Raw genomic sequence first — 72,089 nt, forward strand, 5'->3', positions numbered from 1 at the left:
AAGGGCTGTGGGAGGGTCCATCTACCTCTTCTCAGGAAAAATAACTCCCCATTTTTAACCCAAGGTTAAAGAACCTTAAATAAACTATCTAAGTGGAAGTTTATTCACAGGAAGTTCCCCTGATGAGGTCCGGGAAGCAGTATTTCCTCCAATCCCCGCCCTTGCCATGGGTCATGATACTAGCACCTGGAAGGCACACCATCTGCAGTCTCTGAAGAAAATCCCGCCAGGGCTCATGTCTCCTATGTCCAGTTTCACTCTCCCTTTCCTGGTAAAATGCCAACTCACTGTCAGGGTAAAGGAATTTTTGCCTTGCCTAAGGCAGTAGAGTTTACCTATCAATACTGATCAATTAGGATGCTCATCCATAAATATAAACAGAAAGCCAAGCCTTTCAGAAAATCCAGCAATGCTCTAACTACAACAAAGACAGCAACAAAATAAACAACAACAGCTAAAGCCACAGGTAACATAGTGAATACAGAAAGTGCCAGATATATCGCAAATAAGTATGAAAGTCATTATGAAAGAAAAGCAAGTGCATTTCTTAGAAATTAGAACATAGCATTCTTTTTTCTTTCTTTCCCTTTCTTAAAGTACTAAATACTAAACAAGACTCTCTCTTGAGGGTGGTACTGGCTTCCTCAGAAACACTTAAAAATGTCTGAGGATGTTTGAGGTATCCCAGTGAAGGGTGTGTGATAGATTGAAGTAATGGCCCCAGTGCTTCATCCGTCTCTGTCTACATCCAAGTCTCTGGTCGGCTGAGTAACGGCCCCCAGAGATATTCAGGTGCTAATCCCTGGAACCTGTGAGTGTTACTTTGGAGTATTATCCAGCATTATTCTAGTGAGCATTTGATGTAATCACAGGTGTCCTTGTAAGAGGGAGGCCAAAGGAGATTTGACATAGAAGGAAGCATGTGATCACCAAAGCAAGATGCTGTGATGCTGGCTGTGAAGATGGAGGAAGAGGCCGTGACTCAAGGAATGCAATGAATGCAGCTCTAGAACTTGGAAAAGGCAAGAAAACAGATTCTCCTCTATACCTCCAGAGGGAGAATGACACCTTGATTGGTACCTTGATTTTGGACCGTTTAAACTGATTTTGGACTTCTGACCCCTAGAAATGTAAAAGAATAAATGTGAGTTATTTCAGACGTTAGTTTGTGGCAGTTTGTTAGAGTAGCCAAAGGAATCAGATACAAAGGCTTTTGACATTTAACTTTGTGCTTTCTCTTCCATCCCTGGAATTTGGACTCAGCAATGTTATTGTTTGGCCCATAGTGTGAGAAAGAGATTTTGAGGTGCCAGCTCCAAACGGCCTGTGCCTGAAGAACATGTACATTTTTCATTACTTTAGTACTTCTGCCATTTTCAAGAGAAGGACCTGCCTAGTCTAGCCCCATGGTTTCAGCAAGAGGATGAGATACACATGGAGCAGAGCTGCCCCAAGCAAGATGACCTGGAGTAGAGACTTTACACAACTGTTAGACAGATGAGCAAGCCCACCTCAGATGAGTAGAGCTACCAGCACCAACCTTCAAATACCTAAGGAATGAATATTTATTAGTTTACTTTGTTGCATTTTGTAGTGCTTTATTTTGCAGCAATAGCTTACCTGATACAAGGGCAACTGGCACTTCGTGGGTGGGGATATGATGAAGAACCACCCCATCCACATAAAAATAATACCCATTGAGAAATATTGAATGACTCCTATCTATGAAAGAAATGTAGGGCCTCCCTGATAATTAGTAATTCACGCTCAAGTTCTATAAGATACGTAATTTGCAGTTTGCACAAGTGATCTTTGCTTAGAAATTAGTAACAGATTTCTCAAACAAAAGGGCACTTAAGTAATTCAAGTATCTCAAAGCTCAGACCAGTCTTCAAAGAGAAAAAAATTATGCACGTTTATCTTTTGTGCCCAGTTACTAACTTACTTCCTGTAGTAATTTGGGCTTAAGAAGACACATAGGTTTAGTGTTGTACAACTGTAATGTAATAAAGAAATAGCTATGAGTTCAACTGGGGCAAAGTGCCTGGCAGCTAAGCGTTCCTATCGAGCACTCTGCAGCTGTCAGGAAAGTTAATGACCCAGGAACAGAGTGGAGATTGCCCAGCAGAGGGTCAGTGGCAGAACCAGACTCAGGAATACAGAACTGGCCCTCCATCTTGTTGATTGTGGGTCTTTAGCATCAAAGAACCTTCCAAGGAGGGTGTTAACTAAGACCTCGTAAATATAATAATAAGATAATAAAAAGAATATGATATTCTCAGAGTTGAAAAAGAGAGGAGCAATATGCACCTTGTTATCATTGCCATTTAAGGGGCCATACCTTACAGGCTGCTTTTACCCCACTGAGGAGAATCTTATTTTTCAGCTCTGCAGATTCAGAAATTTTATGTAGCACAGATTTATTTGGTTTCCTCAAAAGCACCATTATCCCATTCGCACAAAACAGATATATGCCAGAAGAGTAAATAGATTAAAGTACAATGGAGACATAGCTGCCAAGCCAACCGGAATTAATCTCATCAATGGTCCATTCATCTTTGTCCAGTAGGGAAATAGATGTGGGAAACCAAAGCAAGACAAAAAGATTGCTTGATTAATATAAAATACAGCTAATACAGTAGATGCTTACTAGTGTCATTCAGTATTTTAATGTTCATTCTGTATCCACCTAAATCCCCTTATCAGTGCTATGAGGTAGGGACTACTGCTATCCCTAAAAGTGAGGAAGGTAGGGTAGAGGCTGGTTAAATACCTTGTCCTAAATCACAGAACTAGCAAGTGGCAGAGTGAGGGTTTGAACCCAGGTGTCAGATTCCAGAATCTCCATTTCAAACCACTCCTTGTTAAGAGCTATTTGATACGGAGAGTTGTTTAATCAGGTTAGACCAACTATTTTTGATAGGTCCTTATCTCCACAAAGGTGATGTATAATATGACAGAAACTACTAGTTGCTTAGTTGCCATTCATTCTGTCTTGTTAAGAAAACCAGGTTTGCTCTGGGGTAGCAATGTTCCCAGCTGAAATATTCTGTTCTCATCTTCCTCTGCAGCATAGTAGCCATATGACACTTTTTGTCCAAGGAGAATTAAATCTATATGCTGGACACTTTTCAGAAAGCTTTGCTTTCCTCGTCTAGCTTCCTTGCTTTGTTATTTTTTTTTCTTCCTACCTGAAACGTGGAAGTAAAACGGAAGACGGAAGAGCCATCTTCAGAAAATTAGGATAAAAATCACATGGTAAGGATGACATAGATGGAGAACAGAGTGGTCTGTGACATTAATGACAGGATAGAGCTGATGTAGAGGACTATTCTGCTTTCTTCTTGACTGTTATATAAAAAATCTAGGTAACACTCAATTTGGTTACATCTCTATGTAGGAGACAGCGTTGGTCCTCCTTGCTTGACTGTGAAGAGTTAGACCTCTGCTTCCTTTTATCCCCATTGTTTCCTCGGAGTCTAATACAGGGCCAGGCTAATAGGCTCAACAACATTGTGAATATATGAATGAATGCATGAGTAGGAATGGAGACTGTCACAAAAAGAAAATACACCCACCAACATTGTGGTCACTGGGGAGGGACACAGCTTCTGCAAATAATTTGGTCTTTTGTCAAGATCAGCCATTGTCACTGTTAGGAGCCACTGTTGTTGAGAGAACAGTAAGGAAGGCCTGTTAGCAATAAGATGTACCAAATGGAGGGGCTGTTGATCGGGTTTTTAGTGGGAGCATCTTTTAGTGCCAGGTTGGGCAGTGTTACTGTTTGGGGTTTTCCAGGCAGCTCGACAATTTCAAAAGCAGTCACTTTTGAAATTTGCCATTCTAAGGGAGAGCAGGGATATTTAATCCTTCAAGATATTTCGTACTGACATAGAGTAAGGAGAATCACACTTGATTTTGTGTCTAATATGCTCCAGGCACGTTTCTTACATCTTCTCATTTAATCCTCATCTGGCAGATTTTACACTTCTCATACACTTCTTATACACTTTATTGATTAAGAACTTGAGGCTCCAAGTGTGAGGTCGTATAGCCAACAGGAGTATCTTGATGTTAAACTCATGCTTTATGGAAATGTCCACAGCCTAAACTGGTTTCCTCAGTCCTCAAAGTTCCTCACGAGGTCATCTGTTAGGGCTGAAGGACCACACACCCTGGACATGGACTCGGGACAACCCAAAGATCCACCTGTGAGACATCTGGCAACATTCTGTTTGGACTAGGGGAAGAGGACCCAAGTAGAGATGATTGCCTTTGCTCACCTCGTGCAACGATACCACTGCTCCATAGGTGACAAGCTACTTTTGAAATCCAGCTGGATTGAAAGGAATAATATGTTTTGGTCCAACAAAACAGTCTTTTGCAACACAGAGACTAATTGAAAACGGTTGTAATTTTTCATCAGAGAAATTCTAGAATGATTCCCTAATATTTAATGTTTTCCATGTTTTCATTTGACTATGTGTGCTTGTATATTCTCTGACTTCGTTTTGGAGTTTATCCTTCTCTATTTCATCTCTAACTTTGGATTTAAATTGAATACTTGTCTCAAGTTATGCCCAGGTAGTCACTTCTCCATCCTTTTCTGACTAATTTGGGACCTTTCAACCCATTTGAAGACTTAGACTGGCCTAACAGTGACAGACACCTCATGTTGCAATTTTTTTATAAGCTATAATATATTTATTAAGGTATACATTAGACAATATAATGAGTATAAAACTAGGGTCACAATAGGAACCACTTTCAATCCTCTCAAAAGTCAGCCCAGCGCTCAGTGCTCTGTCGATGTTAAACTCTTGGTGAGGCCCACTAAAGACAGTTTGACTAGTACAGAAGAGGCCAATCCTGACCTCACGGAAAAAAAAAATAAGGTTCACGCAGAGGACTTCATCGTCGGCATCCCATGGCTGCAAATCATTGAAAATATTGGACCAAAATTCCGTGTCTAGAAGACTCTCAGATTCTTAAGGCCCATTCTGATTTATGTTCTACCTCTGGTGACTGAATTCTCATCTAGTTTTCCTTGTTCTTATCTTTGATTAATTATTGCGTGTCTGCCTAAATGCTTGTCTCAGTAGCCTATTCCGCAGGACTATGGATCTTGCCCTGCTATTTTTAATCCCCCAGACAATGCCCAGGGCCCTGTTACCTGCTGACAGATTACCCTGTCACAACCATTAGCTTGCTGCCTTGTGTCTCTATCCACCTGCTTTGAGATTCTCCATTGCTCTGCTCTGTCTACCTGTCAAGTCATCCTTTCCCTTGTATTGAACTTTTCAAGATAATTAAGCACCAAACCCACAAATGCGGCAAAAACAATAAAGGTTAGAGCATCAAACCACAGCAGGGGTCAATAATAGCAGCAGTGTCTTGAAGTACTGCTCTAATAGGAATCTCCGCTTCTGTTTATTTCATACTCCCTGTTTCCAGATCACGAAAAGACAGAAGCATAAAGTAAATTGAAAACTCCATTAGAGAAACATAGCACCTGGGGGAAAAACATGGCTTTAAAAGATCAGAGAAAAGGCCATGGATGTCCATCTTGCTGGCCCCTTTTAGATGATTGTGCTACACTTTATTTGAGGACTATCCTGAGGATTCAAAATAAATTCACTTTGCGAGAATGACTTTGGGAATTTGGGGGTACAAAATCAGTCACAAACCTAACAGCATTACCAAATGAAAGCACAAATATAAAACGGGATATAATCCAATGGGGAGCCCTGGGAAAGGGTCTTGGCCATAATTGAGGCTCAAGTGAAGAGAAACAAAAAATAGTGCATCAAGAAGAACGTGTTATGTTGACACAAATAAAACCCAATCTTAATAAAAAACTGAACAAATTGCTAAAAAGAATAAATAGTACTGGTGGTGTCAAATAGTAGGTTACAGATATGCTAACTTGGGGAAGAAAGACTCAGTTGAGCTTTCATAAAAAGGCCATTGCTGATTCAGCATCACAGAACCAGCACAAAAAGTTAGGAAAGGGAATGTGTTACTAGATGATCAAAGGTTGGAAACGGTCTGTAGAAAGTCCCTTTTTGTTCTTTTTTTTTTTTTTTTAACATTTTGATGTACAATCTTGTATATGTATGTGTGTGTATATTTTATATATAATTACATATACTAACAAATTTATTTTTCTTCAAAAATGAAATCATTTAAAATGTGCCCTGTACCTACAATGGAATATTACTCAGCCCCAAAAGGGAAAGGAATTCTGACACATGCTATAAGAAGATGGATAAACCTTCGGGATACCATGACAAGCAAAACAGCCACTCAGAAAAAGACAGATACTGTCTTTATGACTCCACCCATATGTGGTACGTAGAGTAGTCAAATTCACAGAGAATGTAGAATGGTGGTTGCCAGGGACTGAGGGAGAAGAGGGAACTGGGGAGCCGTGGTTTAATGGGTACAGAGTATCAGTTTTACAAGATAAGAGTTTCAGAGATTGGCTACGCAACAATGTAAATATACTTAACGCCACTGAACCGTATACTTAAAAATGGTTAAGATGGTAAATTTTATATTACATGTACTTTATCAGAATGAAAAATAAAAAAATATAAATAAAATTTGGAAAAGAGTATCATAATAAAGCTGTTTTAATACCTTTTCACCTATTTTTGTGATCATCTTTCCACGTGAGATATATACACTTCCACCAATATTTCAGATGACTGTACAGTATTCTCTTATCCTTTTTGTTCTTTTTAATTATATATATTCCTCTTCCAAATTTTTTTAGTGAAAATTTATTTCTGGCTCAGTGGAAAGCTAAGTTTCCTTAAAGATTAATCTAAATCGTATCTAGGAAAAACATATTTTTGTGACTAATGCATATCTCCTCTCACGATATGCATGTCAAAATCCATCACAACTTGAAGAAGCCTGGCTGGCTTCTGTGTGTCTTACCACAGGCTACATTTGCAAGTCCTGTTTACACGGCCTCATTCTTGGAAGAATGGCATTTCTCCTCCACAAATATTACCTGGCAGCAATGTGCTTAGCACCTTAAATTAAGAGGTATATTAAAAAGGCACAGTCAGGTTAAGTGACAATAAGAAAACAATTCTGCATAGATTGGGAAATGAAATCTCAAATTCGTGGCTTCTAGCCCAGTTTCTGAAGTTAATGTTTCTTAAAAAAAAAATTAAAGAAACACAATTTAAATAGAAAAATATCCTTGAGCTGAGAACCAGGACTCTAATTCTGGTTTCAGTATTAACTAGGGGTTGTGACCTTGGGCAAACCACCTGTCTTCCCTTCCCTGGGAGTCCGTATCACACGACAAGTGGGATCACCTGAATGACCCGTGATTGAAAGAGTTCCTTGCCTTCCATTCCCACTGGAAGTGTCTACTTCCTGTCTGGATTGCTATTAATATCTTTATTAATAGTTTTTTCCTTTATAATTCTGTTCCTTCTACACTTCATCCCTATCAAATTTATCTCTATCCCTAACAGTGGTGCCACGTTCAACTCTCCTAGTAATAATTCTATTGTATTGTTTCCTTATTAAACAAAAGGCTTAGTAACTTCTCATTCCCAAGTGTTGAAATAAAAAGGATATCAAAGTTAAATTTCAATGAGTCTTCCCTGCTGTTCCTATTTTTCACCATTCCCCCATATGAACACCCTTAGTGTCAGCTTCTTCCCTTTACTCCTTGCCTCTTGATTATACAATGCGTTTATTAAAATTCTTGAAAGGCATCTGCAATCTTAACCTCCTATCAAGGTTTTCCTTTTTTATTTGCCTATCAAAATCTTCTCTATCCTTCAATACCTAGTTGAAAACTCTTATAAGTGTCCACTTCCCATCACACTGATGCTTTTCTGAGATCCAAAGCAATGTCCTATATACTTCATTCAAAGGTTTAATCACATTTTACCTTGAGGAATAGTATTATTTTATTGTTATTTAGATTCCCTTCCATTGAATAAAAGCTCTGCTTTTCAAAGCCTTTGGGAAATAATTTACTCCATTAAGCTAAGCTTTTTGGCTAACTGGTGATTTACTCCTTTTTTCCTTAAACTTTTCATATTTTAATCATTGTGGATAGAAATATTTCTAAAATAGATAATATATTTCTATGAACCTTGATATTAAAAATGATAACCTATTAGTTAACTTTGCTTCATGTGATCATCATTGATATACATTTTTCTGGTGTTGTATTATAAGTGTTGGCCTAAGAGGTTACTAATAAGTTGTTTAAAACTACAATGCTTACTGAGTAATATTTGTCTGCTTTGTAATTTTATTTGTAGTTTCCATTATAGATTTTTATTGGTAGTTTGCCTTCTTATAGCAGTCTCTCTCATCACCACTAACCACTAATTTGCTAAGAACTTGTAATCAGATAACCATACTTATTAAATGTTTGCCTAAAATGCATTTAAGTAAGTTCACAATATATACAGTGTACAAAATCCTTGAGATTGAGTGCTTACCATTTGGAACATATTATTTGCTTTCCTGTGAAAGATCTCTATAGACTTTTACCTCAATTTTTAGCTGAATTAAAGACAGATTTGATTACAGAGCAGCCAAATTTCAAATGTGTTTGTACTACTATTTATAACTTGTTTTGACTTATATCTTATCTTTCCAGTTCTACCATAAGTAGCAATATACAGTTCTACAGTTTTTAACTCTTTAAAGAATTTAGTCCGATGTTTTCTACTTTTAAGAGATAATTAAATCAGAATTGAATTCAGGAATTCTGAGACATGAAAATCCCTAATTGCTTAAATATTTGGCTTTTTAACAAATTCCATGTGGAGAATATTTCTTAGAAAGATGTGGGTGAGGGGGGAGTGGAGAATATGGGATGTGTCACAGTTTCTCGGTGACTTTCTCCATGTTCTCATTTGTGTTGATTTTTTTTTTTTTTTTTTACTAATAAGGACCCACATTGTTTCTGAAATGCATGCTTTTTGATCTCCAATACTTTTCAGCTCTATATCTAAAGAGAGGCATCTCTCCAACTCCAAAATTGCCTGGCTTGGTTGGTAGGTCTCGTTTCAGCGTCTTCAAGGGAGTCTACAATTCGTATGCAATTTTACCTCCAGTACTCACCTCCAACCTCTGCAGCAGCCTTCTCTATACTTCCTGAAAATATCTCACATTGCCAGCCTCCAGGGCATGTTATCATTATGAAGATATTTCAAATATCATATGGAAGAGAAATAGACATCTAAATTTCTTACCCATGAAGAAGAATCTTGACTTCGCCGTCTCATTTCCGGGGCCTTGGCTGTGCATGGAGAGAAGGAAGGCATATCCAGACCTTTCAGATCAAATCACTTTGGAAGAGGCTGAAACTTACTGATGGTGATGAAATGAACAGATACTGAAGGTGATATGGGAGGGGTGGTAAAGTCAGTAGTCAAAGCACGTAGAGTGTGGGGAGAATTTAAAGTAAGGGGGTAAAGTAACTAGAGACAAAGAGAAAGAGATAAAAGAAGCAAAATTTATGAATATTTTCTAAGTTTTAAGAACAAATCCACACTTTTCTTTTCAATTTTATTTGCTAGGAATTTGCAGTTTGTTTGAATTTAAAAAGTTATTGAGAAATGTGTTATATGTATGAACGTATCTTTGCAGAGGAAAGACTATCACTACTGCTACTATTTCTAAAATGCGTGTCCACCATCCAGGCAGAAAAGGTAGCTTTCCATTGGGAAAACTGGTCTGGGAGTAAGTAGTCTTTCTTATGTGTTATGGAATGTAGCCATAAGGAATGAATGGATTACAATGATATCTAAAGAAAGTTATAACTGAAAGAAGTGATTTGATAAAGGAAGAGTATTATAGGCAAAAATGGCCAGCAGTATTCATTATAAAAACAAAAACTGTAGACAGCTTACATGTCTAGTGATATGAATTTGATTATTTAAATAATAGAAGATTAATACAATATAACCAATGCAATCAATAATGATAATAATAATAAAGGTGTGTATTTATTAATTACAAACAGCTTCAACATAAGTGACATGAAGTATATAAAATTAGCTCATTTTTGTAAAAATTTATTTTATAATTCTATATTTTCACAAAAGATGTCCTATGGGAAATATATGTTACTTTTAGGTTTTTACAGTAGTTATCTTTAACTGATAAAATTATAATTTTTAGCAGTTATAAATTCTTTTTTATATATTTGTTATTTTTCCAAAGGTCATGAATTATTAATGTAAATAAAAGGAAATACAATTTCTGCGAGCATTTTGGACATTATCACATGCACAAATTACCCATCAATAAAACCAGCTCCTTAGAAGTGGTGATCACCTCAACACTGGAAGTGCTCAGTTTCTATATCTACCCCACAGGCAGAGACATGGACGAAGTAATTTAAACATTCCTTTAAATAATACAGTTTTATTTAATCTTGATATTTGAGAACTTAAACTCACCTAATCTTTCATTCTAGAGTTTACGCAAAAACAACTGATAGCAAACTGAGTCCAAATATCAGCATTTTTAACACCAGACAACTGTCCAATAATCCAAGAGGTCCAAAGTCCCAGTCACGTGATCACAGACATGTCGCCTACCCTCTTTGAGCCACAGCCACACCTTCTATAAGATCATATTTTCTCTAAGTAGGTTGCTGAGGATTAACTGGGGAAATGTGTCTTGTACCTGGCACACAGTAAGGGCTTAGCAGTGAGTATGTGTAACTCAAATTACTGTGTAATTGATGATGTATGATTCAATTTTTAATTACAAAATGCTCACAATACAAATTGTGGCAAAGCAAGAGAATATAAACTCTAGAAAAAGAACTCTAGCTGTGTCAGGCATTTAAAACATAATCCCTGCCTCTTCTTAACACATTTTTACAGATTTGGGAAAGGATGGCACTATGGAACTGCTCCATACAGGTAGCAGGCGTTCAAGTTAAAGTGAACCTTGAACGCTTTTCGTCAGACGCCACATGGCTTGCTTCTTCCCTTCTTTAGGTCTCTATTCGCATGCTACCCAAGAACCCTAATCCATCTCTCTCCTGTTTCTCTGCCTCGTCTCCCCTTTTCCAGAACTTAGCATTCGCTGACATAATATGTACTTTATTTTTGTTATCCTTCTAGGATGTAAGCACCCTAACCATAAGGTCTTGGCATGTTTTGTTCATCTGCATGTCACCAGAACCTGGGTACGAGGTAAGCAATGAACCACTGTTGAAAACAAGCATGAGTACAGAGAGAATAATGAAAGTTGATTCTTAAAAATGAAACTCAAGGCATATCATGGGCCTGATGTATGTGGAGTGTGATACATTGAAAAACTCATTTCGCCACTATTAAAAAAATTGTACCATCTCCTTTTGGCTTTTTGTTGGCTAACTTTGTGACTTTGTCCCTTATAACCTCTCTGAGTCAGAGTTTTTTGCATCTATAAAGGGTTATTCTAACACCATCTGTTCTGTCTGCTTAACTCATGCTGTGTTGTGGTGAACAAATAACATAATGCATGTGAATGTCCTCTGAAAAAGATAACCATTGAATAAATGTAAGATATCTAGGAAGGAAGTTTGTAAATTTTAAATATCAAAATACTGAACAACTCGTTGTGTACTCATAGACGATGACATTTGAAACATAAACAGCACTTGTACTAGCAAACATTTTATATGCAAAATCAGCAGTAACATGCATAAAGTTTTTTTTTTTTAAGTAGGAAACGTTGGGTAATCTCACTGAACAAAATAGGAAACCTCATAAGATGCAAAATTATTGTTCTCTGACATATAATCCCACTATTGACAGAAAAGGCCACACTGACTGGAAAGCCGACAAGGTTCAGATATGAAGTCTAGGCTGAAATCAGGTAAAACAGAAAAGAGATTTATGCAGTAGAATCTCCTTCTTCTGACAAGACCAATAAGAAGGAAGGAAAACCTGAGCAAACAGATAAGGACTATGGTTTGGAATTATCCCGCTAAGTCATAGTGACAGTCAAAATGGGAAGGGCATTGTCAAAAAGCTGATTTCAGCTGAATGATGATGTATTTTGCAGAGATTTAGCATTAACAGGAGCAAATGCAATATTCTGAGTCATTTTGGAACAGAATGGTATCAGTGTGAAAAGAGAATGCACGTTATTTAAAATAAATCCAGATACACGGGAAAAAAAAGTGCCTGTGTAATTGACTACCTCTCAGTGACACTGTATACTTTCAAGCTTAAAATATAGGTTTCTAAGAAGTCAATTTCAAGGGAGATAAGTGAATATTTAATATTGCGTATTGAAAGTCAAAGGGGCTGGGCTCTCGTCCTGCAGTCATGGGCTTCAGATTGCTCTGTGGAGTTGTCAGGCAGTTTCCTCGTCTGTAAAATGAAAGGACTTATTCAGATTACATGTATGATCTTGTAAGCAGTCAAAAGGTTAGGAAGTTAAGGGAGTCAGAGACTACTTTAATATATAAGAGGGTTAACATATTAATGATGTGGATATGTAACAGACTAAGTGAGCTGGTGCAGCAGACACTGTATGTTTTCAGCCTAGGAGATAGTGTGCCCTGGAAAGAGTGCATCAAGGTGAGGAAGGATATTTGTAACAAAATGAACTCAAGATGATTTGTAAATGTCCCTGGAAATTTCAGGCAATGAGGGGGAAGAACATGGGACATAGTTGTTTTCTCACCGTGAAAGTTCGTGTGATTTGGATAGTATATGTAGGTGCTCTGGTATTAAAAACATAATGTAAATAGGTAGAAATGGACACCTGTATTTTTCTATCTCACAAGCAAAGGAAGCGGGCGGCTAGAACTATCTGCTCTTTTTCCTTAGTTGGTTGAGCTAATCTTTGTTAACTACGTTCCTGGGAAAGATTGTAAGTAAAACCCACTGTAGAAAGAAAATACGCAAGAGACTTTCTCTGCCTGTCCTGGTCAGGGCAGCAGCTGTGCCATTGGGTATGAATCTAGCAGTAGGCTCTTTCTTTTAATGTCACCCAAGTTGACATTTACAGAAACTGAAACCTGGAGTTGATAAAAAACAAACAAACAAACAAAAAAAAAAACCTTTCTGAAAGCATGACAACACAAGGCAAACCTAATTCAACAAGAGTGAAATCTTTAGGCATTTAAAATCTGTGCCACAGCCTAGGATGGATGCAGCAACAAAAAGCACTAAAATCGTGACTTAATCAACAGAGGAGGAATTTTTTGTATGGAACCGTTTCTTGGCCTCAGCCAACAGAGTTTTCCTAACTGAAGACTTTCAGATAGCAAGCAGGAGTTGATTTCCAATATATTTTGACCTCCTCCCTCTCAAACCTTCTCCCTACAATTCACAATTTTATCAAAGGAGAGAAGGGGAGGGAGAGAGAGACAAAGAGAAACGGAGACACACACACACAGACTGAAAGAGAGAGAGAAGAGAGAGAGAGAGACTTGCCTTGAAAAACATCACCTGAGAGAAAATGTTTGTTATAGATATGATCTGGCACAATTTGTAAGCATTGTGAAGAAATATCTCAGCATAACACTAAGGCTCCCAGAGAACGCCAAGCTGATGGAGGTAATGAGAGACTAGCAGCAAACTCTTATAATCTCTTATGCCTGGAGTTATTTTTACTCTAGAAATCATTAATTTGGGGGATGGGGGATGTATATCACCAAATTACTGTTTAGGCGTCTCTCCCAGAAACAAATATATTTTATATGTGTTATAGGTAAAAATGGGCTATGTCTCTATATCTATATATTTGTAGTTATATATATAATTATCTAGCTATATGATAAAAGAAAAGGTGGGCGGGAGAAAGATTGAGTTACATTTATGCAACAAAATCTCCAACAAAATGAAACCAGTCATAAATGATTCAAACACTTTTGTTTCCTGAATTTTTGTTAACATGGCAATGTTGTCTCTGCAAAATTATAATTGACCTAAGAAGCTGAGCTCATGGGTCATAGTGTCAGAGAACTGGGTGCAAGATTCAAATTTGTATTTAAGTGTCTGAAATACCTTATGAAACTGTTTCAACTCCTTCAGCATCTGCTGAAACGTTTGTGAAAGTAACTATATTTTAAGAACAGTAACTGTCTCATTAGGTTATTGAGATGATTTAAAGAGAAAAGGAATTTTAAACGCTGAGAAGTAAGGGTTAGTTTGATTGAGGCTGAACCCTACAGCCTGGTCTCTGGGAACAGAAGCGGGCCTCCTGCAGATGTCTGTCGGAAGCAGCTCCAACCCAGGGCTCAAGGCAGTCATCCTGGCCCACTGCATGGTTGGACTCCCCGTGAGTTTCTGCCAATGAACATTGCTCTGGATGCTCTGTTGTGTGTGCCATTTGCCTTTGTGTAGTGTCTTAGTCTGTTCTGGCTAGTATAACAAAATACCGTAGACGGGGTGGTTTATAAATAATATCAATTTATTTCTCACACTTCCGGAGGCTGGAAATCCAGTATCCAAGATGCCAGCAGATTCGGCACCTGGTGAGAACCCACTTTCTTGTTAGCTGCTATCCATATGTTGTTTGTATTCCAAAACACATGTAATTGCACCATTTACTATATATATAACTCTCATATTCGTACATTAACTATCTGGTATTTCTACTTAACAGATTAAAAAAACGTATTATTTCTTCCTGTCAAGAAGTCAGACAAAACTCGACATAGTAAAGCGGAGATCACGAAGGGTAAACGTGACGTGTAAATACTATTTCGATGTAAATAAAATAGGGGTATTAGAATCTAACAAAAATGCTTGATAAGCATCTTCTTAAAAATAAACTTTGAGCCCTTGTAAAGAGCAATATTCTCACTAAATGTCGCCGATCGCCTTGACTCACAAAATTCATTAGCGTATGTGAGCGAAATGGAAATGAGGCAAGAAGACTGGACCAATAAAGAAAAGCAGGTATCCTGGCTCCTCTCATCTCAGAGTTCTGCTCTTCTTTATTAAGAGATACGGAAAATAAAAAGTTCTATGCTAGGATTTTATACCTAGTCAGTATTAGAAACATCTCAGCATTTTCTTAGCTTGTATATAATTTTATAAATTAATTGATTAGTAGAATATATATAGTTGACATACAGTTAAATGTATTAATGTACAGTATAATTCCAATTATCATTTATTTTCTTTATTAAATCCTAAATTAAAGAATCTTTCATAGATGCTAAATTGAATAAAGTGGGCAGCAACTGACAATTGTCACTAAGATTTTCCTTCCTAGAGCGGGAAGATGAACACATACACAGCACATTTTTGCTTAATTTTATAATTTACTAGGTATGCTGCACGGCACACAAGCCCAAGGAATCACTGTTTTACCAAAATGAACAACTGAATCAAAAGTGTCAACTCAATCAGGAACCACAGAGTCCAACCAATTACGTGTTTTGTTTTGTTTTTCATTTGGAGAGGGTGCCATTCTCATGAAAGAGTCTTTCAGGCAGCACCATAAATTCTTAAAACTACTCAACTAGAGAGGTCTTATTCAGCCTTTACTAGTCTATATAGTATAATGTAGAGTGTAAAATGTAGATTACTTATAATCAAGAAAAATATTCAATTACCACTTCTGTTTTTTCCTTAGGTTTGAGAATAAACATTTAAAAGTTATTTCCCTATAGGATACACCTACTCTGAACAAAAATGCACATATAATAGATTTTTCCTTTTCTGTGTCCCATTTGATTAGCAAAACAAATGAAAAATGCTCATTAACTTCAAAGACATTGATAACATTATCTGTGTTTTAAAGGACAATGTACTTTGACAGATGAAATAACTCCAAGTTTATTTTACTCTATTTATGTCCTGTCCAGTGAATAAACAAGAGCATTTTGCAGAACTTATGCTCCAGATACAATTTAAAATACACAGTATAGACTTGCTGTGTCACAATCCTTACCTCGCTTCAAAGGTTCTAAATTAGACTCCCCATAGCTTTCCTTTGAGCCTCTTCTATTAACAAGATCCCCAAGTAATTCTGCTGAGCCCTAGTTAAAAATCACCCATACAAAATGAGTTTGGCTGCCATTCTCATTTTACAGATGAGAAAACGGAGACCCAGAGAGCAGAAATGACTTGTGCAAGGTCACCTAGCAATTAACAGCAGAATCATAAAAATCCAAGCCTCCAGGGCGCACAGTCTAGTTCTGTTGCTCATACACTGCTTCTACTATGTTGATTTGGGTTAAAAATAAGATCTGTGACACCAACTCCTGACATCATTAATACAGTACCCGCAAGTGAGCACAGTTTTTGAAAATAAAAGGGAGTCCTTGGTAGCCAGCAAAGCTTAAAGTGCTGAAAGAAAGTAGCACTGCTTTAGAATTGCATGTGGCAAATTAACACATTTTTCTGAACCACAGCCTTCAACTTTTCTGGGTCTCTGAAGAAAAACAGGAAAGGAAAAAAAATCACTTTTTCTTACTTTCTTTGCTGAACAATAATTCTCTGTAATATCTGGATTTGCCAGGTGCAGGGGTAAGATTATAATAAAGGCAGTCACAGATCTCCTCCTCTCAGTGATCAAAACAGAGTCTTTTGTTTCTTTGAGATCAGCACATCCTACCCTCCAGCCAGCTCTGCTGGGCGGATTGACAGGTTGCCTCATTCAGACACCCTGTTCAAAAGATAGCCTAATAGCAGTGTATATCGAACCATCTTCAGACAGCGAAAGAGACTGCAAGAGTGAGATTGTTGGCCCCATCGCAATTTGCATTCATCCCATACACTGAGGTGCTTAGGAGACAGAACTCGGTAAATGAACAAAGATCTGGATATTTAAGGTCAGAAGTCATTGCTGGCTGAAGTATTTTGATAGGAAAGACCAGAAAAATTTATGTTGATATGTTATTTTACTCTATATCATCTGCTGGATGAATGGTAATGTATTTAAATGTTTTTAGTATGCACCAGAGTTACTTGGATTAGATTCTTCTCACGAAGGAACACTTTTGACATAGGAAGATAAACAAACCAACAAAACTGTAATTATCTAACCAGAGAGAAGGAGAAACAGCATTTCGGCTAAGTTTAATTAATTGTTTTGTCTAAATGACTGCCAGAGAGATTCTATTTGGAGCCAAAAGACTGGATTCTGGCTCAGGTCTACCAAAAGTAGCTCAGTAACTTTTTCTGGTTTATACCAATTTTCTCATAAAAAAATTTCAAAGTTAGACTATATAATCATCTCCACCACAAATACTGTACTTTTTGTTAATTACTGATTCATAATTTATATTAGTTATGAGATGTACAATTTACTTTACTTAGGAAGTCTCAAATGCAATAAAGCGGGGTATTCTTGCTTTTATGACAGAATTCCTGAAATATGAAAGAGTATAATGAGTCAGTGTGTGACTCAAAGGCTTTATTCATAAAATAAAAATAAAGAAACTGTATTTAGAAATGTATATATGTATAAAAATAGCCAGAAGAAATAAATAAGATGGTTAACTGAAAATATCTACATTACTGTTATAAAATTGAGTTGGGTTATTGAAGCAGTTAATTAAAAAATAGAAAAAAAAACTCTCCTTATTAAACATATCTAAAAGGCTGCCATCTAAAAAATTAAGATATTTTCCCTTGAGAATTCAGTGTCACTGTAACTGAGCAAAAGCGAGGCCATCTTATTTCACTAAATGGCCCCAGCCCCTCTTCTGTGTGACTACTCACTGTTGCTTTGCACGTACTCTCAAAAGAGCCACATGCTCTCCTATTTATGGCCTCTGCTTACGTAAGTACTCCCTGATAGCTTGATAAATTAAAACTTTGTTCTATGAGTTTCTCTCCCGGAGCATGCTGACCACAGGTGGGAAACACACCTACAAGGTATCCATCACAGCTGACAGAAGACTGGAACATTGTGATGCCTGGAGCCCCATCACACCTGGAGCCCAACATCCATGGACCCCCTCCTCACTGCCCATTTTCCCTTATATAACTGTCTCCAGATTCTGTCATCCTTGAAGATGGGTTTTTGAGACATTAGTCACCCATCTTCTGAGTTGCAGACTAATCTAATTAAATTCCTTTCTCCACTTGTTTTATTTAATTGGCTCAGATTGTGGTGAGCAGAGTGAGCCCATTGCTCAGTGTCATTGTTAGCTACGTACCAGGGGAAAAAAGCAAATAAACAAATTCAAGGCTTTAAGGAGCTAGGACCTATATTGCCCCTGTCTTGAATTTTTTCCTTGAAGCAGTAAAAGTTATGAATCTGTAATGAGACAGGAAAAATTTTTCCACTTTTGACTCACTATATTTTATTTATTTATTTATTTATTTTTGGTGAGGAAGTTGGCCCTGAACTAACATCTCTTGCCAGTCTTCCTCTATTTTGTATGTGGGGTGCTGCCACAGCATGGCTTGATGAGCAGTGTATAGGTCTGTGCCTGGGATCCCAACCTGAGAACCTAAGGCAGCCAAAGCAGAGCACATGAACTTAACTGCTATGCCACCGGGCCAGCCCAAGATCCATTATATTTTAGAATTTGAATTTAGATACACAAAAGAGAAAACATAAGATTTTAATATTTTGATAATTTCCAAAATAGTTTATCAATTTATATTTTGCCCAAGAAGTGCTAATCATTATGAAATCTGCAAAATTTAATAGAGACAAAGAAGAAATGGGTACTACTGAGATCATATGTATTTATCAACTGTTATTAAACTATGCTGTATTAACAAAAATAACAAAGATTCTTATTCTAGAATGGGATGAAGCCAGCCAATCCTACCTCACCACCCCCACATCACCTTCCAAGTGAATTAGAGGCTCACTTTGGGAAGATTTTTCAAACTACACTGTTCTTCTCACCTCAAAGATCACATGCCTCTGCTCTTTTCCTCTCTCCCTCAGTGGTCATTGCGTAAGGAGAGATCTTTGGATGGTAGGTGTATGTATGTGAATGGATTAGGGCAGAAAATGATGGGGAGTTTAACTGAATTCCTCAAAGACTGCTCCCCAGAGTCTTTGGGATTTGAAAGCAATGTTAAATTTAGGTTGGGCTATAAGTGTTTGAATAGTGCATTTCTGATGAATTGTCAAGTGACAAGAAGTTTCCTTTATGTCCCTGCAAGAAGAGACTCTAAGGTAGAGCCCAACATGAAGAAGGTAGCTTGGACAAGTGCACCATAATCCAGCGATGCAGTGTCATACTGCCTTCTGCTCTAAATTTAACAAGACACCCTCAGAGTCAAAGAAGTTTTCAGTATTTATGATTTGTATGCAGTTGTTAGAGGATGCATTTGTTTAATTTGCCTTGAAGATAATAAGAATAATAGTAATATTAATAAATGGTAATTGAAAACAACCTCTCAGAGACTATGGAACTCATAGGCACTGAGATTCAGAACTTTCATAAATAACAAACCACAAAACACATGAAGGTCTGGTCAATATCTTCACTAGTTTCCAAGGAAAGAGTCAAAAGAACTCTAAAGCACTTCAGTTTTATTAGTCCAAAGTCTATGTGGAAAACTGAGATTTATCAGGCAAAAAATGCATTTGACCTTAGTAGAGCAGCTAGACAGAGGCAGATTATAAAGTTGTCTTTAAATTGGCTCTTTTTCTGACCATTTTGAGACTGTAAATGCAGACTCAACTGGTTGAGATCTGCTTACAGAAACAGGAAAATAGAAAAATTAGCTGAGACTTGAAAGTAATTTCTTATGTATTTTGTGACTGTCCTCTGGTCAAGAAATTACCATTGCAAAAGGTAAAAATCTGGAATTTTCACAGCATCTGTTTCTGGATATAAAATGCAGAAATCACCTTAGAAAAGCAACAGAGTAGTGAATATAGTACCTACAAGGTACAAGGCCAATAAAACATACTTTAATATATGATAAGAGTATTTTAATCTATGTTTAGCACAGTTTGTCTCAGTCTGTCTTTATCCTGTGTTGATTATTACTACACTTTACTTAACAAATGAAAACCATAGTATGTATTCTCAAATGTTCCTGTTAGGTGGTTCACATTGAATCCAACATCAAATGAGCTCTTGTAATCTCATCTTTTCCATTGTTACCGACAAAGAGCATGTGCCTAGCCCTGGTTAGTAGAACCTGAATGAATCAGATGATAATATTCTTCCGAATTATCTCTCTCCAGAAATTAGACCATTGGGTATTTCTGCTTTCATAAACTAATCATATGCCTATGTCAAGGGAACCTGTATTGTGAAAACAAGATGGGGTTGAAAGGAAAACAAGCTTGCTTTGAATCCTAGTTCTGCCTGTTACTGACTGTAAAACTTCCCATGCTCACTTTTTGCCTTCAACTTTAGTTTTTTCAGTGTAAACAGAAATTCTACCATTACCACAAAAAATTCTTAGTGAGCTACGATTATGCACCATACTACGCCCTGGGCTACCTTAAAAAGCAGAAGAGTTTAGGCCTCTGCCTTCCTAGAATTAGGATTAGAGGAAGATTCAGACAGCCAAATAAGTAATACCACGGAAATTTAGAAAGTAATGTGGGAGCTTAGAGCAGGGACAAGTGACCTAGTTTATTGAGGAAAAGGAAGATTTCCACAAAAAAAATATATTAAAGCTAAGACTTCAAAGGAGGAAAATTGGAAGTTTGAGTAGGAGATAATGTCTCAGTCTGAGGAATCTAAGAGTGGGAGCTTGGAGGCATAGGAAGGACTAAAAATATTCAATTTAGCTGGTGTACAGAATTTTTTAAAAAGATGGGACTATATCACAGTGAAGAAAAATACCTTCCCTTTATAGTTCTTATGAGGATTAGATGTAATGTATAAAAAAATCTACCATATAACATTATGAATTAATTAACATGGTCATAATAAAATCTATTTCTAGGAAATCAGGATTTAAACTAGAACTTTTAGTATAATTTTGGAAAATCTAACTAACAACCATTTAAACTCACTTTAATTTAGTACCATGACTATAAATACCAACACAAATCTACTTAACATCCTTCATCTGTAATTAATTAAAATAACAATGTAAACTCATATTCCAACTTGGACTCACATTTCTCCAAAAAAAAAGAAAGGATGAGTGAATTAAAAGCCTATGTAAAACTGAAGAATTCATGTCACTCATTTTACTAATATGGGACTACAATAATTTGTTTTCATGAACTTAGAATAAATGTCATTACAATTTTCATTTTTATATAAAAAAGAATGATTAGAGCTGTAATCAATGCCATTTAAGCAAACAAACAAATATGCAACTCCCACTGGAATTATATAACAGGGCTAATCTGAAATTTTTGAGTTCATATTTTTAAGAATCTGATATAAATGAACAAAACCACAAGCTCCTCTTGTAGACAATTGATTCCAGTTTCTCGTCTGTCTCCCTTTTTGTGGCATAGCACAGGGGGCACAACTGTAGACTGATCTCCGTATTTTCAAGAAGTACTTGCACTGACTGTCGTTTGAAACAAATTTAACAATTCCCTTTTGCATTGTAACATCCCTTCTGTTTTTCTCTTTCCCAGCCCAACTATTAAAAAACACTCCTCACAGTTCTCTAACATTTTGGAGGTGTTTATAAAGCTATTAACAATCCTTTCAAATTTCTCCCTCCAAAGTGATTCACTTTTATGCTTCCTTTGGAAAAAAATATTTTACATTCAACTTTATTGCCAACAAAACATCAACACTAGCTTAGGCTTTTATAATAATTAGAACCAAGATTACTTAAAATGTTGTCAAATTGAAGAAGTTGAGAAAAACGGGATTATTAAGCCAGAATCTATTTTTAATTCCAAACCCAAAACAATATGATTAAATCTAAGATGGCATTTAAGATAAAATTACTGTCAACGGATGATTTGACATTTCGAAAATTTTAGTTGGCTTATTTTTACATTGAAAGTAGTACAAGAAAAAGAAAGTGAAATAAATGAAGAGATTGTTTTCTTATTTACATCATAAAATATCAAAGTAACAGGCATTGAAAAGATCAAAAATAGGCAGAATAATAATGCTTTGTAAAAACTGTATCTTGTACACATGAGTAAATTACGACTTTAAGAAATTAACCTGCTTCCCGAAACATCATCACTAATAACTGTCAACATGTCCTAGGGAAGGAGGAAATTGGGGCAAAACTCTTTCTAGAAGAGCAACACTGATTAAAATCTAAACTAAATCAGTTGCTCCCTGCATGAAATATTGCTAACAGTAAATAGAACAATTTAATATAGGAAACTGTTTTTACTCTCCAAAAGTAAACCTAAGCATATATAGATGTGTATATATATATATATATATATATATATATGTACGTACGTATATACACATACATATGTATATACACACATATATTTAAGAAATGCAGAATCAGATGATGAATAATTTGAGTCAATAGAAATGGTTTTGGGTTGTGATTATGTAAATTTGTTCTTTTCCATCCCTTTTTAAAACTTTTTGTTTGGAAATAATTTCAAACTTACTGAACAATTGCTAAAATAAGACCAGCCTAATCACTTGGAATTTACATGACCCAGAGGGAGTAAGTCGACAGGACCTTCAAAGTAAGGAAAGGTAGGGAAAGAAAGTAGCAGGGAGGAGGAGAGAGAGAGCCTAGGAGAGAGAATGAGAATCTACAGAGAGAGATCATGAGAGGCATTTTCTGCAAGTGTGAGGTCATGTGTTTTGTTTTGAATTAGAAAACTACTAAGTTACTGAAAATTTTAACTTTTTTCCTTTTACTCTCACTGAAATTTTAACTTTTTTCCTTTTACTCTATACTCCACTTTTGGGATTTGGTCGCTCCTTCAATGAAGATTTTTATCTTGATACACTTGGAATGGAGACAATAGCCTCCCTTATGGGGTCTCCTACAGAGGCTCCAGCTGCAGTGGCATTGGGCCAATTTGTTTATTATAAACTTACCCCTCCTACTCGAGACAGAAAATTCCTGGAGCCTCCATCCTCAAGCTTTCCCACGGACAGCTGGCATTGGCATCTTCTTGGATTTTGCTGGAATGAAGTCATTTGACTCTTCCTTAGACAAAGGTGGGTCAGAACCTGCATTATAACAACATCTTCAGGTGATGCACGTTCGGGATGGAGAAGCATTGCTTTGGGAAAGCCAGGTGTTGCCTGAGGGAAAAGCTGGTACTGCTTTCAGGGCAGGTAAGGTATCATTTTGTTGTCCACATTGTGCTTGGTTCAGAATGGGAGGTTAACCAGAGGTTGAGTCCTAACTACTATAATCTGATTCTAAGGTCCCCGGTGTGAGGCCCTGCATAGCTGACCACAGGAAGATGAGGGGTTTTCCTAACCTTAAGAACAGTTATTATTTATCATATGATTCGAGTTAGTGATCAGTTTTCTTTTATAGCCTCTGAGCTGGAGTATAATTACAATCTTCTATATCACAAACAAAACAGATTATGGAGGTTTCTTCTTTTTCCCCTTCTGTGGAATTTTTCAGCTTTTTTTACTTGTTTGTTTTGCTTTCTTTATCGATCTATCTATTGATTGATTTACTGGTATCAATGAAATAGGAATGTGAGGAATAATCTGGGAAGAACTGATTGTCTTATTAGATACACAGCGATGAATACACATACACACACATGTGTATGTAGATATATTTTCCTAATCTCAATTTCACACATTCGTTATTAAACATTCTTACTAATCAATTACTTTTTAAACCTTCCTTTGGGTGTAACAGGCTTGTCACCTTTACTCTGGCCATATGGATCTACAAAGTTGACATGCACAATTAGCAAAGCGGAAGTAGTTCCCTCAGAGGGAATTAATTCTCCACTCTTTCCCTACCTCCTCCACCTAATGTGGGTTTTTAACCATGTAGTGTTGGTGTGTTCAGTAACTCCAGCTAGACAAGGGGTTTCTTGAGGAGAGAGACTTTGCTCTGTACTTCTGTGTGTGTGTGTGCTTGCTATAACAAGAGTCTTCTCTACAGTGTGTAGAACCTGGAAAAACTGATACCGTATGCTTTCTCACTTCACTACTCCTGATATTTTTGTAAAGATTATTCTGGACTAAAACAGGTGTTAAAGACAGCTTTGAAGACAAACAAAGCCAGTTAAAAACAATTGGGAATTGGGGCATTAGGAAAAGGCCAACTGTTAAATCCATGGGCACCTTGCCTTTGTCAGTTGGTGGGATGATGTTTGTGGTACAGAGGAAATCCAAGCTTAATAAGAAGAAAAATACAGATATAAGTATTTCCTCCCCTTTCTCAAATGCCAGTAACTCAAGATCCCACAAAATTGGAGGAACAGAATGATAGACCTGATTTATCATATTTCAGTGTCCTTAATACCTGCTGCATTAGAGCCAATAATTGTGGTTTGAAGAGACATTGTGTGTGTGTGTGTGAGTGTTTAGCACTTCCAGTAGTTTATTTTTACTTAACATAATTTCTCTTAAGATGCAAACATGGGCAAAAAGAATTGACATAAGTGTTCAGAATTAATTGTGGATTTATGAAATAAATCAAATCTCTATAAAGCAATTCAATATACTCATTTGTACTGAAAGACAGGTAATTTTTCATTTGATGTGTTTGTTGGGATGTTGCTTACTTGTGCTCAGGGGGTACATTTATCATCACAGATAGTATGAATAGTAATCCCTGGATTAGTGTAACATGGCAGCTCTGGGGTTTTCAGTGGCGTCAACAAATAGCACTTCTTTTCTCTGAGTTATGCACTAACTGCTAAATAAGATCAAACTAAATAGTCAATAGATAGAGAATGAAAGTTATCCTCTCATAACTTCTAAAGGCTGAGATAGAGAACGTAGCTTAGGGCAGCATTGATATGCAACATATTTTTGACAACTACCAAGCAAAGGCTTAGATCATTCAGAATGGTGGCATCCAAGCATAATGACTGCAACGCCATAAGAGACACACCTGCTGATCAGCTCTAGGAGGCTTGATCAGAATGACCTTGCTTTCTCCAACCCGCTAGAAAAGTCAAGTAAAGACAAACCCTCTGAAGAAAGTTTCCAAAGCAGTTACATCTTACCCAGTTACATCTTGGTCTCTGTAGAACAAGATGGAGAAACAGATCAAACAGTTTCCTCCGGGTTGCTCAGGACTATGGAGAAATAACTCCACCCACTCAAGAAGGAGGACCACTGCTTTGATCAAGCAACCAGGTAACATGTGCTACATCTGTGAGAAGAATAAAGGCTAAGAAATGAGTTTAAAAAGGCTTGAGAAACATCCCTCCTGAAGAAAGAAATATCAAGAGAGGAGAGAAAAGTGTTCTTTTCCACAAATATCCAAATATCCCATCTTTAATGCTATGAGATATCTATAGCATGAATAAAATAAATAGAAAACCTAGAGGAAAACTAAGTCAAAGGAATGGAATATTGACCCATAGCTACACCTGCATGTTTAGTTGATCGGACGTTAATTTAATATAAAACAAAAATATTCTAAAAGTAAGGGTTAAATTCATTACTCCCCCAAATATAGCAATTCTATCAATTACTAAAATACCTGAAAATGTTGTACAAATATAGATATATAGCTAGGTATAGATAAACAGAGATACATATACAATTTTGTAACTAACATGTAAAATATACAATATTCTTTTATAAATAAGCTCTTGCTTTCTTTTACATCAACTTTGAAAGGCCTTTTTGTATTGTTCACATTTTTAACAATAATGATAACTCATATCTTTAAAACGTTTTAATGATTTAGTCAATGTCACCGAGCTAATATGCATCAGAGTCAGGGGTAGAAGACACAAATGATATTTAATAGTAACAAAGCAACAATTGCCAATAACCAAAGGGCTCTTGATATGTGATAGTTGCCGTACTGAATAATTTACATATGTTTATCCTTTAACACTTACAATTACCTATGAGGTACATATGGTTGTTATTCCATCTTGCAGAGGAGGAAACTGAGGCACAGAATAAATTTCTGTAGGTTATACAGAAGGTTGACTTACAAAGTTGGTCAAAGTTGGCAAAGTTGTTTCCTACTGTGGCATGGATAGCACTTCTTGAACCACTACGCACGTGTTCTGGAGTTGAACAATCATGTAAATGGATGGAGCATGGTGGGAGCCAGCTTTCTCAGTACTGGAATGGAAGATCACAGCGAAGACAGGGGGGAGGCTGGAATGATCCCTGTGGTTAAGGATTAGAGTTTGATACATCAGGATGAGCTCATGTTTAGCTTAATATACATACAGATGGTTACAGATACACACATTTATAGATAATGGCATATACACAGGTCAATATACAAACATATTTCTTTTCTCTGAGATCACCCAGCTCTCGGCTTGTCATCCATTCTGCCAGAATAGGAATCAGGACTCTTTGGATATGTGACTGATTCTAGGACTGGGACAAGGAATATCCAAAATAAACCTGGAGCAGAGAGTAGTGCCAAAAAGCTAGGATGTGCTAAAACCCACCCACCCACACACACACACACACGCACACATATCGTTGAGGCACAGGAGACAAAGAAAAGATTTACCAATGGCCAAAACTGGAACAATCTGAGCCCAAAAATAAAGTATAATTGGCTTGTAACTCAAAGTGTGCAATAAACATCCATGAATCAACACTGATACTACAAAGAAAGAAATTTTTGGTTGAAACTGTGAGGATGACAGGTGTTGTTCCTCCCTTGAGTCTAACCAGAAAGAAAACAAAAATATAACAATGCCCTCTCTGTCTCTTGCCTATGTTCCCCTCCCACCCTGTTGTCTTCAGTGTCTCAAACCGGCTTCGTTAGGAGGGAGAGCTTCGGGCTGCCAGGGTGTTTTCACTTTTAATGACTGTTTTCTTTTTGAAGTGAAAGCCAAAATCATCTACTGAGAGTGAGGTGATTTAAGAAATACAAGTGGGTTAACAGGACTAGTGTTAAGAATAGTTGCTGTGGGGAAAATTATCTCGATGTGACTGAGCTCATAAATATTTTTGAATGCTACTGAGGGTTGAGCTGAGGTTAGCGGCAGTTATTTATAATACTGCCCATTTTCACTGTAATATGAATATTTGCAATTGTGTTCCTAAATTGTTCAAAAATAATCTCAAAAGCCTACACTTAAAATGTAAGATTTATCATATTTCCTCCATTATGAAGTGCTCTCAACTGTAAAATGCACTGTCATTTTAACACCTGTTTTTCATTCATTCATCCAGTGAATGTTCTACGACCTCGTGGAGCTTATGTTTTATTAAGGTGAGAGCGTTGCTAATAAAGTAAATAAATAATTATATTTATACATATTTCAGGTGACGATAATTTCTATTGAAAAAATAGGAAGCAGGAAGGAATATAGAAAGTGCAGAGGCTGTGTTTTTCCATTGTAAATAGGTTGGTAAATTAGGTTTCGTTGAACTGGTAGCTTGTGGGCAAAGACCTAACGAAGGTGTAGGAGCAGCTATGCAGATTTCCTGGGGGACAAGTATCCAGGCACAAAAGAGCCAAGAATCCTGTGTAGCTGGAGCGGAGTGAGCAAGGGGTGAAGAGTAGCAGATGAGTCAGAGAGATTGTGGAGGTTCAGATATGTAGGGCTTTATGAGCCATCACAAGACTTGACTTTTACTCTTAATGAGATGAAAAACAATGGGAGGTTTTTGAGCAGAGCAGCAACATAGTCTGACATGTTTTAAAAAGATCATTCTAGCTCCATGTTAAGAATAGACTGCAGGCAAGTAAAGAAGGAAGCAGAGATATTAGCTAGAAAACTATTAACATAAAATAGGCAAGAAATATTTGCAGCTTGATCCATGGTAGAAGCAGTGGTGGGGGTTAGAGGTGCATTATTATTACAGTTTGATGACAGAGGTAAGAGAATGCAATTACCTTTGGCCTTGGACTAAGAATCTAGTATAGAGATGCTATTAACTGGGGAAACAGAGCATTGGGGTGATTAGTTCATTTTTTAAAATTTTGAGATGCCTGTTATACCTTCCAAGGAGAGATGTTGAGTACACTTTTGCATATTTGAACCTGGAGTCCAAGGGAGAAACTCAGTCACTACACGTAAATTTGGGAGTCGCTGGCATGTAAATCGAAGCCATGAGATTGAATCAGATAAACAACACAGTAAGTGTATATGGGAAAGTAAATAGACCCGGGATAGTCCAATTTTTAATGGATAGAAACAGAGGAGGGACAAGCAAAGAAGTCTTAGAAGGATCAATTGAAGTATAGGAGCAAAATCAGTAGAGTGTAGTATTTTGGAATGCAATTTAAAAAAGTTTCTGACTGGACTGAGGGGTTCATGGCTTCAAATGATACTCTGGGTTCCGTTAGTATGAGGACTCAGAACATAACCTTTGAGTTAGCAGGGTGGAAGTCCTAAGATCTTTTCATAAGTTTTGGTGGAATGGTAGGAGCAAATGTTGGTTAAAGTAGATTAAAGAGAAAATGAGAGGAGAGGAATTGGAGACAGTGAGTCTAGTTCACCCCTTTTAGAAGTTTTTCAGTGAATGGGAGTGGAGAATTGGGGCAGTTTCTGGAGGCAGATGGGATCAAAAGAGGTTTTATAAAGATTGGAGATCTTCCATTGCTGAAGATAATGATTCAGTTCACAGAAGATCTGATGATGCACGAGATAGTGAGGGAAGTTCTGGAATTTTATGCTTGGAAGAGTGGGAGGGAATGGTATCTGGTGTAGCATTGCCACAAGCTAGATTGTAGACAGTGGCAGAAAATGCATCCAGATTAGCAGGACTGAGGGCAAAGATCAGGGATGGAGTGCATGGGAGGTGGATATTGTGACACTGGGAGCCTATAGATGTCCTCTTCTGATTGTTACTATTTTCTCAGTGAAGCAGAAGGCAGTCATATGTGAGAATAAGCTTAAGTTAGGAGATGTTAGATATTTGAACAGAGAAGACAAAATACAATATCACCATCCAGGAGCCTGGAGAACAAATGGATTAGGAAAATGTAGAAGGAATGGTGAAAACTTTAGTAGCTTTTGGAAAATTAAAAGAAAAGTTCTCTCCTATTAAATGTACTCATCAAACATGAAATTTTAGAATTATGTGAAGAAAGGACTTAGAATCGTGTGAATATGGCAATGCATATTCTTGAATATTCAGACTTCTCTATTTTACATCCTTCTGGTCTCATAGGGGCCACACTGAACTCTTCAATCAGAAGTCTGATGGAAGCCCATAAAGCAAGCTCTGAAAAACTTGGGCTTTGAGTCTGGTACGGCACTTTGGAGGGCCCTGTCACATTCTTCTAGCTTGGTAGTATTGTCTTATTGAATAGTTCATATTTGTGATTTAAACACAATTTCAAGGGTTTACAAGAACCCTGAATTCCAAAGGGGTGAGTCGCTATTGATTCTCATTTGTGCCAAAGAGATTTTGGGTATGCACAGGTGAACAGCAGCATTTTAGTGAGGTCCAGGGAGCTCAGTGGGATCATTTAGCAAATGACAATGATTAAGGCAGATTAAGACCAGAATTAGGCAGAATTGATGCAGGTTAATATTTATGTTGCAAGCAAGTTATTATAACTCCAAGAAAAAATATATATAAAAAAGAGGGTTGGTCTTCATGCCTTTTTGCATTTTTCCCCTTAATGCTAAGATTTTAGAAAAATATTTTAGGGTCTATATAGAACTATACTATTTAAAAATGATCTCTAAGAATGATCTATTCTAAAAGGAATATGTTCTTGAAGTCACTTTAAGGTATCTTTTCAAAAAGTTATGCAAATTTATTATAGAGTTTGTCTTCCTGGACATTTTTAGTATTATTTTTATCAATTTCATGTATTTTCTGCTTAAATAAGGACACATTTCTATGACTCACCTATGTTTTCCGATTGACCAGTGTAGTTATCACAATTTATTTTTCATTTGTTTTAACGGTCTTTTGGAAGTTAAAATAAGTTGATCTCACATCTTTTAACATTTAATTTTAATACATAATAAAAAATGAAACAGGGGCCAGCCACGTGGCCAAGTGGTTAAGTTCGCACACTCTGCTACAGTGGCCCAGGGTTTTGCTGGTTCGGATCCTGGGTGCGGACATGGCACCACTCATTAGGCCACATTGAGGTGGCGTCCCACATGCCACAACTAGAAGGACCTACAACTAAAATATACAGCTATGTACCGGGGGGATTTGGGGAGAAAAAGCAGGAAGAAAAGAAAAACAACAAAAAGAAGATATGCAACAGTTGTTAGCTCAGGCGCCAATCTTAAAAAAAAAAAATGAAACAAACATGGAATATATATGTCTTAGTCCATTTGGGTTGCTATAACAAAATGCCATAGACTGGATGGCTTAAACAGCAAACATTTGTTTCTTGTAGCTCTGGAGGCTGAAAAGCCCAAGATCAAGGTGCCAGCCAATTTGATGTCTGTTAAGGGTCTGCTTCCTGGTTCATAGACAGCTGTCTTCCAGCAGCTGCGACCCCACATGGCGGAAAAAGCAAGAGACTCTCTGAGGTCTCTTTTATAAAGGCACTAATCTCATTTATGAGGACTCCACCCTCATGACCTAATCACCTCCCAAAGGCCCCACCTCCTGTTACCATCACAATGGCAGGAGGTACATTCAGTCCATAACAATGCATATGCATATTTATATACATACATGTACATATATACAAACATATATTTTCACTCAAACACATATGCATGTCTATGTAGATATGTGTGTATGATATAGTATATATGTATGTGTATATATATGTACACACACAGTAGGCATGTTACAAATATAAGTATGACTAGTTTCCATAAATCTATTGATTGATATTTGAAATCCTTTCTTCTGGATAAGCATAAACTTAATCTTCATTCCCCTTTGCTTAGGGTTTTAAATAAGTCCTGAGGCTGCTGAAGCACCGCCATTGCACAGCAGGCACGGAGGTTATAGACATCCGGGGTAGCAGTCATCCGGCAACTGTTCACCCAGCACCTTGTCAAGACTCCTCCATGACTGCTCCACACAGGCCTCCACAGAATCCATTTAAGCCTCCACTTCCAGCCTGGTGGCTCCGTCTGCTACTTCCGTGGCACTTTTGTGCACTCACGAATCATCCGGCTGCTCCTAGGCCGCAGAGGTTGAGGACATTCAGTGTGGCTGTGGAAGGTCCTGTCTACCTAGACACAATGAGCAGTGCGTTTCTTCACTGGACTTTTCTAGGAAGTAAACGCAAGCCCCTTCTACTTTTCTCTCTTTCCTTTTCTTATTTTAAAATCTCATGGGCAATATGAAATGTGTAACTATTTAGATATTTCTTCTAAAACAGCAATTAGAAATATTAGCATAAAATATGCAACCCTCCTATGTAAAGTGAATGTCACTCTATAGTATGGAATTTAATATCAGTTTAATCCCCAGCTTCTCTTTAAAATACCTGTCAGGGGTGTGTGTATGTGTGTGTGTGAGTGTGTGTGTGTGTGTGTGTGTGTGTGTGTGTGAAAAAGAGAGAGAGAAAGAACAAGTACATAGTGAGCAAGCACTGGTAACTGTGGTTGTGGCTTTTTAATTTTTGTTTTTTTCCCTACATCTTGAGGGTGTTTTTTTTTAAATGGAAGACTCTAAACCTAATTAGACTCTCTATTTTTTTTTGCTGAGGAAGATTCACCCTGAGCTAACATCTGTGCCAGTCTTTCTCTATTTTGTATGTAGGACGCTGCCACAGCATAGCTGATGAGTGGTGTACGTCCGTGCCCAGGATCTGAACCCGTGAATCTGGGCTGGAACAGAGCACAGAAAACTTAACCACTATACCACAGGGCTGGCCTCATCTCTATTTTAAAATTTGAGATCTAATGCAACACATAGTAAAATTGCAAAGTAATCAAATGAATATTCAAGACATGAGACCTTTAGAATTTGTCTTTTTATCAAAGCTATATATGCATATATTTTATTGAGTTAAAAAACTGTTTTTTTCATTTATACTGTTTTACACTAAAAAACACTTTTCCTGTGTCTCTCTTCTCATATATTTTATCACTTTTCTGGACATATTTTAAAAATAGCGTGCTTATATTGAAGTATCTTAATTTTCCACTTTTAGACAATGTCTGTTAACCAATTTGAAAGATGAGGATTAGCTCTCCTTCACTACACACCTCTCCCATGCCTACTGCACATGCCTGTATGTTTCCATGTCTGTCCCACATTTTCCTCTATTGTACATTCAGAGCTGATGGCCAAAATACTTAATCACAGGTACAGCTCATATTCCTGCCAATCAGAGTGCACACAGCCCTGAATAACTGCATTGGCTATATCACTGCATACTGGTAATTATCATCTCTCACTCTATCTTAAATAGTGTTGTATCAATATTCAGTGTTTATATTAATATGATTATGTAAATGCTATTTTGTTGAGCCATGAAGTAATCATTGATGGCTTTTCCTTTCCTGCACAATCATGTGTTTTGACTGGAACAAATTATTGCCATGTTTTGTTATGGGTGTAGTATGTTCGGATATATAGTTTTCTATTTAGTTATTGCTAATTCAGGATAATTTCTTTTCATTTGTGAAAATCTCCTCTTAATTTGTTCATGAATTAAACATTCCACTTTCTTTTTTGTAAGAAACCTCTCCCAGATCCTCTGTGTCAGCTCCAACCCTTACTGGCCTGTTGCATAACTTTAGCTGGAAATAATTTGCCCTTGGATTTCTGTTTTCCACTGTTAATACTTTGAAGATTGAGTTCATTATGATTCTTTAAACTTTTCATCAATCTTTTTTCTTTTCTTCTCTGAGGAAGCTTGCAAATTCTTTTCATTGCTCACAGCATTCTAAAATTGTATAATGTGATATGGCTCTATTTTCAACTGTTGTACCAAATGCTTAGAAGGCCCTGCTAGTGGAGACACACAGGACACCAGGCACCGATTCCAGCAAACATGGCTAAAGCCATAGGCTTGGGATATTCTCCTGTCAGAGGAAATATTTCATCATTTCTCATCATGGACTCATATCCATCAAAGCTATCCACCATTCTGAAAACTTGAAAGTTGTGATATCAGGGTAATTTAACTGCAGCAGAACAGTCAGAAAATCTTAATATTTGTGTAGAACAGACCAGATGAATAAGGCAAAACAGAGACAGGAAACAGTTCTGTTGAGCTTTGGAAGAAATGATCAACAGGCAGGCTGACTCCAGAAGGATTACTTCCTGGACAAGCAGGGATGTCCCAGAGTCCTGCAGCCTTGTAAGTGTTCTCCACTTGATTCATTCTGGGGGAACTGATTTACACATTTCTCCACAGGAGGTTGGAGAATATGAAAGAGAATAACCTGAGAGTGTGTGTTTGGAGTATTTCTTTCTTGCATAAGGATGACCACAAAGCTTAATTAATGATAATAAGGGTCTTAGCAGACTGAGGTCTGAGACAAGAATGGTGGATAGCTTTGATAGACACTAAAACGTAGAAAGTAGTCCTTTTCCAGACTGTTGAAATGAGTCCTGATGAAGGAAGCGCAATGAGTCACCTGCCCAGGTGAGAACAGGTTGCATTCCGGAGGCTTCCTGTAAGGCACATCCTTCAGCTAGCGTAGTAGTGAGGGTTCTTGATGGGCAGCATCTTAAGCCAAATCTCACTTACTTAGGGAAGAAATGATTTGTCAGGATTTTGCATAGTTCACAGAATCTGCGAGGGTAGGAGATCTAAGCCTCAAGGGAACAGAGTGAGAAACAGTGTCCCATGGCATGGCACAGAGTGGGTCTCTTGTTGCTGCTGTGACGAAATGGCACAGTCCTGGGGGCTGGCCCGGAGCACTCTCGCAGCTTAGGGAGCTTGGTGCCCCTGTGAGAATTGCTATCCTTGCTGCCTCTAGAAGGAGCCATCACTGCTGCAACCTCCAGTGCCCTGGCCAGCGTATGGGAACTGCACCACCCCTCCTCACCACCAGGCTCCTTTTTGCCAAGTCAGGCAGTGGTTTCAGAGCTACAGAACCACATCTCATGCTGGCAGCCTGGGGATAAGGAGGGCTGGGGAGCAAGACTTGACATGTTCAAATTCTCTTCATATTCTACAAGGCTAGAGTGCCTTGAAGAGGAGGGTCTCCAACATAGGAGAGGTGGACAGAAGCTGAGTGACCAAAGAGAAAACCTTTGATTACCCAGTTACAAGAATTTTGAATGTGATCGTTAATAGATGTCCTGTCAGTTCAAATCTATACTGTACTTAGCCATATGGGAAGGGTTCATTAACAAAAGAATCTTGAAGACTTTCACAGGACTTGTTGAGAATGCCTAAAACCACAATGAGCAATAAACTATTTATATTTTATTAAGTGGGTAACATAAACGTTAATATAAACAGCAACAGTGTGTAACAGATAGAGTAGATTTAACAGTAACACCCAGTTCATCCTCATGGAAGTCATTCTATGATAGGACCCAAGATCACAAAGCCTGCGTGTCTATAGAAATCCCAGGCTTAGAAGTTTTAAACATGCAACAATATGTAAATAGAAAATAAGAATTTCTTAAGAAATTTTTTAAAACTGGGGGAAAATAATATTAGTTTTATTTCTAAAGTATCTTGAAAATTGATACTTCTTTCCCTGTAATTAGAGACAAAACTACCAGTTTATGTAAAAACACTATCTTTATATCACAAGAAATTAGCTTAACTGGTTTACATGAATTTATTTAAAAACATCTGAAAGCTATAAAACTTAATTTGTTTTATAAACCTTTATTAGGCAAACAAAAACATGATAATTTTCCAAAATTTTCCAGTGAAAGTGACTACAGGAAAAAGATGAACCAGGTTACTTAATTCTAGTTTTCTAATCATTGCTACATTATTACCACTAATAATTTACACTCATATCTCACGACCCTAAATCATCACCATGTGCCTACTGTATGTTTACTATGTGCCAAACACAGTTCTTAGTGTTTTATAAATATTAGCTCATTAACACAGCAGTGCATGAGGTAGGTGCTATAATTGTCATTGTTTATGCCATGTGGAAATTGAGACAGAGAGTCTTTGAGCAACTTGCGAGTAAGTTGTTGAGCTGAGGCTTGAAGCCAGGCAGTCTGGCTCTAGGCTCATTCTTCTAAGCACCATACCATACTGCTGAATTTATGCTACAAGGTCGTGATTTGCCATGCTGGCTTACACATCAGTGCTTTATAAGTCTGAAATGTGTGTGTCAACAATCTCAGAGTCAGAGCACATCAGTAGGGGATAACCTTTGAGTTTCTGAGATTTGTAGTAGTTTACCTTTTTCTGGGAATGAAGAGAATTCACTGAAAGGCAGAAACCAAAGCCAAATTTGTAGAAGAATTTCAGAATCCTACATCAGTGCTATTAGTATCCAGTGACTCCACCCGCATTTGACAGCGGAAGTCAACCCCCTGGGGACAGGACATGGAGGAAAGCCCAAGCAGATGTTTTTCATTCAAATATCCCGTCTTCTTAGCTGCAATCATTTTCTCTTGCTGCATTTAGATGTTGTGAGTCTAAATTTGTCCTTTAAACAGAGTAGACACTGATTAATATTTCAACACAGCTTATAGTTTAAACATGGCAGAATTCATACTTACACAATCTCGTTCAATCTGAGCCCGAGTCCTTGTTCTTTCTTGCCTTAGAGTTTAGTGTGCTATTTGTTCTGAGGTAGCTTTGGTCTTCCTATAACCCTGGATGGTACAGGATCTTTTGTGATATCATGATAAATTTGGTAAAGTGTTTGAAGTGTTGAAGCTTCTCAGTGTTTCACTATTAAACTGTAGCCCCTATGTTTTCAGGATAACTGGAAGATCTCTGGCTTCATAAGGACTCTTTATGTAACAACCTCCTTGATTCTCCTGGCAGAGTTATGATTTCCTTTCTGTCTCTAAATACTTATCACAATGTTATAATTTTTTATTTTTAAGTTTCTATTACAAAATGATGAGCTCTTTTATTGCACAGATTTGTTTGAGAATACAAAGAAGAAGACAATATAAGGATCTATAAAATTTAGGAGAAAAAAAGGGCTTTTGGATACTAAATAATGCAAGTATTGGTATGATTTATAGTTATAGTCACTTAAGTGTGCACTGCATTTTGCCAGAGTAGACAAAACCTGAGCTTTTCTACACAGACTTAATAGGAGACTGATTCAAAATGGTTATTATTTAACTTCTCTTACATTCCATTTATAAGTATATTTTCTTATGATAGCCATCTTTCCAAATATAAGGTACACAGTTCTAAATAAATCATTAAATGAATGTGTAAAATATTATAGCTAATATGAACATGACTTTTAAGCTTTTTTGCCAGGGCCATTTCTTTTTCTGTTAGGTGTAATGGTGAAGAGGCTTTCTACTAGAGAATCCTTGGAGTAAGATTTCTTTCCTCATTTTCTTTTAAATCTGTGTGTGTGTGTGTGTACCTGCTATAGAAGGGAGCTAGAAATCAGGAAAATTGTCATTACCACTATTATTTTGAATTTTTTGACAGTTTTCTAATATGATTCAGTTCAACAAGTATTTATCTAGAAACTATTATACATAAATAATTATATTTAATAATATATGGTCTTATGTCTGAATTGTATCTTCCCAAAATTCGTATGTTGAAGCTCCAATCCCCAGTGAGATGGTGTTTGGAGATGGCGCCTTTGGAAGGTAATTAGGTTTAGATGAAGTCATGAAGGTAGGGCCTTTGTGAGGAGATTAGTGCCTTTATAAGAAGAGACAGTGGAGACATTTCTTGCTCTCTCTCTTTACCATGAGAGGACACAGGGAGAAGGTAGCCATCTGCAGCCAGGCAGAGTCTTTACTGGGGAACCAATTGCCTGGCACCTTGATATCGGACTTCCAAGAACTTTCTTCCAAAACTTGGAGAAATAAATGTCTACTGTTTAGGCCACCTGGTCTATGGTGTTTCATTACGGCGGCCCAAGCAAATTAATATGCATGGGATGCAAGATTAGGCATAATTTATCTCTCTTCTCAAGGAGCTCGTTGGGGCTATAAGTGGAGAAATAACTATGATACAACAGAATAGTATAGGATTTGTAAAAGAAATATGGATAAGATGTTGCTAGAATTTATGAATTAAGTTGGCATTAGCAAAAGACTTTGAAAGTGAGTAGGATTTCTCAGGAAGATATGGAGTAAATATACTTCAGAGAGAAATGGATGAGCAAAACCATTCCAATAAGAGAGTAAATAGATTGTTTAAATAAAAGTAAATAATACAATCTGAGAGGACAGTGAGGAGAGAAAAGGCAGTATGTGGGTTTTAAGACAAGAAGACGACACATTGAGGAGAATTCTAAATAAGAATGATTTGTATTTAATTCTGCATAAGATAAATGTTATTGGAGGCTTATGCATGTGGATATGATATGATTCAACATGCAGTATTCACACCTGAATTAGGCAAAATGTAATTGGAAAGAAGGGGAAGAAACAGAGGCAACAGTGAGAGTGAAAAATGAGGATCTGGGTTGTGTTGGTGATGGTGAAAAAGCAAAGGAAGGAGCACATTAATAAGAAGTATCAAGAAAATTAAATATGTAAGATGACAAACAATACAAAAATAAATGTAAAGGAGTGATATGAGCAACATGGAGGAGTCAGCTGTTCCCTTTGTCTCTCCCCGCTTTGAACTATAACTAAATGGACATTCATTGATCAACAGAAGAAACCCACTCAGCACAAAAGGACATCTGAGAGACATAGCTGTACATCTGAGAGTAAATTGACTGGCCCTCCAGGAATTAGTGGAGATGGGTGACCATTCCCTGCCCTGCACCAGCAGCCCCGTGCACATGCGGGAACAATTTCCAGCCTAACACGAGCACCCCAAAGGTGGGAACACCCACTGGCTGACTCTAGGAAGAGGCACTAGTAGCCCTTAGCCCACTCGTGATCACTTTCCTGGTGGGGGGAGGGAGCCCACTGTGCCCCTGCCGCCCCAAGGAGAGACCCTAGCCTGGTCAGGTGAGGAAACCCCACCCGTGAAACACAGCGGACCACAGAAGTGCGAGCAGAGATGGCAGCAGGTTTACATGTAGGGACAAGTGCACTCCAGGCCCTTGCGAACACACATGGTACTGCTGAGCCCCGCAAGAGGGAGCATGCCCTGGCGGGACTGTAGGAAGAGGTGGCGGCAGCCCTTAGCCCTCTCATGACTGCTTCCCTGGCAGAGAGGAGCCCACAATGCCCCTGCTGCCCCAAGGAGTGGCCCTAGTTTGGTCTCAGAGGAAGCCCAGCCCACCAAGCACAGTCTACACAAGCACCTGAATGCTCCCCAGGCCGACACAAGCACCATAATATCCCCACAGCTTCCAGCATCACAATCCCTAACTTCAAAATATACTACAAAGCTATAGTAATCAAAACAGAATGGTGCTGGCAAAAAAAAAAGACACACAGATCAGTGGAACACAATTGAAAGCCCAGAAATAAAACCACACATCTATGGATAGCAAATCTCTGCCAAAGAAACCAAGAAAATACAATGGAGAAAGGAAAGTGTCTTCAATAAATGATGTTGGGAAAACTGGACAGAAACATGCAAAAGAATGAAAGTAGACCATTGTCTTGCACCATACCCCAAAATTAAGTCAAAATGGATTAAAGACTTGAATGCAAGACCTGAAACCATAAAACTCCTAGAGGAAAATACAGGCAGTACTCTATTTGACATTGATCTTAGCAACATCTTTTCAAATATCATGTCTACTCAGGCAAGGGAAACAACATAAAAAGTTAACAGATGTGACTACATCAGACTAAAAAGCTTCTGCAAAGCAAAGGAAGCCATGAGCAAAATGAAAAGACACCCCTCCAACTGGGAGAAAATATTTGCAAACCATTTATCCGACAAGGGGTTGATCTCCAAAATATATGAAGAACTCACACAACTCAACAACAATAAAACAAACAACCTGACCAAAAAATGGACAGAGGATGTGAAAAGACAATTTTCCAAAGAAGATATACAGATGGCCGTCAGACATGTGAAACGGTGTTCAACATCACTAATTATTAGGGAAATGCAAATAAAAACTACAGTGAAATATCACCATACACTGGTCAGAATGGCTATAAATACCAAGACAAAAGCAACAAATGTTGGAGAGGATGTGGAGAAAAGGGAACACACATACACTGCTGGTGGGAATGCAAACTAGTGCAGGCACTATGGAAAACAGTATGGAGATTTCTCACAAAATTAAAAACAGAAATACCATACAATCCAGCTGTGTCACTGTTGAGTATTTATCTGAAGAGCTTGAAATCAATGATCCAAAGAGATTTTGCACCCCTATGTTGATTGCAGCATTATTCACATTAGCCAAGAAATGGAAGCAACCCAAGTGCCCTTCTGCAGAGATGAGTGGATAAGTAAGATGTGGTATATACAAAAAATAGAATACTACTCAGCTGTAAAAAAGACAAAATCATCCCATTTGCAACAACGTGGATTGACCTTGAGGATGTGATGTTAAGGGAAATAAGCCAGACAGAGAAAGACAAATAATACACGATGTTGCTCATATGTGGAAGATAACAAGTACATGGATAAAGAGAACAGATTAGTGGTTATCAGAGGGGAAGAGGGTTGAGAGGTGAGTGAAATGGGTAAAGGGGCACATAGGTACCATGATGGACAAAAATTAGACTACCGATGGTGAGCACAACAAAGTCTATTCAGAAATTCATAACTAATAATATACATCCAAAATTACACTATGTTATATACCATTATGATCTCAATAAAACTACTGGAAAAAAAATAAATGTAAGAAACAGCAGGATGTAAAGCTAATTCTCTGTTTCAAGCCATTATGTATCCATGATGTCACCATTCCTGTACTATCAGGACCGACCATGCACTACATGCCCAAATGCTCTCTCCGTCTGTCTGTCTCTCTCTCAGACACACACACACACTGCCCTCCCTAGAATGTCAGGATAATAATGGGAAGGCATAGGAAAGATTTAACAAAAGAAACTTTGGAAATTTAATGACATCATAAGACTTGGTAAAGGAAGCTGAGGTAGCATGCCAAGTCCAGCTATAGTTAATAAACTAATCTATGAAGCTTATGTGAGTCAGCCCATTCTTTCACGATATCCTTATTATATCATTATTTTTTCTCTAAAACCACTCATTCTCTGCTTACCTATCAATATGGCTAAATAAAAAAAATTACTGATGAAACCAAATGCTGGTGAGGATGCAGAGAAACTGGATCACTCATACATTGCTGGTGGAATGTAAGATGGTACAGCCACTCTGGAAAAGCATATAGAATTTTCTTACAAAACTAAACATGTTCTATCCATACAGCACAGCAAATGTACGCTTGCGTATTTATTCCTGAGAAGTGAAACCATATGTTCTCACAAGAACCTTACGCAAATGTTCAGAGCAGCTTTATTTGTAATAGCCCCAAATTAGAAACACCTCAAATTTCTTTCCACATGATAGTGGTTGACAAATTGTAGTACATCATACTGTGGAATACTACTCAGCAATAAAAAAGCATCAAACTAATGATGCACATAACAACTGGGAGGGATCTCAAAGGAATTATGCGAGTGATAAAAGCCAATCTCAAAAACTTACCTACTATATGCTTACTTTATACAACATTCTTAAAACGATAGAAATGGAGAGCAGATTAGTTGTTGCCACGTATTAGGGAAGGGTGGAGAGAGAGATAATTGTGGCTATAAAAGGGTATCCTGGGAGAACCTTGTGATGAAATTGTTCTGTATTTTGTTGTGGCGGTGGTCCCATGAGTCTATGCATGTAATAAAATTGCATAGAACTAAATATATACACAAATAAGTTCATGAAGAATTGATCAAACTTGAATAACTTTGGTGAACTGTATCAATGTTAATATCCTGTTTGTGATACTGTACTGTGGTTTCAGAAGATGTTACCATTGTGGAAACCTGGCTAAAGGATACACTAGATTGCTCTATATTATTTCTTACAACAGCATGTGAATCCACAATTATCTTAAAAATAAAAGGTAAAAAAATATATATATATGTGTACGTACACACACACACACCCTTCCCACAAACAGACGGCAATAACAATAGCAAACTCTGCCACCTGGCCATGGTAACTATAAACCTCTGCTGCAGCCTGGAAAGGTTGACATCTTTTACAATGTGAAAAATAGATACCTACCTATTTATGGGCTAGCACATGGGCTCTATAACAATGTTGGATCAAAAATGAATACTAGAAATTTTAGATTGTCCTCTTTCTTATATAAAGGAAAGGAATTGTCAGAGAAAGGGGAGAAGAAGAAAATAGTGGAGTGGTAGATTTAAGAATCCTCTGTCTCTTGCAATTAGCTCACGTCATCTCATACCGATATTACTGAGCCACTATTTTATGCCAGAGACTATTTGGTTGAGGCCATAGACACATGAGTAAGATAATTTCTTGGTCTTCAGTAGAGTTATAATCTAGTGTGAAGTAATGGTTATGTGGACATATGTGTGAAATGCTACAACTGAGGCTTGAGAAATGTGATATAAGGACTTACAGAAAATATTCCTTATGGCTTTGGGGGATTGGGAGAAGTTATCAAAGAAATATACTTGTTATGTATACAGTTAGCATTTTTTCATGCAGTTGAAACTGGCAATAAATGAAATGAGAATTCAACTCAAAAGAGTAAAGGGGGAAAAAGAACATAACAGTCCTATGAAGCGAAAATAAATGGATAAACCATACATTGTTAAATTAAAAGACAGAAGATACAGTTAGAACTGAACAAGCCATTCAGGATCACTATTTTTGAAAAAAGTTTAAGCAAACACATTGAAACTCATGACTACTATGTTGAATAATGCTGCTTGGCAATTGTGTCGTATTTCCTGTCTCAGATCCTGTGGTCTTCCAATGAGTGATGCATGCCCCTCAGTAATAGGAAATTTTGCAAAGAGACACTTGATCTTGGGTAGTCTTCAAATCCTCTACTTCCACATCCACTTTTTCTTAGAATTGATCTGCTCTAAGACCCTTGCAGTTATGCCAATTCTTCTCTCCCTTTCACAAGCACTCTTTTCCCAACTGACAAAAGAAAATGCATACCTCTCACAAATCATAACTGTTAGTAGAGCATGAAAACCTCCGGGAATCAGAACAAATTTATAATTCAACAATTGGTGTCAGGAGAGCCTTATTTAACAAAAGGACTGCATTTAATAAAAACCACTTGATAAATATTCCTGTTAAAGGCAACTCACAGCTTTGGAAATTGAGCGTTTTAGCCCATTTGAATAACGTTCTGAGTTTAGTCTTATTACAGAACTGGGTGAAACGAGTGACACGATTTTATTTAGTGACCTTGCCTCTTCCGTCTGCCATTCATGGTAAAGGGTTGACATGGTTACTGGAAGGCAAGTCCTGAGAGAGGACGCAAAGGGGACATCCAGAGAAACAGTGAAGGCAGCCATACTGTGGTTCACTTCAACTCACAACCAGGCATCAAGCTTCGTTTTCTGTCTCAGAATTAGAACATTCAAGAATTGCAAAAATGATGTTTAGAAATATCAGTCTGTTGAGAAGTTTCCTTCTTGCAACTCAGTAATTGGAAAGGGCTTGGAGAGTGTGTTCACTCAACCCATGATTAATTCTGTGTCGCAACTGCACATTTTTCGTGACTTAAACGAGCAAGAGGGGAAAACATTCAGCTTTCCTTCCAATAAGTCAATGCTGCAATTTTCAAAAATTGGATATGTGCTAGTCATGTCATTGTTTTATAGGTTCTAGAACATTTATTCAGATGTGAGAAGAAACAGTTTCCGTTAATTTTTTAAATTGCTTGTATCATGGAATTCCAGGTATAAATGCCCTATCTTCCCATAATGTGAAATTCATTCTTCCAGGACCTCAAGCCCAAATACTTGGGATCATCTTCAAGTTATTTCTTTTTTTCACAGTCCATATTCAAATGATTAGAAAATCTCTTTAGCTCTTCTCCAAAATATCTCCAAATTTTGAACATTTCTCACAACCTTCTTCCCTTCTGCCATAGTCACAGCCAGCACCCTGCTTCAATGAACAGATGATGTCATAGTCCCAGCCAGCACCCTGCTTCAAGGAACAGATGATGTCGTAGTCCCAGCCAGCACCCTGCTTCAAGGAAGAGATGATGTCATGTTATCATAATGCTTCCGGATTGAGCTCCCTGCTTCTGCTTCGCCTCCTCACAGTTTCATCTCAACAGAGTGGCTGGAGCAATCCTTTTATAATATCGGTTGGCTCTTGTCCCTTTATCTAATCCCTTTAATACTATCCCAAAATATTTAGAATCAAATTCCTTAAAACAGTTTACATGTATTGCAGATTTTGTAATTTCTACTATAGAGCAAATACTAAAATTAGAAAAATGAACTGGACCCTCTTTCTTTTCCGAGCTTATCTCCTGCAATGCTCACCCTTTTTCTCTCCATCCCTCTCTACGGGCCTCCCTGATGTTCCTCAAATGTGCCAGGAATGTTGCTGCCAGGAATTAATTTGCCCTTCATTCCTCCTCCTCCCAGATATTCCCATCTTCCAACCTCACTTCTTACTGACCTGTGTTATTTGGGTAAAGGCTAAGGTTTAATAACAAAGAGATCTTAAGTAAATCTACTAAATGAGTAGGTGTTTATATCTGCCTCATATACTTTCTCCCAACTCTAGGTGCATCATTGCTCCACATCATTGCTGAGGGATCCATACTCTTTCCATTTAAATTCCTTTTATTCCTTTTCAACACTCTTGCCATTTGTGTAGATAAACATGGAGAAAGAGAAAATTCAGGTCAAAAGGATTTGCTTTAAAAAAAAGTATGGGGGCTGGTCCTGTGCTGTAGCAGTTAAGTTCACATGCTTTGATTCAGCAGCCAGGGGTTCCGGTCCTGGGTTCAGATCCCAGGCATGGACCTACACACCACTCATCAAGCCATGCTGAGGTGGCATCCCACTACAAAATAGAGGAAGATTGGCATAGATGTTAGCTTAGTGACAGCAAAAACAGGAAGACTGGTAACAGATGTTAGCTCAGGGCCAATCTTCCTCACCAAAAAAAAAAAAAAAAGTAGGATGGAAATTGCATGCATTACTTCCACTGATATTTCACTGCAAATAGTCATATATAGTTACCAGGGTGATTAGAAAAGGCGACCTGTAGCTGGACAGCCATGTGTGCAGAAAGAAGGGGGAACTGGGTATAGGGGTAAGTAACCAAGGAACCTTCTGCTATATGGTCTTTGCTCAAACATACCTCTTGGGAGAATCCTTCCCTTACCATCCTGTTCAAAATTAACCCTCTCCCCCACTCTTTCAATTTATTTGTTCGTTTGTCTGCCCACTGCTACATTAATATAAACTTTGTGAAACCATGATTTTGTGATTTCCGAATCCCCTACAACAGTGTCTAAAATGAGCACAAATAGGTAATCAGAATAGATAAATCATTTAAAAATAAACAGAAAAAATATCAAAGTATCTGCCTCAAAACAAAGAGAGTTCAGTAGCCTCCAACTTTACACTTTTTTCTATTAATAACAGATAAATCTTATCTTAATGGAAAATATTCTATAGTTTAAAAAAATTGAAATTTAGGACCTGCCTTGTGGTCAAACCAAGGTTCACAGGTTCAGATCCTGCCCTGGACCTAAACACTGCTCATCCAACCATGCTGAGGCAGCATCCCACACACAAAAAATAGAGGAAGATTGGCACAGACCTGGGCTCAGGGACGATCTTCTTCAAGCAAAAAGAGGAAGACTGACAACAGATGTTAGCTCAGGGCCAATCTTCCTCACAACAGTAAATAAATAAATTGAAATTTAATAATGTCAAAAGTGCATGAATTACAAACCCTAACACAAATTATACTATAGGCTATTTAACTAATGAATAACAAACACAGAAGCACACTCCTGAAAGATTCAGAGAAAACTAATGATGAAGTGGGAGGCGGGCTTGGATCCTCTCCACGTTCCCACTAATGTGGGCTGTGAGTCACTGCTGAGTGTAAGGATGGCATCTGACTGGTGAGTGATGTAGGAACCGTGGTAAGTTTTGAAAAATGCGGGGACTAAATGGATTTCCTGGCAGTGTTGACTCTGTGTTATATAACTGTGTGGAGTTGTGGATGCCTCGTTCCTAGGGCCTCCTCAGAGATAACAGAATTTGATTCACTTTCTGACCTTTTGATCTGGCCTGAACATACATACCGATCATCCTCCTTCTGCAAAGGTGAGCAGTCTGTGAATTGATGACAGATGAATTGGATTAACTATGAACCAGCTCAAAGGCAGGATTTCGGATATAACATTAACATACAGTTCAGAGTGCTTACCTATGTTTGAACTGTGTCATTCATTTATGAGCAGTTTCTGTTATAGTTAGAATTAATTCAGCTATTACCCATCGTTTTAGTCATACAGGTATTTTCAGTCTGAGCATTTAACATCCTTTCCTTACAGGGACAACCTTCACTTTTTAAACAGTGCAACATTTTAAGTGAGAAGAGTAATTATCAATCAATCAATACCTTTTAAATTAATTTTCTCATCAAAATGACATGAATAAATAGCAAAACTTGAGTGGCAGAAACAAATTTAAAATAACATCTATATTTTTTCTGATAAGCATAATTTTTTCATCCATAGTCTTAAATTATTTCGAACCTTCCCTAACCATTCTAGAGTTTTCAAAAGAATTAATGGTTTTCCATCCATCACATTATATTCTCAGTTTAGCAATGCTAATGGAATTATAAATACTGTGAGGTAGTAAAATAATGAATAAAACATTAAACGTCAAAGAACGGTTACTGTAGTCCATTTGAAAGTTACACACAGTTCTCATCTGTTTGAGCTGTGCTGTGTTACCAGGAGGTACTTTAAAATATTTCCCCAAGTCAACTATTTAAGCTAAAAAGACGCAGCAAAATATGGTCGTGGAATTCTCCTCGTCTTCCTTCTCCTCATCATTATTTCCCATTAGGCTTTTGAAAATCATAATTCCTAAATCTGAGATACCTCCTTATTTTCATGCATTATTGCACAGAAGTCTACACATGAGGGTGACCGCACGCACATGCTGTATGAGCAAGGAGGTCTATTTTAGCTCAATATTTCTGAAACTTGGCTATGCACGAAAATCATCTAGAGTTTTGTTTGCTGTTTGTTTTCTTATTGATTTCAGCCTCCACCTCCAGAGATTCTGAGTCAAGGAGCTTAAGAAAGAGCTAGGAAATAAATATCTATAAAAATTCCTCAGAAGATTTGATGCACAGTATTGGGAAGCACCCATGGAACACCACCTCTGCCGTGATCTGCAACTGTTATCACCTGTAAGTTCTTGATTCTGGATATGAATTAAATCTCTACCATTCACAAGGATGGATTTAAACAAAAACAGCAAGGAATGAGAGTACATGGCCTCATCTCTAGGTCTTCTGGTCACTAACTGTGCAAGAATGACTTTTGTTGACCAGTAGGATACTACATTCTTCGTTCCTTTGCTTCGATGGTATCTGTTTACTGCCTCAAGAACTATCCAAATTATCTTGGCCTACAAATCAACTCCCCCATGACCTGGTCATCTGGACACCTGCAGATTTTACTCTTTCCCTGATAGCTAGTCATCTAAACGCTATACCAAGATGCCAAAGGGGATCAACACATATCTTATTTAGAATTTTAAATGGGTGTTTAATATTTTCTCAATGGCAACAGTCGCCATAATTCCAGATAATCGTTTCATGTTTTAAACTGATACTAAAAGAGCTCTTATATTTGTGCCAAATTTATATTATATTGTATCATTCAGTATTGTGACAACGTCTAGGTGATACTGGAGATGGAAGTCTATATTTTAACCACATAAGAGAAAAAGGCAGTCAGAACTGTTCTTCATCACATTGTAAACTAAGCAATTACTTAGTTTTCTTCTTTAAATTAATTTTCAACATTTTGAAAAAATTGTGAGTCCTTTACTGTATGATTGATCTCAAAATTCTTCTAGTATTTTGCATCATAGTCTGTGAATATAATTCAGGTGGTTTCAAGTACATATACTGTCCAGTTATTACATATTAATCCTACGAATCTTATAGACCAACTGATAAAATATTTTAAATATCTTGGCAGACTAGATATCTTTTAACCATTTTTTTTTGTTATTCACAGTATCCATTCACATGCTAATACCCCTAAAGGAGGAAACATTAATTAAAAATTTGCTTCCTGTTTAGTTAGTGGAATGAAAATCCTGTGACATCTGATTTTTAAAACTGTAAGATTAAAAATAAGGAGTATTGATGTCATTTCTACACAGTTAAGCCAGCCAGTTTTTATTTTTATAAAATGCCAACTATTAAACTATTGTCAGGAAGTGAACTGCTCTGTAAGAGGAAGAGTCTTTATTTTAAAAATATATGTAGATAACATGTCTTTCTTGCTTAAAATTCATTTCTTCCAGCACAGAATATTTTGTTTTCCCTTTTGCAAAATACTGGTGTTATGAAGACTGTGTGTTTTATCGGCGACTACAACAATGAAAATAGAAAGTTTGTATTCATTGTCTCCAACACCTCTACCCCCAAATTTCAACTTCGGAAAATTTATAACCTAAGAAAACTGAACATGAAGATTCTTATCTTATGGTGATTTAAGGGATTTTGTGGTTAATTTTGATTTAACTTTATGTAAATTTTGGTTTATACACCGACTTTAGAAGCTTAGCCACGTCAGATGTGTCTCCACTTTAGAAAGCACATGCTTCTTTGTAATAAATAATCACAGAACCATATAAATTAGCCAGAACTAATAGATTGTTCAGTTTAGCTGTACATTTCTGAAGAGAAATATGAAAAATACTCTGGGACATTTTCTGAATGACTAAGTTGAACTGTGTGAAAGTATTAGACAACTGAGACTGAAACATCCTCGTTGCTTCAGTATCTCATACGCTTCCTGATCTCATATGGTCAGTAATATGATCATATTACTCTATTCCATGCTAGATTCTAGTCTATTTACATTGCATGGCCCATAGATAAACAACTTAAGAATAAGAATAAGCTTCTTTGAAACAAGAACCTGTAAGACAACTGTTCACTTTTATGTACTCTAATAAAGGTTAGAATTTTTAAGGGAAATGTACTGTTTACAGAAATTTGTGTAATTCCTATATATGATTTATATATGTCTTCCCAATATTCCCTGCACACACTCAAAGTAAAAAGGCTATGAAAAATTTCTACTGAAATTTGAATTAGTATTGATTAATTAATATATATTGAAAGCTAGATTTTCTTCAAATTTATTGTCTTAGTTACAAAGGATGTTCATATGGAAATTAATCAGATTTAGTCACAAAGGTAAGAGTTAACTGCTAGAAAGTTTCCCAAACTATAACTAGTTACATTTTGCTGCCCTGAATTAATAGATGTTAGTGAGCCACCTGCATCTCTCTCTACTTTGCTCTTAGTAAAAATGGTACATTTTACTGTCGAAAATTTCAAAAGTAGAGAGAAGTGTATCATAAACCTATGTACACATCCTCCTAGGACACATACACTTGATTGATTGATGTATCAGATGCTATTGATGACCCACACAGATGGCTCATGATGTCAACATACAATAGCCCAAAGTCTAACTCCCACCCCCTGTATGTCTTGGGGACTTTCTCTTGCCACTAACGTCCTTTTTGGTGCCCATCTGGCAGGGCAGAAATGGCAGGGAATTAAAGTCCTCTCAAGAATTGTCTCTCGACTAGTGACAGGGATTTGGTAGAATAACAGTGAGACATTTTTACCAATTTTCAGAATTTTCCCAGTGAAATTCAGCTCCATTTGCATTCAGTAGCTGTGGGCTTTAGAGGTATAATTTATTGCCTTCCTTACCTTTTTTGTCTCACTTGCAACTTTCCTGCCTGTACCTCCCACATAAGCCACTTGCACTGGAATCCTAATCTCAGGATCTGCTTCTGGGGACGCTTGACGAACACTGTTGCTCATCAAAGTGCCCTTTATTTATCTTTGTCAATTTTTATTTTTCAATCAAGGAATAACATTTGTACAGTAAAAATCTAAAGGAGCACTAATCTTAAGCATACGCCCATAAGTTTTGGGAAATTCTCAGCCATTATCAGATCAAATATTGAATCTGTCCCATTCTCTTTCTTCTCCTTGAGAGTCCAGTTACATGCGTTCGACTAGCTGACAGTTTCCCACAAGTCTCTTAGGTTCTTTTCTGTGTTTGCTCTTAATCATTCTTTCTTTTACTGCAGGTGTATACGCCATTTTATAATTCCCTTTATGCTCTCCTTTTCTTTTCTCTTTTTTGTTGTGTGTGTGTGTTGGGGTGGGGAGAGTGATCTGTCAGTTCCCTTCTATGAGTAATATTGAAATTAATTAATACATTTTGCCCACATTCCCCTCCCCATCACTCAGATTCTGATTTGAAATAGTTGGCTTTTTCGCTCACTAATGCCACTGCAGCAGTCAGTGCGTTAGTTTCCATTTACTCTCCCTCGTCTCCATCTCCTTTCATTATTTTGGTGATTCTACTGTGTCTACAATGTCAGAGCATGTGACCTTTACGCACTTGACTCTTTTCTTTGTAGACATAACCGTACTTTATTTTCACAGGTAAATATCTACTCAGTGATCACCAATGTTCCTTACGCAGATGTCTCTGTAGCTATTTGGGAAGTCTGAGACATTTTCTCGTATATTCCCCAGGAAACTCTCAGAAGAATATTATTTTCTGTATTCCCTAATATTCATAACACATTTTTTCTGGTCTTTACAATTAAAAGTAAGTTTGTCTGGATATACAATCTCCGGCTTATGATTTCTTTCCTTGAATATTTTAAGTATGTGTCTCTGGTATTTTTTGGCAGTAAGCATTGCTGTTGAACACTGATGGCAATCTGATTTTCCTTTTTCTCATAAATGAACTGTTCATTTCCCTGGATGCCCAAGGGGTCCCCTCAGCCTCTTTAAAATCAAATAGTTTTACTTAACTACGTCATGGTGTTGGCCATTATTGGCTGATTTTTCAGGCCTGTAGCCTTTCAATACGTAGATTCAAGTATTCTTTAGTTCCAAAACATTTTTTCAATGATGACTTCTAGATTATGCTTTGTTCCATTGCTTTATATTTTTTTCTTCAGGGACTCCTGTTGACTTCGTTTAACCTATTAGTTTTTCTGCGTTTTTATATCTTTATTTTTCATTACTTTTCTTTTTTTATCCATTTTATCTTCAATTTAATTTAAAACATTATATATAGTATTTATTCACTCATTTAGTTTTTATTTCCAAGTGTTTTATCTAAAATTCTTCCTACATTTTGTCAGCTCTCTATTCAATGTTCATTTAGTCCAAACATCTTATTTTTGAGTTTTTCTAATTCTAATTTGTACTTTTCTTTCATTTTCTTAAATTCTTATTGTTTGTTTTCAGATATTAAGATCAACATTTTCATCTATTTTTCTGATATGCCATTCTAGCATCCTTTAATTTTTAGCAGGAACATTAATCTGTTTATTTTCATTTATTGGTCATATAACAGCTATGTATAACCTAGTGGCATAGCTGTTAAGTTCGCATGCTCTGCTTCAGTGGCCTGGGGTTCGCTGGTTCGGATCCTGGGCATAGACCTATGCACTACTTATCAAACCATGCTGTGGCAGGTGTCCCACATATGAAATAGAGGAAGATGGGCACAGATGTTAGCTCAGAGCCAATCTTCCTCAGCAAAAAGAGGAGGATTGGCGACATATGTTAGCTCAGGGCTAATCTTTCTCAAAAAAAAAAAAGAAAAAGGTTAATTGCAAACTGTTCTCTTATTCTAATTTCTGTGAATTAGGCATTCTGTACTTTTAAAAGAGGAGCATGGGCCAGGATATACTCTCTGGCTTCTGTACTATCATGGCCCCTTTTGGCTCTTCACCACATTGGTTGAACACCAATTGTACACATTCAATTCCAGAAAAAATAAAAGGAGAGATTTTTTCCAGTTTATTTTATAAAGCTGGTATTACTTGGTATAAAAATGAGACAAAGACAGTGCAACAAATGATGCTATAAACCAATATCCCTCATGAATACAGACACTAACATACTCAATGAAATATTAGCAAATAAAATTCAGCAAGTATAAGAAGAGTCTCCACCATGACTGGGTGAGTTTCATGACAGTGATACAAGACTAGATCAATATTTGAAAGTCAATCATTGTAGGCCGCCGTATTAGCAGACTTAAAAAGATAAAGATTACATGATCATATCGATTGACGCATGAAAAGCATTTGACAAAATTTAACATCCATTTATTACAAAAAAACTGTCAGAAAAATAGGAAGAGGCGAAATTCCTCAACTCGATAAAGTGAATATATATAGAAAAGACCCTTCAGCTAACATCGTCCTTGATAGGAATGACTGAATGCTTTCCTCCTCCAATTAAAATCATTGCAGAAGCTGGCCTGGTGGCATAGTGGTTAAGTTTGTATGCTCTGCTTCGGTGACCAAGGGTTCGTGGGTTTGGATCCCAGGCATGGACCTACATACCACTCATCAAGCCATGCTGTGACAACATCCCACATAAAATAGAGGAAGATTGGCAGAGATGTTAGCTCTGTGACAATCTTGCTTGAGCAAAAAGAGGAATTTTGGCAACAGATGTTGGCTCAGGGCCAATCTTCCTAAAAAAAAAAGGAGGGTCTCTCCTGTTGTCAACTCTAACATACTGGAATGCTGAACTGACAAGTGGGATCAGTGTAAGCAATCAATTAAGTGTTAAAGAAATACACTTGCCCTTTCTGAGACACACCTCTCCTGCTTTTCACTTCACTTTTATGTGGGCATTAGCTTTTTTGGCACATAATGGCTGTCTTTTTCAATTTTCTTTCTACACTTAGCAGAATTTTTTTTTTTGGAAGGCAACTTGAATGCTGAGAATGCAAAATTCATAGGGCTCAGACTGCATTCATACCATTTAAAGTTTGCAAGGTTCTCTTGACTCCCAGTAAAATGCATGGTGAAATCCTCTTCCACTTGTATCTGCTGTTTCCAGAATACGCACCTCTGCTTTCAGGCTCAGTTGGTATCTCTTCAATTAGGGGTACATGCTTTGACTATTTGTTTTCCTGATTCTCCAGTTCATAAATCCATTTGTGCGCTGCCCACTTCCTCTAACAGTTGCTAAAATGATGTGGTCTTGCTGCTGTTAGTGGTTTGACATTACCCAGCTCTCCCCTCCAAACACACACCCCTCACCGTTTGGAGTTTGCAGGAGTATCTGGGAATGTCATTTTGCAGCAATTATTGGCTGTGACTTAGGTGCTATATTGTAGCTTTGTTGTTCTGGTTGCTCTATCTACATTCGTGGAAGGACTTATTTGGGAAGATTCAAGATGCTGCTGCTGCTACTGCAGCCATCTTGTCTGATTTATGATTTGTGGCATTTCTCTGTGATGGTTATACACTTGTTTCAAATCTTAGGTGATCAAAGAATAAGATCAAATATTTTTTTCATCTTTCTTAAGCACTTAGCTGGAGTTCAGTTTTAACGTAAAAGCTGAGATGGCCCACTAGAAAAAGAATATACAGAGACAAACACCATAAAATACCTTTTACTCTTTATTTGTAGACAATTTTAGCTCTCAACTATCTCCAGAGTTTAAAAATATTGGCCTTCATCATAGGAAAATGGCTATGAAGTTTGTTATCAAATAATATTTTTTGAAAATAATAGTTTTTAATCATCCCGCTAATTTAATTAGTTGACGTTAGTGGAGTACAGTACTATAGAGACAACCTGTGCTTCAAACATGCTAATTTATCATCCTGAGTGTCTTACTTTTATTAGGAGATTTAAATGGTGGAGGGGGAGCCTGAGTCAGCAGGCATACGCTGCAGTCAATGTGAAGAAATGCTTACATTTTCAGATCTGTCTCCTTGAAAGGCAGAAAATTGCCTAAAGTTAGCTAGGAAGAATGAATGAATCCTTGACTAAAGCAGCGTTTCTAAGGCAAGTGAAATTCCAGAACAAATTACAGTGCAGAGAGCATGGAGGGATGGTTCTCATTTTTCATTTCACTTAGACTTTCACATTTTTTTTTTACCCAAGTAAAAAGATTTAGGAAAAAAGAAAAAAAACTAACAGAAAATCTTAAAAATTACAACCCAAAGCATAGACGTCAAGAACAGCAGAAGAGTTGCATGGAAAATATTTTCTGAGCTGGTCCTAATTATATTTTGGCTGCTACCTTACCTCTGTTTCTTTCTTTTCTGTGTGTTTCAGACTCAAATTTCCCCAATACCTCTGAACTGCATCTGAGAATGGTTCTGCCTAAGTGTCGGCTTTCCTTTTCCTTCACTTTGCAAATTCAGCACCATACTGCCGTCAAATTTAAATTCAGGAATTTTCTAAAAGTTTTATAAACCTGCATCTTGTTTTTTCTCTACATTGTGATAGCTCATTAGCTTATTATATAGTATGTGTAGCTAAGATTGCATAAACAAATTCCACAAATGATGTTGTAAGTAAGATTTATTATGCCTTTTAGTGAAAATATATACTGTTCTCAACCAACATTCTAATCCACCAGTAGCTCTAACTGTTCTGTTTTTATAGGGCTCTAAATCTTAAGTGAGAAAAATTTAGGTGGGTCCTTTATCTTTCTATGACACAGAGAGAAAGCAGACTCCTTTATTGTCATCCTCATGCACCAATGTGTGAACGGTCATAAGATTACCTGCTATGGTATGACCAAAATGTTCCCTGAAACAGACAATCTCTAAAGTCCCTAAACATATACAAGAAAACAAATGCCTTCTTTTAAACTTGATAATTTGTGTGAGTTAAGGGTGTTGCTATGTAAATTTATTCCAAAAATACTGCCATTCCTCAGGATATTTCATCAAATATTTTTCTTAATTATCTCCTTATGTTCACTTAATACACTTAGTGATGGAGTGCTTTTCTATTTAAATGTGGATTTCATTGTTGGAAGGGAATGAGGAAAACTAATTTTTATGAAGTGCTTATTATGTGCCAAGTACATTCCTATTACATTAATGTTTAATATGTTCCTTATGACAAAGCTTTAATGTACATATTTTTTACTTTTTCTCAGATGATGAAACCAAGATTCAGAGATTTTAGACAGCATGCTCCAATTCATCCAGCAGAACAGGCATTCAAAACCCAGATTGTCTCTAAAGTTCATGCTCTTTCCGTTATGCCGTAATGTTTCATGGAAAAAAGCAATCTGAAGTTGGGCAAATGAAAATTATATTTTTGTCAAAGACAATCTTTGAATATGATACAATGCAATACTTTGTTTCATGGCTTTTATATTAGCTTTGGAATAATGTTCAAAGTCAACGACTTTTAACACATTTTGAACAGCACGACCATTGATTCCAAACGGTTTTTGGGTCACACGTTCTCATTAAGAAATGATGGCAGCCATGGGTGCTCCACAGAGATTTTTTGCATACTGTATCAGGAGGTACACTGAGTCTGCATTAAGGACCCTTGAAATAAATGAACATTATCCAAAGGCATTTAATTTTAAAAGACACTGCTAAGTTATCTTGTCTGTCTTGAAAGACCATGCTCCTTTCTAGTCACAGTTTAGTTTCTATATTTGATACAATCTATAGAAAAACGTTTATAACTCAAAATCTATTGTCTTCAAGATTCATCGACAGTCTTTTGTTTGTTGTTGGTTTGTCTCTGCTGTTCACCTTTGGTGTCTGCTACTGTTTACTAATAGGTTGGGAAGGGAAGTGGGGTGCCCCACTGCTCAATAATATTTTATATGTATAACATTACATAATAATGTATTCTTTATGGCTTCTTGCGAAGTTCCGGTATAGGATTTAATTGAAATTAATGGCTTAATGAGCTTTGATGATTTCACTGTGGATTTCATCAATTCAACATTGTAATGCCATTAATATAGATAATTGAGAGCTGTACATATGCACCTTGCAAATGCATGTAAGTTTTACAGTTTTTAGAGCTATCAGAAATTTTACACATCTTCCAACCCACAAATATGTTCTGCTGTCATAGAGGGGGCTAGTTCATCCCTGCAAAATATTAAATAAAGGAAAGGAAGAAGACACGTTTTTCAGGCTTAAGGAGATACACTATTGTTGATTATCACAAACTAAATTAAATGTTGTCTCATCTCAGTGTATAAAAATACCATCATCACTATCACAATTTAGCCACCTTTTCTGTTGTTCTGGTGTTGTATCAACAAAAATAAATAGTTCTGTCTGCGTTGTCTTAGGGGAGCTCAAATGAGCCATGGGTGGGATGGACTCTAAGGGCTAAGGATATTGCTCTTGTGCTGTTACGCACTCTATCTTCTCTATGTGGGGTAGAAATATGTCAGTGCCAGTTCTTTTACCAGCATCCCACTCATCATCGCCAGTCTTTGATATCACAGTTAAAAAAATAATGCTCATGAAGTATTTGCAGCCTCATTTCATAAAAAGTAGCAGAAAATGTTGAACCTTTTCAACATTGGTTTTAAAATTGAGCGTATAATAATATGTTTTAATAACTTATTTTTTTCAAGTAGTTGGTGTGCGTGGCAGTGTGGGCAGACCCTATAATTTTTATGACTAATGGCAAGAATTTAGCTTGTCTTAGATGCATTCTCACCCTACTATGAAAATTTTATTCTATTTCATTTGATGGAAATATACTTATTGAGATTATAAAACCCAAGCAGCACAAAAAGGTGTTTCTAATCTTTCTTTTTCTTGCCTTCCTTTCACTTTTTTTACACACTTAAAATATTTTAGGAAAAATAAGCAGAAAGAAAAGCTTATCTTACCCTACTTTTTTCTTTAAAAAAGTGCATTCATGAGAAGTATTGCTATTTTTCTCTTTTATCTTAAAACACTCTGTGATCATGGTATTTAATGTTTTCCTGATCGCGCTCCTATTTCAGTTTTAGCATCACAGTCCCACACTGTATTGTATGCAGATCATTTGATTTTTTATTTTTTTTCCGTATTCACCCCTTTCACATTGTCCTATTTCTAAAGTTATAAATATTGAATTATTAACACTTTCAAGCTGTTTTTTAAAAGAATAGGCATGGTGATTTGAACATCCTGCAAAAAAAAGGCTTTTTATCTTCAGAGAGAAAAGAAAAAAGCCATCTGGAAAATACAACTCTGTGTCTCCAGGGCCATATACAGAGAGAGAGTGTAAACGGAGAGTTAGTGAGGGCTGTGAATAAAAGAATAAGAGAAAAAACAATGTAAAATATCATGGTTTTCTTATTATGAGAACTATTTCAGTGTCCATAAAATGTATTGTATATAATGTGAATAATTTTTTTTGAGTACGTACGTTTACCCAAAGAAAAACGAAATGTCCTTTACCTCTAGATGTCTGTGTATCCAGAGTTAGAAATGCGCTGAGTACAAACATTTTTCTTATTACTCTTGAAACTCAAGAAATGAAAAGAGAAACAAGTCATTTTTCAAATGCCCATTCCAAGTTGTTTTTCTTTCACTGGGATTTTCCATCTCTTTCAACATGGACACGAAGTAATATTTATAGTTGGATATGAGAAAAGAAGAAAAACTAAGTGGTTAATATGTTTAAATTGTAATGTCACTAAACAAAGGCAGAACTCCAAAGATAGATCCAGATATTGTGGGATCTGAAGCTCATACAAATCAGGGGCTCTCTTTAAGAAAAACAGTGAAACAGATGGAGATAAAATTAGATACTAAAGTGAGTATATGGTTAAATTAGAGGAGAAATTAACAAAAAATAAAAATGTATAAAAGCGGACAACCCAAACATCACAAAATTCTGACTATATACATATTTAATTAAATATTCTTCTGTATATCCATTTTTCCTTCATTTTTTACTGAATATTCTTTGATTTCCTCTTATTATGAATCATCTTTAAAGTATAATTGTCTATAAGAAGAATAAAAAATAATCTGGTACTTTTAGCATAATGAAGTAAACCTATTTTTTTTTTTAAGTTGACATTCATAAAATGCATAACTTGAAATCCAGAAGTACTTGGTGTTTGTAGGAATACTAAATATTTGTTTCCTACAAACACAAGGATTTTCATAAACTCTATTTTGCATGATTCCATCAAAAAATGAAACAAACACATGGTGTGTTTTTATACTCATAGATGCTACATTACTGTGTACATTTCTGACAGGAGAAGGCTTCTATTTTGACTAGGTGTCGGCAAAAACCAAATACTCTGCTTAAAATTTTTCAGGGCTGTTAATTGGAAGAATTTTCCACAAGACAGCTTCTGGTTCCTATATTTCAAACATTGTTTCTCCTCTACTAGCCATACTTCCGGTGCCTGTGCATCACAAGTTAACCTCTCCATAATTCCAGTATCATTCATCCTCCTCTTCATCCATATCGTGTTTACTTATTTGTTATAAGTTTATTATAATTATTATTATAGGTTTATTATTTATTTCTCAAATTCACGTCACAAACTATAACGTAAATTCCACAAGGGTAAATTTTATCGTCTGTTCAATGATACATCCCAAGATCCTTAAAGAGTGCTTGGTGTATGACAATGACTAATAAATACTTGATGAATTAACATAATTGCTAGGAATTCCCATTTTTTTCTAGGATATATCTATATGTTTAGGATTGATCTCTTGTGTTATTTTTTCATTATTTTTCTGTATACCTCTAGTCATTCTGCATGTCATATGTAACTCTACATGTCATTGATGAAGGGAAAAAATAAATGCCAAGTCATAAAAGAGAAGTCAAATTGTCCTCGGTGTACAAGCAGAGTTAACTTTGAGAGGCTAAACTATCATCTCTTGCTAGTCAAGTACATTGTGTCCTAAAAACAGATGTTGAAGAATATTTAACTCATTTGCTTTCCATTGAGAGTCTTACTTTAATTAAATGGATGATAGTGATGGATATTGAACTAATTGTAAATCATGGATAAAACAACTCTCTCAGTGAATTTTGTTATGCACATTTTAATTAATTTCATTAGTCAAATCAGATACATTTGAGATTGACAGAGCATTCTCATAGGTGTAGTAGTTACCTTGACCAATAAAACCGAGGAGAAATTGGTAGATGCTTGCATTATGAATGCTTTGTTGCCATTTAAGGGACTCAGTGTAATTGATTTGGCCTTAGAAGCTTTTGTCATGAGTTTATACTTGAGCTATGGTTGCCACTGGCAATACATTACTACCAAAATCGAAGTATTTCTTGGAAATATATTATTATAGATTTGCTGCACATATTCCATTGTTTTTCTTGGGCATAGAAAATTTCTTTCCTTCTTATCTTTCAGAATTCGAAAACTGGGAAACTGTAACTCATAGTCTGTTTTAAACTGATAGCTGTGATGCCACTGGAGGCTTAGGTAACACGGGGTTTTATAGTCATCACAATTTATCTTTCCAAACATGCTTACTAAATTTTCCTCAGTAAGTTTTGACAATCGTTTTCCAAATTCCTGTGATGTTTTTATGTTCAGCTATTTGAATTTAACATATATGATCAAGACTATGTTAGTGGACTATGCATTTGTTTTTGGCTTGGCATAATATTTACTGTACTTATATTTTCTCAATACAAAGTTAAGTGTACTTGGATTCATTCTGGACTTTCTCAGCCATTCTATACTTTTGTTTTAGATGATTACAGTTGAAATTATGATAGATTTGAAATAACTAGAGCAGTGATGATTTACAAATATTTCTCTCTAAATATTTATATATTATATATATTTCTATATCCATAACTTATCTATATCTAACTAGAAATCTTTTCTTAATTTGGACACTATTTTCACATTTTTAAGTCAGTAGTCCATAGAGCCATTGGGACAAAGAAAACATGTTGCATAAAATGATTATTCTTCTATACAATCTAGATTCTTAAAAAAGCAATGGTAATAATATAAACAAGATGACCAGTATAGAAGGTTTTAGCAATAGGCATATTTTTATTTTTCCATTTGATTAGATTTCTTACTGGATTATCTAGGGACAGTTTTACTTCTTCCTATTAGTTGACAGAGGAAAACATATAAATAGAAGTACAGAGGCCAGAAAATGACAGCGAATGTGAAGAATTTTCATTATTATTAGGCATACGTATCATGGGACTCGAAATTTGAAATAACCATCTAATTGCAAGAGGTAACTGCGAAAAAGAAGAAGGGTACTAAGGTAGTGTAGCTGACAACAAAAGTTCTGTAAGATACATTACCTTCTAGTTTGGACTAGAGAGAAAAACCCACAAGTTTACTACACAGTGGGACGGTGCTAGTACAATAGGATGCATCCTATTTCCGTAAAACCAGTAAGACTTTTGGAGTTAGGATAGTGTTTGTGCCATATCAGGCTATTCAGTCTACCATAGAGTGGCTTCTGGCTAACTTTAAGCTCCAGATCTAAACAAAATTTGTGAAGGTCTGAAAATGTACTGAATTGTTTTAAAATTACCCCAATCCATATTTATTTATCCACCGAGCAATAAGAACAGACTGTTTTGAATTTGCTAGGATTAAGCTAGAGTATGAAAACTTTCCAGTACTGCTGTTAAAGGATAAATATTTATGGATTGGGACAAATGTGTATCTGCTACTGTTTGAGAGGTAATTTTTTATGCGTTTGCCTAATAGAAGATTGATGGTGACTTCAAATATAGTGCCTCTTTTTTTTAAAACCTCAAATGTATTTGGGGATTATTTGGCAACAAATCAGGCACTTAATGATGTATCAGTCTCTACAAAATATGGTTAAGATAGCATGAATTGTATCCATAGCATTTAGGGAATATACTTCACAATTAGGTGACAAGTAGAATTAATATCCATCTTCCTGGTCCTTGTTGGCTCAACCAAAGAGATTTAAAGGTGGCAGCAAATCTGCCAACCTTGGAAGGCTCACTGCCCTATCAAAAACCTTATAAAATGTCTGTTAGAGTTCAGATGTAACCTAGGTGAAGGAACTGATCCAGCGTCTTACATCAGATCTTGGGGTTGCAGAGAAGGAAAGCTGGGCACCTCAGCAGTCAATACTTAGAATGGAGGTTATATAAATAAAAACACAATGGAAAGAATGCTACCTCCTTAGGCAGAGCTGCTACAACAAGGTTGAGAATCTCTCTAAATAGGTAAAGTCAAAGGATGGAATAGCACAAAGTGAACAGCAATGGAAAAAGGAAAGATAAGTTAGACATGAACAGAAACATTGCAGATTCTTGCATTGATTGATGGTCCTGAATGAAAGGCCAGAACTATAATCAGAGATATAATTGAAGAAAACTATGTTGAGCTGAAAAAAAGAATTTTTGTCTTCAAATCTAAAGACTTAACATAAAGCAAGCCAAATTATTATTACCTTTTAACTGATCAACACCTAGACATACTTTGGTAAAATATTTGAATCTCACTGAAGCCTTACTGGCATCTCAAACAAATTGGTTAAATTGTAAAGGAAGAAAAGTCTGATGGCACTAGACTTCTCCATATTAAATGCCAAAGGCAACGGACTGATTTCTTCAAAATGTAGAGAAGAAAAACAGCATGTGACTCTCAAATGTTATGGCTATACAAGTTTTATTTATGTGTCCAAGTACAAACAAATGTATTTTCAAATAAGCAAGGACTCAGGAATTGTATATTCTGTATGCACTTTTTCTGACAAGTCCTCCACAGATTAAAATAATCTGAAAATTTAGACAATCCATTGTTGGAAATACATAGAGGAATGGAGAAAAAAACAATAGTACCATCAGTTTTTACCACATCCTCTCTTTATTTTTACCTACATGTAGTATGCAAAATTTAAATCAGCCATTGGAGCAGAGATCCTGGATATTTGGAGAACAGGGTCCTTTGTGCCCACTCTGGCTCCCATGAGCTGCGTACGAGCTGCTCCAAGAATGTACACAGCTGCCTTCCAGCTGAAGAAAGGGGAAGAGGAGTGTGCTAAGAGCTAAACTTGACCAAAATTAACTACAATTTACTGTCCAAGGCTTCCCCTAGAAGTCGCGAGACATCAATAGACTCCAGAGTTCCAAAATAGTTACAGTAGACAGATTCTGCCAGGGCGGTTGTTGTCTAAGTGGGAGACAGATTCCTGGTGCTTCCTACTCCACCATCTTCCCAGAACCCTCTTCTCTTAGTTCATTTTATGAAGAGAGCGTAACCTTGAAAATAAACGGGAAAATGACAGAGCAGTTTCAAAAGTTACTAGATATCTAAATGAACGCAGATAAAAACAGTGTCACTAAGTCCCATGAAATTTAACCTAGAAGAATAACCATATCTTAGCTAAGTAGTTTCCTGAATTAAAATTCAGTTAAATATTAGAAAAAGACTGACTCAAATTCTTCATATAACACTGTCAAGGTGTGTATAACATTGGAAATATATTTGATAGGATTCAAGGTCCATTCATTATAAGTTTGTGCAAATAGAATATAATATGACTAAATATTTTAAAAAGCACATCCCTTTATGTTAACAGGAAGTAAAAGAATTAAACTGAAGCGACACAGCATTTTCAGAAAAATTGAATCAAGGCAAGAATATTTGCTTGTAAGGACTGGAAGTTCTAAATCATAGCATGAAAGCAAGAGAAAGGATTATTAGCTATTGGAAAGAAAGATAAACTGTTATTTGCAAAGATATGATTGTCTAACTGAAAAATCAAAGGAATCAATTGAAAACTTTCCTTAGAACCAAGAGAGCCCATGAGGTCGGCCCGGTGGCATAGTGGTTAAGTCCGAGTGCTCCACTTCAGCAGCCTGGGGTTTCCAGGTTCAGATCCTGGACATGGACCTGGCACCACTCATCAAGCCAGGCTGTGACAGCATCCTACATAAAATAGAGGAAGATTGGCACAGATGTTAGCTCAGTGACAATCTTCTTCAAGCAAAAAGAGGGAGATAAGCAGGAGATGTTAGCCCAGGGCCAATCTTCTTCACAGACAAAAAAAGAACAGAGTCCAGTAAAACAATAGATTCAAAATGTGAAAAATATCAACAGTTCTGTAAGCCAACAAAAAACTGAGCTTGAAAAAATAAATAAGATAATAAAAGCACGTTTTAAAAAATTCTATTCAGTTTGAACATTTATAGTTAAAAAATGATTTCCTAAATTTGGAAATGACTTTCGTAATGCAGCTATTTAAAACATGACCAAACGAATGATAAGGCATGTTAATAAATGTTTTACATGAAATATAGTTTTAAATATAAATACACAAAATTACAAAGTCCTAGAATGTTATGCTCATAATTTGGGGAAAAAATATAATTTTACCTGATATTTATGAAGAATATATTTTATGTGAAGCAACTGATTCATCTTTCATTTTACAGAAAATTTAATGAACTATAATTTACTTATAAGAACTGTGTTAACTTTAATTAAAAATATCTGTAATGTTTTGCTGATTCCTAAGATTTTTAGATGAACATCTAAATCTATATTATGTTGAAAGATTGAGGCTATATGGAAATGGCCATATATTCAAATATTAACAGTATATAAGTAAGTAAAAGTAGGATGAAACACTTACAACACTGTTCATAGTATGAAATTATAACAGTTGCTTTATTTTCCCCAGTGAAGTCGACAGCAAGTTTACCAGCTGATAGTGATAAAGGCAGAGATGGAGTACAGGCAATTTGAGAAGAAATGAGAAAATTTGAAATATAATAACCTGGAAGAGAAGAAAATAATAGACTAATAACATACATTATTGTTCCCAGGCAATATTGGAGGACCTTTATAGTCAGAGTGATTGTATCTGGAGTTGGTTTTGTTTTTGTGTTATTTCCTCTCCTAGCCAGATTCAGTTTCATGGGTACAGATATGGAGTCAGTAGGAATTTCAAGTTAACAAAAGTTGTATTAGCACAAATTAAATATAATAAGAAAGAGAGAGCAAGAGTTCTACAAGAATTTATGCAGGGAAAATGATGATGGTTGTCCGTCAAACTTCAGATGAGACATTAAGAGTATGGAGAGATGAGGGAGGGTGAAAATTTTGAAGGATAAAAAGATTCAGGTCCTGGTGGGACCGAAAGATTGTTGGAGTCAGAGCGTGTGAGCTGGAAACTAAGTGTCTGTGGGACACCTGAGCTTTTGGTGGGTTACAATGTTGGTAAATTGCAAATTCCATGGGAGCGGCCATGGCCAGGAGTGGCTGAGGCATACTGGAAGGTACCATTACTGGAGAAGAGCAAGTTGAGGGACTCAGAATCCTGGGCAATAGGACATCCTCAACATGGATATGAAAATCACCAAAAAATTATGAAAGCTGTCATACTGAAGAGAATAATAATGAATCAGAACTAAAATCATCCAGGACGAGGAGGAGGCAGCACCCTGGGAACGTGCTCGACCGATGCGTCAGTGAGGGACCGTGAGGCTGGTGAGGAAATCGGCCCTTCTCTAGTCACTACCACGGTGTGGCAAACAAAAAAAGATGCCAAATTACAGTCAATGCATCTTCACTATACATGCCTTTGAGATGACTCTCTTTATAGATTTACTGAATGAATGGATATTGCATCTTTAATATCTACTTTTTTGTTTATTTTACCCGGAGACAAAGTCATGTAATTATGTTTCTTGAGTTTATGTCTTTTCTTTGTAATTCAATTATCAGGCTTTTGAAGGCAAGAGGATTTCTTCTTCTTTATACGTATAATGCAAAGATTGAGCCATGCAGTAATAATCTCTGAATGTAACTGAATTATCCAGAGCTGCTTATTTTTACTTTTCAAAGAGAAAATTGGTGATTTAAGAGCTATTTATAATCCTTTGATGTGGTTATAAACTTAAGTGGATTCTAGTAATATTAGAAGTTACCTCTAATCATCATGGAGTGGGATCGCATGATTAAAACATTAATTTTTGCTGATATGTTGCTGATCAAGAATTAAATCACAATACAGCAGAACCAATTTAGTCATAAAAGAAATAGAAATAACTGCAACATAAAAAGGAGACAATGCTATTCAGTGAAACAATTTATTTTGCAGCTTTATAATGGTCCCTGTGATCAACTCTAGGGCAGAGATTCCTGTTCACTTTGCATCATGGCACACAGAGCAAGTGATGATATTTTTTGTGGCATCCTGGTGTAAATGGCAAGGCTTTTCATGTCCACTGGAAGTCTGACCTAGCTGCCCTGTGGTTTGCGTAGCCAACATTTCAGGAGCCTAGATGGAAACCTCCGTTGTAGAAAACATCGCCAAATCTCTTACCATTGTGATGCTAAATAGATAGCCTCACAAAGATGCTTGGATGCTATTCCATAATTAAAAAAAAGAAAAGAAAAACCTTACACTGTGTATATTGTCTTGTTTTTGTCTAATGGGTGATCATCATTGAGAAATATACTCAACATTCTCTACCCATTGGTATATAGTAAGCAATAAAATTAAATAGTAAATTAAAATTCTAACATAAACTTGTTAGTTTAGACTAAGCATCACAGGATGATTTACTAACCATTGCTAAATTGTCTTCCTGCTTTAACATGGCTTATTTCATAGAGACCCAGGCATGCTTATTAAGATTAAAAGAAGTTTTGTAAATATAATTGCTATTAACTCAGCAGAAATGAAAAGAAGATTTGTCACTCTAAACCATATTGTTGATGTTAGGACAATTTTTTCCTCACAGAGAATATGAGTCACCTGACGGTGGCATCTGTTGTTGGCCCAGGAGGCAGGTGATGGGCCAGTGGTGATGCCAGCTTGGATGCATGAGCTCCTGGAGGCTCTTGAGTGGGCCATGGCCCAGGTGCCCTCAGGGGGCTGATAGCTCAAGCTCTCCAGGACCAGAACACATGCAAACAGTGGATTTCTTGTGTGTAGATGCACCGACAGCAGGCCCAGCTGTTCTGAAGCAGCGAAGCCCCTGCTGACATGAACCTCATGATGATTACCAAGGAGAAAGCTGCTGAAAGATTTGGTGCAGTTCTCTAGGTCACATCATGGCTCAGAAAGGGACATCACTTAGTCACTGACAATCACGTCAGGAAAATGATACCAACAAGTCCTAAAATTCAGTAAATTATATAAAAATATTAGAATGGATTATGAATTATTGACATTAAAATTTATATCTAACATTTAGTAAACAATTTTGTAATACATCTTTCAGTTTATACTGAGAATAAAAGAGAACACATTTATTTATACATTAGTTTATTTAGGTGATAAATATTTTGAATATTGTCCCTTTATATGTTTAGATTAAATAAGATTATTCTATTCACAAAAATATGACCATCGCTTTGTTAATCAAAATACAGCCTGCCTATCTCCATGAATCAAAAGGCACAGACTTAATTAACTTTGTAACCCTTGTATGATATCCCATTGAATAGTTGTTGTGTATTTAGTCATTTATTTATTGAAAAATATTTTTTCATTTTTTGAAAATTTTTTGTTTGATTTTGTCACCTTCAATATAACCAATTTGCAGTATGCATTCTTCAACTCACATTTTTCTATTCTAGCATCTTTATTTCTTTGGAAAGTTTCCCCAAGTAACATTCCCTGGTTGCTTTCTGTCGCTTCACATCCTTGTCAAGAATAGTTATCAATTTTTTTAAGTTTTGCCAAGATGATAGGTAAAAATGTATTGTCATTGTTACTTTAATTGAAGTCTCTGTGTTATCTAATGGAGCTAAGCCAGTATTTGTGGAAGTATTATCTATTTAGATCAACTCTTCTGAGATTAACCTAAGTCATGGGCTTAATTTTTTTAAATTTCATTTTAGTCTTTTTTTGGTACCATTTTGACAAACTCTCTCTAAAGATGAATATATACCAGTTACTTCTTTAATGCAGTGCATATATTTTTTTCTTTCACTTTATTTGTGATATATTCTTCATGCAAATATACTATAATTTGTATTTAAAGTTCTATTTTTCCCCTTATGATCACTCTATTCTTTGACTAGCTTATAAACTGCCAGCCCCACAATGTTATATAAATATTCTCCTAAACAATTTTGCTATTTAGTTTTTAAATTTTTCATATTTAATATATAATCCACATAAAACATGTTTCCATATTTTTTTAAGATGAAAGGCTATTTCTCTTGCTTCTTTTTGAGCAGCTACTTTTAACCACATCCTGTATTTAATAACTTTTTATGTGTCACTGAATTGAAACAATATCTTATCCTACTAGTATCTACATACTATGTTTGGATCAATTCCCAGACCCTCTATTCTGTGCAACTAATCTATCCATTTTTTTTCTTAAGACCATTTAAATGCAGTCCCTCATAATATACTTTAGTATCCTTTAAAGTAACCACTCTCCCATTTTTCCCTTAATTTAAATTGTCTTATAGTGTTCTGACGAGAATTGTAATAAATTTATATGGACATTTAAATCATTAAAATCATGATTGATTGCTCTGTTAAGGACTTCTTACTCTATATTGATTGAATAAATTTTGATAGTTGTCTGTGTTTTCATATAGGTCCCCTACTTTTCCTATTTAATTTATTCAGGACTATTTTACATATATGTTTCTACTTTCATTAAAATGTACTTTTCATTTGAAATTTAAAGTGTTTCTCACTAAAGTGTTAAAACTATGGATTTCTGTATATGCATCTAGTCTGCAGGCACATTAAAAATATCCAGTTCATCATAATATGTTGGTAGCAAAGTCTTCTAAATTTATAATCACAAAATGCAGCTAAATTTATTTTGCTAAACTTTAATTGTCTTACCTTATTACATTAGATAGAACCCCCAAGATAATATTAAAAATCTTAAATGACTTTTATTCTTGATTTTAATGAAACTGAAATCAGCAGTTTATCATTTAGCATGCTGTCATTTGTAGAATTTTAGCTAATAATCTTCATAATCTTCCATTATTTTTTCTAAATTCTGATGATACTCATTTTTAAGTTAGGAATACCTTTTTTTTTCACTTCTCTTGATGTAAAAATATGGAATAAGCATTAGTATAGCGTGTATAGATAATGCTGTTACATGAGTAGTTTAAAAGTTACATGAATATTGCATCTATAGAATACTAACCAAAAGGAAGCACACAGATGCGCAAGAATTTGTATACAATTTAAACCAAAGGTGTTTGGATTTTAGCTTAGGAAGATAAATCTTGACCAATTTAGGTTCCATAAAGCTTTCAGCTGTCCCAGATGCTTTATGAGTTGAGGGACAAAAGTACTGAGCTCAGAAGTCATTTAAAACATTAAAAGCCACAATATGATTTAAAATGAATAAAGATTTATGATATCATCTTGCAAAATAACCGTTACTTTTGAGGTGTCCTTTTTCTTTTTTTAGTTTTAGTGAGGAAGATTGGCCCCGAGCTAACATCTGTTGCCAATCTTCCTCTTTTTGCTTGAGGAAGATTGTCCCTGAGTTCACATCTGTGCCAATCTTCCTCTGCTTTTTGTATGTGGGATGCCACCTCAGAATGGTTCAATGAGCAGTGTGTAAGTCTATGCCCAGGATCCGAACCCTCAAACCCCAGGCTGCCGAAGCATAACTCAATCGTTATGCCACTGGGCCGGTCCCTGCTTCTGAGTAATTTTATGCATCATCTTTGCTTTAGCAACTATCAGAAGATTCTCCAAGATATTAAAAAATACTGCAGAATTTTGTTAAGATTCTTTAAATTTGTTCTAAATAAGTTCTCTTTATTCTGAGAAGGTATTTTTTGTATCAAATCTTCCTTAAGAGAATTCAGTACTGCTGTCTTTCTCTTTGTAAAAAAATATTTTTCAAAATAAATATACATTTTTAGGAAAAATTAATCAAAAGCCCAACATATTTTTAAAACTTTTAAACTTTAAGACTTGCATACCGTGGAAGACTTTTCTCAGCTGAATGGGTGGATAGGAGATTTTCTCCTCTAGATAGTTATTATTTGATATCTTCTGTACTGTTTCAAGAATCCCTTCTTGGAAGGCTTTCTTGAATTTTCATCACTATTTCAAAAATAAGGTAAAAAAAATAAATAAGGCTTCTAAGAGTGACTATTTTAAGTCATTCTTCACAGCAGACATAACTTAAAGTAGGAGCAATTTTCTCTGAAAAAACACCGAACTCATTCAAACCATTTTAGTGATTCAACTGGATTGACACTCAGAGAATATAATTGTGTGGAGGGTGCCAAATAGTTTTTGCACAAGTTATAAATATTTCTAAATGAATTGTTAGAACTTTAGGAACAAAATCAATGTATTGCCATTGGCTAAATACCATTTTTTAAAATTAATTTTAAATATTCAGAATACTGTAGGTTTGTTCATATTTTACCTAATTGCCTGCATGAGCAAAATGTGTGATACACTGTAGTTCTAAAATATTGAAAACACTGTGACATCTTTATTTTCCAGTAAGTGTGAAGGGCACATTAAAATAGGTAATTTGAAGAAACAGAAATAAAGCAATTAAGCACATAAGTGATCTTTCCTAATTCACATGTTTGGAATTTGGAAGGAAAAAAAAGCAAAGTCCTTGTTCGTCATGTTTAAGTCTGCTGTGACCTGGTAGTCACAGCGAAGTCAGTGTCTCACAACCATCTTTCCACATTATTTGATTTTTGCTCCCCAGAATCCTAACTCTGATTATTCTGCTTTAGAAATAAAATAGATGTGAAATTGGCTCAAAAACAACGACCAAAACCAGTGAAAACAAGTGGAACATTTTTTCAGAGAGAACAACGAAAATGCTGCCCTAAATCAACAGAGTAATGTAAAGATAATAGCATATTGCTGCTCTCATTTGCTCCTCTAATTGGGCTGCATTTATGGAGTTCTGCCCCGGGTAGTTTTAATAGCACTTGTTAACCATCGTCATTTATCAGCCACCTTATTACAGTTCAAGATGGAATTGTAATTGAAACACTTGAACACGTTAAATTTGACAATAAACTCACAGTCCGATAGGATTTGCTTAATGAACTTAATGCAATAAAATTTTAATCGTTGTCAGGCATTTATAGGATATATTGTCCAAAAGTTTCTAATTTTATAATCAGCACATAATTAAGGAAGTAAGAGGCAAGTGACAATTAAACATAGAATTATTCCTAATACTATGGAAATAGTAATGATTTTTCTTTCCCTCTTCTTTTTTTCTTACCCTCTGGATAGGTGAATTTTTTCACTGCCTGTGAGATGGAATTTGTGGGGCAAGAAGAAATTTTGCTTAACTCCAAATATCTTATTCACTGGCCACAATGTCTGAATATTTATGCTAATACATTACATCCAAATTATTAGATCTTGGAGCCAAAGGCACGGCATTTGATTCACTGCATACCATGTTCACATTAGTTAACATCCCTGGGCATCAGTTTCCTTATCTATAAAATAGCTGTCACTATTTATTAGGTTGTTGTAAGAATTTGAGTAGAAAGTAAGCACGTAATAAATGTAACATTATTATCATTATTATTTGTAGTTTGCAATTTCCACTTAAGCTATCTCATTTAATCTTTAAAATACAGTAAATCAGAATAGATATTTTTAGGACAATTGGCAAGAAACTTAATTAACTGAGTTAGGACTCATGTCAGGTAGCGTGACCTCGAAGGATTGAGGGATAAATTGTGAATTAAAAGAATCTTTAGAGTATGAAACACTAGGTATGTTCATGTCAAACACTGCAAAATCGTCCTGGTTAACTAGGTGGAAAGGGAAATTCATAGGCAGCAAAAGAGTCTACAGTTGCTGAAGTAAAACAACATTGTCTGAAAAGATAGATGTTGAAAGCTAAATATATTCATTCATTCATTCATTCACTCACTCATTATTTAGCAACGCCCTCCATCCCCTTCCTGGAACACAGAAACTCAACTGACCTTAATAATGAGGGAAACTCACCTTGTTTGTCTCAGGGCAGAAAGGTTAAACAGATAAATTTTTGGTCTAATGTTTATGATTATGTTTCTTAAGTACGTCTCTGAGCTCTCCATACTCTAGAAAATAAAATAGACTTCACTAGAAGACTATACTGAACATGTCATCTTTTTTTTAATTTACAAAAGTGCCACATGAACCATTTTCTTTAAAATTGTTTCAAGCAGTGTTAGCCGCCTACAGACAGTAGATGCAGTTGATTCTCTTTATGGGGACACACGCCTGTATATGCCTTCTTTCTGTATCCGTGCCTCTAGCCAGATGAAACCGCTGATAGTTGGGATTCTCTCTATTTCTGATTCTGTTTGCATTTTTATAAACATATAACTATGCAAACAAATACTTTTGTAATAAATTTTGTAAACAAATACTCTGAGTTTGGTGATGACTTGTTCCCTTAAAGATAGAGTTTGGGAAGCTTTCATGTCAATAAAATATTTATTTTTAATGTGTCATATATCTGTGTGTGTATTTGTATATAATGCTGTGTAGCATAGTTTATTTGAGCACTTACATAGAGGTGAACATTAAATTTTCTTCCATTTTTTGGATGCTGCCAGTCACCATTTTTAAACACGTATTTTTGAGCAAAAGCGCATTTCTCTAGCATAGACCTCTAGAAGTACAATTGCTGATCCCAATGATATTTATATTTTAATTTTAAAAGATACAGCCATATTCTCTTCAGAAAGTTATTAGCAGTTCACGGTCATTATCAGTCCCACAAAAGCATATCAATGCTCAAATCCCTAGCAATGAATATTACTAAATATTCTAATATTTGACAATCCAACAGGCAAAAAATGATGTTAATTGATGCTTTAATTTGTGTTTACGTAATTATTAGTGATGTTAAACATCTTTTCACATTTGTTGATTATTTGTATTTCATATTTTGTGAAGTTCTGTTAACACCTGTATTCTATTGTCTTTTTATTTTTACTGAGCAGCTTTCTATGTATTTACATATGTTATGATTTTTATGTTTTTGACAGGAAGAGTTCTTCAACTAAACAATTATGAAAATATTATCCTAGACTTTTCATTTTCATTCATATTAAGCTTTTGTATTTAGATATTTAATCCATCTGCAAATTCTGTTTCTGGTTGCTGAAGATGGTAAATTACTAGTCATTTGTCCCAGATTCAGTGACTAAATAGTTCATCCTTTTACTGCTAAAATGAAATGACGTCTTTATCGCGTACTAACTCCCATGGATTCTATATTGTATTATATTGATTTATGTAGATATTTATGAACAAAGCAATGTTTTAATTAGTAAAGATTTGTGGTTATCTCGTAAGTAACAGCTCTCTTCAATTTTGTTTTACAAAGTTGTCATAGTTATTCATGCTCATTATATCTCCCCAGTGAATTTTATGATAATCTTATTTAGTTACGTGTAAAACCTTTTCATTTTGTTTATTTTGGTTAGTTTATTTGGAGAGAATTGACCTCTTTACGATATGAGGTCTTCCCATCCAGAAACATACATGTCTCTTCATTTGCTGACATTGTCTCTCATGCCTTTCAATGACAGTTGACACATAATGCCTATGGGCATTAAACTGCTTTTGTGAGGTGTATTGCGAAGTACTTACGAGTGAACTGTGTTCTCTAGTGATTCTGTCCTCAGGTGGAGGTTCTTTCACCTATTGACATTTCCACCTCATTTTATGGTGTTTGTTTTTTCTCAAAAGTTTGGTGGATTTTGTTTGTTTGCTCATCTTTTCATTTTACTCTGTGAATATTGTGATATCCTGCTAAATGAAGTGTCTGTCATTTGGTTATTTGGTGTCAGATACCTCTTATGCTACTAAAAATGTTTATTTTGGCATAGATTTTAAATTTTCCTAAATTATTTCTTAATGGATAGCTTCCTTTTACTTTCAATTGTTCTCTATTCATCTCAATTTTGAATCACATATAATATAAAAAGCACATTTCATTTACTTTAGAGCGCCTATAAATATTGTATACAATTTGTTATTTTTTCAGAAACAAGTATATTTTTAGAAAGAAGCACTTTATCTTTAATGCTACTTTTGCATTTGTACTCTGCAGATCCTTTTAGGCTTCGTATTTTCTTTTATTTATTTTGAACTACTGCAAATACATTTCAGCCTACGG

At 36.2% G+C, this 72,089-nt stretch overlaps 1 long non-coding RNA gene across 2 annotated transcripts; it reads left to right on the top strand.

Annotated features, from left to right (window-relative positions):
* The first annotated feature begins 22,495 nt into the window (after positions 1-22,495).
* On the top strand, positions 22,496-48,131 carry LOC139084591 (uncharacterized). Of its 2 annotated transcripts, XR_011542093.1 has the most exons (3): positions 22,523-23,137; positions 43,009-43,230; positions 46,175-48,131. It is a non-coding gene; the product is annotated as an uncharacterized lncRNA (long non-coding RNA). The 2 variants fall into 2 exon arrangements; XR_011542092.1 differs by lacking the exon at positions 43,009-43,230 and having other exon boundaries at positions 22,496-23,137.
* The last annotated feature ends 23,958 nt before the right edge of the window (positions 48,132-72,089 follow it).

Source organism: Equus przewalskii, chromosome 7 (assembly GCF_037783145.1).
Source record: "Equus przewalskii isolate Varuska chromosome 7, EquPr2, whole genome shotgun sequence".
Lineage (NCBI taxonomy): Eukaryota > Metazoa > Chordata > Mammalia > Perissodactyla > Equidae > Equus > Equus przewalskii.